Source organism: Aquarana catesbeiana, linkage group LG01 (genome assembly GCF_042186555.1).
Source record: "Aquarana catesbeiana isolate 2022-GZ linkage group LG01, ASM4218655v1, whole genome shotgun sequence".
Taxonomy (NCBI): Eukaryota; Metazoa; Chordata; class Amphibia; order Anura; family Ranidae; genus Aquarana; species Aquarana catesbeiana.
Genome location: NC_133324.1, coordinates 837,992,429 through 838,064,517, shown reverse-complemented (window position 1 = coordinate 838,064,517; position 72,089 = coordinate 837,992,429). Strand labels below are relative to the sequence as shown.

Genomic DNA, 72,089 nt, shown 5'->3' with positions numbered 1-72,089 from the left:
TAGTGCAGGGACTACTTTCAAGTCGGCACGACTTAAAGTCGTGCCAATATGAATGGTAGTCATTGAAAATCATGGAGAATGACTTGTCATACGATTTTGCAGTACAAAATCGTGGGACAAGTCGTATAAGTATGAAAGGGGCCTAAATCTCCAATCCCTAGAGTTAGAATAGCTCAGCCCCTTTTAATGTAAATCCTTGACCCAGACTATTTTGAGCAGGAAACTTAACCTTGTAAGTAGATTACATTTTCAGGGAAATTAAGTATTCATGATGGGCTGGCCACGGCCCTCATTGCATATCTAAACAAGGGATCCTTTGAAGTGAATATTTGTAGAACAAAGAGGTTTGGGTCCCACTGTTTAGATACACAAGCTTAGGCACCGACGCGTCTGTATAACAGAGATTTCTGCTAACGCACCCACATTGTTACAAGTTTAAGTTAAATATATTCATATATACAATTACTTTACAACTATTAATGGAGATTTCAAATAGACTCATAAGGCAACAATACACTACAGCAAGGTCACTGACCTGTTGAAGACTATGTTGCAGAATTCTGCCAGTGGGCCTCTGATACGGGCTGGAATGGTGCAGCCCTACAGCATCAATTCCACCTTGGCCTGTCTGAAGGCCTCAAAGACGAACTTGCTAGAGTGGGTGTTTTTCCGGTTCCCTCTGATAGCCTCATTTGTCTTGCTATTCAGCTTGATCTGAGATTCAGGGAGAGGAGAACTGAAAGAGCAAGTAGTACCATACCTACTTGGACATTGCCTCGAGTACCAATAACTCCTGCACCTCTTCCATCTACCCCTATTCCCACGAACTCCGTCATAGAGCCCATGCAACTGGGACTCTTGCGCTCTCCACTCACTATTGAAGAAAGACTGCGGAGACACCGGAATAACTTGTGTCTGTATTGTGGAGAAACGGGACATTACCTTCAAAACTGCCCTGTAAGGCCCACTAAGTCCAAAGCGGCTCCTCTTACTTACCTTGCCAACTGTTCTGTGGGAAATAGATCTGCCCATATCACCTTGTCCCTTTCACTCAAGACCCCTGGAAGGAACATCCAAGTGCCAGCTATTATTGATTCCGGAGCTTGCAGCTGCTTCATGGATAAAGACTGCTCAGTATCATCAGATTCCTCTGCAAGCCAAGACTCACCAGTTATCTATCCATCTGGCAGATGGATCCCGTCTTAAATCTGGGCCCATAACTCAAGAAACTTGACCGCAACTTGATACTGGCCATCGGGAATACTTACGTTTGGACAATATTCCATCTCCTCTGTTTCCTGTTATTCTGGGCATCCCCTGGTTACAAGCATACAATCCTCAGATAAACTGGGGATCCAGAGGAAATTACATTTCCATCCACCTATTGCCAACAGTCCTGCCTCCATTCTATTCCTGTGGAACCTGCATCCCTTCTAGGCGTACATTCTGACTCTCCTGTATCACAGCTCGTGCCTTCAGTTTACCATGAATTCTTGGAGGTTTTTGATAAAAAGAAAGGGGACATCTTGCTACCCCATCGCTCATATGACTGCCCAATTAAAGTTTTGGCAGGCATTGACATACCTTTTGGGTGCATCTTCCCTCCTTCTGAACTGGAACTTGAAACACTACACCACTATATTGAGGAAAATCTGGAGATAGGCTTCATCTGACCTTCCACGTCCCCCGTCGGTGATGCAATATTCTTTGTAGTGAAGAAGGATTACTCCCTGCGTCCCTGTGTTGATTACTGGGAATTAAATAAAATCACTGTCAAGAACAGATATCCTTTGCCCCTGGTTCCTGAACTTTTTCAATGCTTCGGGGCAGCCACTGTATTCACGAAACTTGACTTATGAGGAGCATACAATTTAGTGCAGATCCGCGAAGGGGACGAAAGGAAAACAGCCTTTCGCACTAGATTTGGACACTTGGAATACCTCGTCATGCTCTTTGGATTGTGCAATGCTCCAGCAACTTTTCAGCATTTCGTCAATAACATTTTCAGAGACTTTCTTGATCTTTTTATGATTGTATATCTTGATGACATCCTTATTTTTTTTAACATCCATCAAAGTACACCGTGAACATGTTTAAAAAAGTTCTTGGCTGACTAAGTGACCATGGACTGTACGCAAAGGCCGAGAAGTGCGAATTAAAAAAATAAATGATCCAATTCTTGGGACTTATCATTTCCACTTCAGGCATCTCCATGAACCCTCAGAAAGTCAAATCTATCCTCGAATGACCCACTCCAACAGGCAGGAAGAGCACGCAAAGGTTTATAGGATTTGCCAACTTTTACCACAAGTTCATTAAGAATTTCTCTGCTATCATCTCTCCTGTTACCCAGCTGACAATGCAGAATACCCATTTTCAGTGGACATTCACAGCACAAGCAGCATTTGACCAGTTAAAACATTTTGTTTACTACAGCACCTATACTGCAACATCCAGATCCTGCATCACCATATGTCCTTGAGGTGGATGCTTCAGAGTAGGGATGAGCCAAACACCCCCCGGTTCGGTTCACATCCAGTTCGCGCGAACATTCGAACACCGTTAAAGTCTATGGGACTCGAACGTGAGAAATCAAAAGTGCGAATTTTAAAGGCTAATATACAAGTTATTGTCCTACAAAGGGTTTGGGGACCCGGTCCTGCCCCAGGGGACATGTATCAATGCAGAAGAAACTTTCAAAAACTGCCTTTTTTTCAGGAGCAGTTATTTTAATGATGCTTAAAGTGAAAAAATAAAAGTGAACTATTCCTTTAAATATCGTACCTGGGGGGTGTCTATAGTATGCCTGTAAAGTGGCGTGTGTCTCCCATGTTTAGAACAGTCCCTGCACAAAATGACATTTCTAAAGGAATAAAAGTCATTTAAAACTGCTTGCGGCTGTAATGTAATGTCGGGTCCTGGCAATATGGATGAAAATTATTGAGAAAAACGGCATGGGTAACCTCCCAGCCCATTACCAGGCCCTTTGGGTCTTGTATGGATATTAAGGGGAACCCCACACCCAAATTAAAAAAAGAAAAGGCATGGGGCCCCCAGGCTCTATATACTCTGAACATCAGTATAAAGGCGGTCCAAATAAGACAGGGACTGTAGGTTTGTTCTTAAGTTGAATCTGTTTGTAATTTGGAACAGGTACATTTTTTAAGTGTAGCCCCAGCCAAAAAATCTATTTTTAAGCTTTTTGGATAACATAGGGAAGGGCTATCATCACCCCTGTAACATTTGTTTTGCTGTCTGTGCCCCTGTTCAGCAGATTTCATCTCACTTTCTGTCCCAATGACAATTGGATTTTGAAAATTTGGGATTTTTAGGGAAACAAGGATTGGTGATAATAAAGCATCAGTGGAGACACCTTTTTCCCATATTAACTCTTACGGAAGAAAATTTCCTTTCCTAGGGGTAGATTTCCTCTCACTTTCTGTTGTCTCCCTCCGTTTGTAAGCAGGAGTCGTTTGTAAGTTGGATGTTTGAAAGTAGGGGACCGCCTGTATATACTATACGGCCTGCCCTATATACTCTGCAGAAATTTGGGCCTTAGGTGTTGGTGGTACCAGAACACTGTAAGCCCTCACAGTTACGCCTGGTGGGCACTGGAACGGGCCCTGCTGTGAAATATTATATCAAGAATTGTAATTACATGCCCCTGTTGAACAGGGTCAGAAAAATTGGGCCTTTGGTGGTGGTATGGTGGTGTTGCCACAACACTGTAAGCCCTCACAGTTACTCTTGGTGGGCGCAGGAACGGGCCCTGCTGTGAAATATTAGATCAAAAATTGTAATTACACGCCCCTGTTAAACAGGGGCAAAAAAATTGGGCTTTAGGCACTGGTGCCACAACACTGCAACCCCTCACAGATACTTTAGTTGAGCGCAGGAACAAGCCCTGCTGCAAAATATTACAGCAAAAATTGTAATTACACACCCCTGTTAAACAGGGACAGAAACATTGGGATTTAGGCACTGGTGCTGGTGCTAAAACACTACAACCCCTCATAGATACTATAGTTGAGCGCAGGAACGAGCCCTGCTGCAAAATATTACAGCAAAAATTGTAATTACACGCCCCTGTTAAACAGGGGCAGAAACATTGGGCTTTAGGCACTGGTGCCACAACACTGCAACCCCTCAGAGATACTCTAGTTGAGCGCAGGAACAAGCCCTGCTGCAAAATATTACAGCAAACATTGTAATTACTTGCCCCTGTTAAACAGGGGCAGAAAAATTGGGCTTTAGGCACTGGTTGTGGTGCTCAGAACCAAAAATGTTCTTAGAAGCTATCAACATGAACATTGAGGAGGAATAGGATAGTCACTCAGCATAACAGGATAGTCACTCAGCATCAGCATAGGCAGTCTTCATGGGATCTCACATTCATAAAAAAATAATCGGTTATATCAGCATCAGGTGTTTGATAGATGGTGATCCAAGACTTATTCATTTTTATGAAGGTGAGCCGATCAACCGAGTCTGTGGACAGGCACACTTTGTGATTGGTTACAAAGCCTCCAGCAGCACTGAATGTGCGTTCAGATAGAATGCTGGATGCAGGACAGACCAGTAGCTCAATTGCATAGTGTGCAAGCTCTGGCCAGTGATCCATCCTCAAGACCCAGTAACCCAGTGGATTTTCGGTTCTCCAAGTCTGATCTTGCCCCAGGGTATTCCTGCACCATGTAAATCAGATGCTGGCGATGGTTGCTGGTACCGATCAGACCTTGGGGCTGAGGACTAAAAAATTGTCTGAATGCACCGCTCCTTCTGTGACTGACCGAAGCGTCAGCAACACGTTGTCCAGGAGGACCAGGAAATTGCAACCTCCCAGGCTCTGGAAACGCACAAACCTTTCTGCAAGGCCTCCCAAAGATGTTTCATCCTTTGCTCCCTCTGCGAAGACTGGATAAGTTCCGCAACCTTACCCTTGTAACGTGGATCAAGAAGGTTTGCCAGCCAATACTGATCCCTCTCCTTGATACTACGGTCCAGAGTCCTCTGGGTCACTAAGGACGACATGATCCACAGCCACCCCCCTCCCAGCCACGTACAAGTCCATGGGACCGTGGAACCCAGAAGATGCTATCAGTGCTGGGCAGAGGTTAGCAGAGCTCTGCCCTGTTGTCAGCACTTCAGCTCTGGGGATAGCGATCTCCACATTTTCCACTGCCGATTCTCTGGCATTCTGCTGGACAAGCACATTCCTCCATCCAAGATCATCCAATGCAGAAACAGGTTCACCAAGGTCAGTCAGCACTTGCTCCATCCGCCATAAGACCTCCGCGTCCATAGCTGCGGGGGCAGGTTGGCAAAGCACACTGTTACTCTGCCACATTGTTGACTCTTCAGCCAGGATTTCAGAGTTGTCCACTGGTATTTCCTGATAGTCCCAGGCAAAGGAAGCCCCACCCTGCTGCTGAGCAGAGTCTAGCAGTTGTCTGTAGGCGATCTCCAGCTCCCATTCCTGAACGGCCAGAAACTCCAAATCTTCCTGTGCCCAGTGTACTTCCGAGACATTCAGTCTTCGCTCTCTGTGCTCCATTATTTCCTCCAAACGCCACTCCCGAACACTCCCAAAGTCAGGGTCCCTGGACAGCCTCCAGTACAACAATCCCAGGCCATCGTAGTCAAAGCCTTCCATGGGGCTGTCATCCGCTGTCCATGGGCACACTTGGGCTACATACCACTGGAGGGCTCTATAGCTCTTGTCCAACCGCATTTCTGCCCGGATCAGCCTGCTTAACTCAGCTGTCCACTCCTGGTTCGGCTGTTCCCCCAATAACAGCAATCGCACTTCATACTGCGACCAGTACCTTACATGGATGGAGGGGAGAACTTTTCCCTGGTTTCGCTGCTCACGGGCTAGCACTTCCTTCCAAAGTTTGCAGTGGATAGAATCCAACCATCCCAGCAGGACCTGCTCTGATACTGGTCCTCTATGCTGTATCTGCATCTCTCGCAACCTCCTTCTGAATTCCTCTTCCATGGTGGCTGGTATCTGTACCTCTCCTCTCCTGCTATCTGGACCTTGGATCCAGGTGATGGTTTGGATGTGTTCACGGCAAGGAAGCACGATCCCACCGGTCCCTCCTGGCTCTCAAGTAAGTCTTTCAGTGTGGCTCTCCTGCAGGCTGGTTTGGAGTGTCCCAGTAACTGGAGAGCAAATTCCACTGCTGCCACCAATGTAACAAGCCCCTGCTCGCTCAATTCCACTCTCCCGACACTCCTCTGCAGCTATTGAATCAGATTGCAGATCGCAACGTCTGATGGTTCGGTCATCCGATGCTCCGTGATTTGAACTACAGCTATGTGCCATTTGAATCCAGTTGTGATAGCTCAGAACAAACACCCGACAGGCTGTATGTAAGTTCAAACAGGAATATCACTTTTATTGGATGCACACAACACAATTTTATACACAGCAGTTTGAACACCCCGCCCCCAACAACCACTTTCCTATTGGTCAATTGTAAAGTACACTTTAGTCTTCAGTTAAGGTCCTCTTGGCCATGCAAATGAGGACTTGAAACAGGGTCAGCAGGGATTGGTCCGATAGCTTGAATAGGAGAACTGATATGTGTAATGACACAGAGAAGCCCCAGGGGGTAATTAAAGTACATAAACAAACAGTCAAACACAGAACAATGCCTTCCTTCTAGACCATGGAGCTGTCTGGAGGGGTTAGCCTTAAAACAGGGCAGAAGACCCCCCCACTGTATAATAGAATCAAAGGAGAAATACTTCAATATTCCAAGCTTCATGACAATAATATTGCCCTAGAATTCATCCTGCTGCTTTTGTCAGCAGAACCAGTTCCATTGGCAGCCATACATGCTCATGCCATGACACTACCACCACCATGCTTCACTCCATACTCTTCTCTTCCCATCACTCTGGTATAAGTTGATCTTGGTCTCATCTGTCCATGAGATGTTGTTCCAGAACTGTGAAGGCTTTTTTAGATGTTGTTTGGCAAACTCTAATCTGGCCTTCCTGTTTTTGAGGCTCACCAATGGTTTACATCTTGTGGTGAACCCTCTGTATTCACTCTGGTGAAGTTTTCTCTTGATTGTTGACTGTGACACACATAGACCTACCTCCTGGAGAGTGTTCTTGATCTGGCCAGCTGTTGTGAAGGGTGTTTTCTTCACCAGGGAAAGAATTCTTCGGTCATCCACCACAGTTGTTTTCCGTAGTCTTCCGGGTCTTTTGGTGTTGCTGAGCTCACCGGTGCGTTCTTTCTTTTTAAGGATATTCCAAACAGTTTATTTGGCCACACCTAATGTTTTTGCTATCTCTCTGATGGGTTTGTTTTGTTTTTTCAGCCTAATGATGGCTTGCTTCACTGATAGTGACAGCTCTTTGGATCCCATATTGAGAGTTGACAGTAACAGATTCCAAATGCAAATAGCACACTTGAAATGAACTCTGGACCTTTTATCTGCTCCTTGTAAATGGGATAATGAGGGAATAACACACACCTGGCCATGGAACAGCTGAGCAGTCAATTGTCCCATTACATTTGGTCCCTTAAAAAGTGGGAGGCACATATACAAACTGTTGTAATTCCTACACCGTTCACCTGATTTGGATGTAAATACCCTCAAATTAAAGCTGAAAGTCTGCAGTTCAAGCACATCTTGTTTGTTTCATTTCAAATCCATTGTGGTGGTGTATAGAGCCAAAAATATTAGAATTGTGTCAATGTCCCAATATTTATGGACCTGACTGTATGTGGTGCCCAAGCGGCTGCTGTCTTGACCATGCTTGATACGCTTCAGACATATGTTTCAAACAGCAACGGTGCGATCTGCTGCACACGTCTCAAAAAAGGCCCACACCAAAGAAATTTTGAAAAAACACGCGGAGTCAGCAGCGCCCTGCACACGTGGAGCTCTGCGTTGTGATGCAGTCGGTTGGCTGTCCTTAAGCTAGCCCCTGGAGGGCATCCTGCATCGTTGGAGATGTGCCTCCTCCTCCTCTCTTCTATCAGGCACCCACGTAGAGTCAGTGACCTCATCATCTCTTCTTTCCTCGCCACTGGAGCAAACCTGGCAGTATGCTGCAGCTGTAGACACAGAGCCTGTTTGCCCTCTTTTAGTGGCCTGTAAGCATCTGCCTTTCCTTGGTGGCCTTCCAGACATGCTGTAAAATTGGATTAGCAAAACACCGCCCGAAGTTTACTAGAAAAATTACACCAGGAATGGCTTGCATTCAGGTATAGGCTTGGCTAGATGAGAATGCAGTGGATATATATGTAGGAGACAGTATATATATTTTCTGCACTGCAGATCACTGAATCACCTGCCTACCTGCCTGAAAGTGTACTTGGAAAAGTACACCAGGAACTACCTGCAGTCAGATATAGGCTTGGCTAGACTAGAATGCAGTGGATATATATATGTTGGAGACTGTATATATATTTAATGCACTGTAGATCACTGAATCACTTGCCTGCCTGCCTGAAAGTGTATTTGAAAACGTACACCAGCAATGGCCTGCAGTCAGATATAGGCTTGGCTAGACTAGAACGCAGTAGATATATATATGTAGGAGACTGTATATATATTTAATGCACTGCAGATCACTGAATCACTTGCCTGCCTGCCTGCCTGAAAGTGTATTTAAAAACGTACACCAGCAATGGCCTGCAGTCAGATATAGGCTTGGCTAGACTAGAATGCAGTGGATATATATATATGTAGGGGACTGTATATATATTTAATGCACTGCAGATCACTGAATCACTTGCCTGCCTGCCTGAAAGTTTATTTGAAAACGTACACCAGCAATGGCCTGCAGTCAGACATAGGCTTGGCTAGACTAGAATGCAGTGGATATATATATGTAGGAGACTGTATATATATTTTATGCACTGCAGATCACTGAATCACCTGCCTGCCTGCCTGAAAGTGTATTTGAAAACATACACCAGGAACTACCTGCAGTCAGATATAGGCTTGGCTAGACTAGAATGCAGTGGATATATATATGTAGGAGACTGTCTATATATTTTATGCACTGCAGATCACTGAATCACCTGCCTGCCTGCCTGAAAGTGTATTTGAAAATGTACACCAGGAACTACCTGCAGTCAGATATAGGCTTGGCTAGACTAGAATGCAGTGGATATATATATGTAGGAGACTGTATACAGTATATATTTTATGCACTGCAGGTCACTGAATCACCTGCCTGCCTGCCTGCCTGAAAGTGTATTTGAAAACGTACACCAGGAACATCTGCAGTCAGATATAGGCTTGGCTAGACTAGAATGCAGTGGATATATATATGTTGGAGACTGTATATATATATTTAATGCACTGCAGATCACTGAATCACTTGCCTGCCTGCCTGAAAGTGTATTTGAAAATGTACACCAGCAATGGCCTGCAGTCAGATATAGGCTTGGCTAGACTGGAATGCAGTAGACATATATATATATATATATATATATATATATATATATATATATGAGACTGTATAAATATTTTATGCACTGCAGATCACTGAATCACCTGCCTGCCTGCCTGAAAGTGTATTTGAAAACATACACCAGGAACTACCTGCAGTCAGATATAGGCTTGGCTAGACTAGAATGCAGTGGATATATATATGTAGCAGACTGTATATATATTTTATGCACTGCAGACCACTGAATCACCTGCCTGCCTGAAAGTGTATTTGAATACATACACCAGGAACGGTCTGCAGTGAGATCTAGCTAAACTGGATACAGTGAATATATATATATATATATATATATATATATATATATATATATATATATATATTTATATATATATATATATATATATATATATATATATATATATATATACATATACCAGTCTGTATATATATATTAAATACACTGCAGCTAACTGAATCACCTGCCTGCCTGAAGTAGATTAGAAACAGTACACCAGGAATTCACTGCAGTGAGATCTAGCTAGACTGTGTACAGTGGATATATATATATATATATATATATATATATATATATATATATATATATATACCAGTCTGACTGTATATGTGCAGTGAGATCTAGCTAACTGAATAAATTGCTCAAAGTAAATTAAATGACACTCTCTCTCTGCCAGCAACACACTACACAAGGCCGATGTGCAGGCGGCCTTATATAGTGTGGGGCGTGGACTTAACCCCCTGAGCCATAATAGGCCAAAGGCACCCTGCCTTTGGCCAATTATGGCTCTCTTTGCTGACGGCACTGTGATTGGCCAAAGCATGCGGGTCATAGTGCATGCTTGGCCAGTCATCAGCCAGCAATGCACTGCGATGATGCAGTGCATTATGGGGTGTGACGCGCCATTTGAATTTGGCTACCTGAAATAGATTAGAAACAGTACACCAAGAACGGACTGCAGTGAGATTTAACTAAACTGTATGCAGTGGATTTATATATATATATATATATATATATATATATATATATATATATATATACCAGTCTGACTGTATATATATATATATATATATTAAATACACTGCAGCTAACTGAACCACCTGCCTGCTTAAAGTAGATTAGAAACAGTACACCAGGAACGGACTGCAGTGAGATCTAGCTAAACTGGATACAGTGTATATATATATATATATATATATACAGTGGGGACGGAAAGTATTCAGACCCCCTTAAATTTTTCACTCTTTGTTATATTGCAGCAATTTGCTAAAATCATTTAAGTTCATTTTTTTTCCTCATTAATGTACACACAGCACCCCATATTGACAGAAAAACACAGAATTGTTGACATTTTTGCAGATTTATTAAAAAATAAAAACAGAAATATCACATGGTCCTAAGTATTCAGACCCTTTGCTCAGTATTTAGTAGAAGCATATTTTTGATCTAATACAGCCATGAGTCTTTTTGGGAAAGATGCAACAAGTTTTTCACACCTGGATTTGGGGATCCTCTGCCATTCCTCCTTACAGATCCTCTCCAATTCTGTCAGGTTGGATTGTAAACGTTGGTGGACAGCCATTTTTAGGTCTCTCCAGAGATGCTCAATTGGGTTTAAGTCAGGGCTCTGGCTGGGCCATTTAAGAACAGTCACGGAGTTGTTGTGAAGCCATTCCTTCGTTATTAGCTGTGTGCTCAGGGTCATTGTCTTGTTGGAAGGTAAACCTTTGGCTCAGTCTGAGATCCTGAGCACTGAGGAGTAGGTTTTCGTCCAGGATATCCCTGTACTTGGCCGCATTATCTTTCCCTCGATTGCAACCAGTCGTCCTGTCCCTGCAGCTGAAAAACACCCCCACAGCATGATGCTGACACCACCATGCTTTACTGTTGGGACTGTATTGGACAGGTGATGAGCAGTGCCTGGTTTTCTCCACACATACCGCTGAGAATTAAGGCCAAAAAGTTATATCTTGGTCTCAGCAGACCAAAGAATCTTATATCTCACCATCTTGGAGTCCTTCAGGTGTTTTTTTAGCAAACTCCATGCGGGCTTTCATGTGTCTTGCACTGGGGAGAGGCTTCCGTCGGGCCACTCTGCCATAAAGCCCCAACTGGTGGAGGGCTGCAGTGATGGTTGACTTTCTACAACTTTCTCCCATCTCCCGACTGCATCTCTGGAGCTCAGCCAGTGATCTTTGGGTTCTTCTTTACCTCTCTCACCAAGGCTCTTCTCCCCCGATAGCTCAGTATGGCCGGACGGCCAGCTCTAGGAAGGGTTCTGGTCGTCCCAAACGTCTTCCATTTAAGGATTATGGAGGCCACTGTGCTCTTAGGAACCTTAAGTGCAGCAGAAATTTTTTTGTAACATTGGCCAGATCTGTGCCTTGCCACAATTCTGTCTCTGAGCTCTTCAGGCAGTTCCTTTGACTTAATGATTCTCATTTGCTCTGACATGCACTGTGAGCTGTAAGGTCTCATATAGACAGGTGTGTGGCTTTCATAATCAAATCCAATCAGTATAATCAAACACAGCTGGACTCAAATGAAGGTGTAGAACCATCTTAAGGATGATCAGAAGAAATGGACAGCACCTGAGTTAAATATGAGTGTCACAGCAAAGGGTCCATGTGATATTTCAGTTTTGTTTTTTTTTTCAGTTTTTCTTTTTTAATAAATCTGCAAAAATGTCAACAATTCTGTGTTTTTCTGTCAATATGGGGTGCTGTGTGTACATTAATGAGGAAAAAAAATGAACTTAAATGATTTTAGCAAATGGCTGCAATATAACAAAGAGTGAAAAATGTAAGGGGGTCTGAATACTTTCCGTCCCCACTGTATATATACAAAGCCTGGATGTGTATATATACTAAATACACTGCAGCTAATTGAATCAACTGCCTGCCTGAAGTATATTAGAAACAGTACAGCAGGAATGGACTGCAGTGAGATCTAGCTAAACTGGATACGGTGTGTATATATACATATATATATATATATATGTATATATACACACCGTATCCAGCAACGATCCTTTTGGTGGCCTGGTTTTAAGGTCTGATTGCAAAGATTATGTCGGTACCTGTGGAGTCTACATCCGAAATAAGAGCGACAAGACCAAATCTTGGGGTTTGCTAAGGCCTCTACCCACCCGCAAGAGACCTTGGGAGATGATCAATATGGACTTGGAGTACCCCGTGGAGTGGTCAGGCTCCACGGGGTACCCAACAGCATCAAGACAAATGAGTCCAGCAGCTTATGAACTTTCATTCCCATGACATACAAGATCCACCCTGTCTTTCATGTGTCCTTGCTAAAGCCCACAAGGATAGACCCATTCCCTGGTCGTGAGGCAGGTCCACCAGCACCTGCAATAATGAACGGCAATGAGGAATATGAGGTTGAGACAATTATGGATTGTAGGAAAAGAAGAGACACTATCCAGTATTTAATTAAATTGAAAGGCTATGGGCCAGAAGAAAACTCATGGCAACCAGAAAGCAATCTTCATGCCAAAAGACTGATACAGGCATTCTTTCAAGCTCACCCTGAAAAGATGTTACAAATGGGCAGCCTGAGGCTGCCCATTGGGTGGGCAATGTAAGAGAAGTCTAGTAAACATACGCGCATTAGCATGCATGCACGGGCACACTAGCGTGTGCACAAGAAGGAAAATGCATATGCGCATGCTCGAGCGAGTGCGTGGGTGAGCATGCGTGCGCACACACACACATGTGCACGCACTGGCGCCAAACCGCCTATTTAAACCAATCAATGACATGAACACATTGCTGAGTGGTCTTTCAGCTTGTTCCTGTTTGCCTGTGTCCTAATCCGTTTCCTGCTTACCTGTGTTTGACCCCGGCTTTACCTGAGCTCTCCTCTGGACTTCCGTCTGCCTACCTGTGACCTCGGCCTGTGCTTGACCCTGCTCCTGTCTCATGCTCTTGTACCTTGCTGCCCGATTGTGTACCAAACCCGGCTTGTATCCTGTTCCCGCTTCAGTCTCATGTTCCTGTACCTGCATTGCCCGGCTGTTGATGATCCCCTGGCTTATGTTCCAGCTTCGCTCCTACCTACTGATCAAGCGTCACAGAGTTCCAGTTCCGGGTGCCTGTCTGGTGATCTACGGCAATCGGGTTTCTGTCAAGCCTCAGCTGGTGCCACCTGCTATACCAGCCTTCGTGCCACTCTGTGTCCTACACTCCGTGTCATCTCTACCAGGGGTGTTGGGCAGGAGGTGCAAGAGAAGCCCCCTCTACAGCTCGATCTCCACCAGGTACGTGACAGTCCCCATCCTGGCATTCCGTGGAAGCTGCTCAGGAGATCAGATCTGTAGAAGCCATTGGGAGACAAGCTATCACTTGTAAATACTAAAGCCAAGCTTCTGTGTTTACAAGTTACAGTGGTAAGCAGGGAGCAGAGGGCCTTAGCCAGAGGTGGTGAAACTGAGTTCAACCAAGTTCCAGCTGAAAAAAAGCCCTGCCTTTAAAGGATCACTAAAGATTTATATATATATTTTTTAAAATAACAAACATGTTATACTTACCTCCACTGTGCAGCTCGTTTTGCAGAGTGGCCCCGAACCTGGTCTTCTGGGGTCCCTCGGCGACTGTCTCGGCTCCCCCCCCCGCAAGGACTCAACAGCTTCATGCGAGCTCCCTCGCATAGTGTTGAGTGCTTGCGGGCGCGCTTCCGTGATACAGCTGCCGGCCATAGCCGCTCACTGTATCACTCGGCCCCTCCCCCCGGCACGCTGTGTCATTGGATGTGATTGACAGCAGCGCGAGCCAATGGCTGCGCTGCTTTCAATCCATCCACTGTAACCAATCAGCGGCCAGGCTGAGCAGCGAAGAGGATGTCGGGGGCGAGCGCGGGACTTTCGAGGGGTCAGGTAAGTAAACGGGGGGCTGGTATTGTCGGATGTTTTTTCACCTTAATGCATAGAATGCATTAAGGTGAAAAAACTTTTACCTTTACAACCCCTTTAACTACCAAGTGGCCGTGGGATGCATAACCTGGCTCTAGCCTATGCTTGTTATTGAACTCTGAGCTAAAACTACCTATATAATCCCAGACCAGGAGGGACATAATTACCTAAACTAACAGCAGCTGCTTATAAACTATTGCAATAAACAGGTTCACCTACTAATATACTAGGTGACCATTACACACATACAGTAGCACAGACCTAGCTATCTGGCACTGTGCATGTGAGATAATAACAATGGATTAGAGATACACGTAGCTCCCAACTGTCCCTGATTTCGAGGGACTGTCCCTGGTTTGGAACAATGTCTCTCTGTCCCTCATTCCTCCTCATTTGTCCCTCATTTTGGTCTGATCCATACAGATGTATATAAAATGCACTTTTTATCTATCAAAAAGTGTTTTCCAGCGCTAAACCTTTCATCTGATTTCTAAATTGCTGCATTTGTAAATTCCAAAAGCCAATATAAAGGAATAGGTAGAAAAAGGTAAAAAAGGAAAAGGTAAAAAAGCACTTGTGGGTTTAACCAATCTTGTTTTTTTGTACAATTTTCCTTTAAGGGGACGTAGCAAGGGGTATGTCCTATGCCTGCATACTTTTGCTGATAGTTGTCCCTTATTCCCATCTCAAAAAGTTGGGAGGTATGGATACCTCTGTCACAAGGATTCAGACAGACACTCAAGAAGCTATGGGCAGCTGCAGTTAAACTGTTAGAACATAGGAATACTTGTATAATAGTATTTGTATCTTAACTGGGTGACATACAGCAGCTCCTGTGTGTCTGTGTCTGTGTGTGTGTGTGTGTGTAAGATCGTGTGCCTCAGTTCCTCTTTCTCTTCACTTCCTTCTTTTGGGGTTTCTGATCCAGCTAGCAGGGACAGGAAGTACCTGTCTATAATCAACTAAACTCTATGATAATTAATAATCCACAGCTATTTACAAATACAGACAGTAAAGGGCAGCAGATCCCTACAGGTGCGAATGCATTTAAAGAAAACCTGCAGGATATCCATTGTTAAAGTGGTTGTAACCCCCCCCGTGTTTTTTCACCTTAATGCATCCTATGCATTAAGGTGAAAAAACTTCTGACGCTGACCAGCCCCTCAGTGGAGACGCACTCTAGCTCTCTGCCCGGGGTTCTCGGCTCTTGATTGGATAGATTGATAGCAGCACAGCCATTGGCTCCCACTGCTATAAATTAAATCCAATGACCATGGGCAGGGCCTAGTCCAGCATTCTGTGTCTATATACGCAAATGCCGGACTCGAGAGCATGCCCGCAAGGTAACCTCCTGGGAGAGCGCTTCTCCCAGGGGGTTTACCGATGCAAGGAGGAGCCTCGAGAGCCACTGGGGGACCCCAGAAGACGAGGTTCGGGGGTCATACTGTGCAAAACTAACTGCACAGTGGAGGTAAGTATGATATGTTTATTATTTTAAAAAAAACAAAAAAACAAAGGTTTACAATCACTTTAATTTCTTCTGACTTAGCTAGGTGGCTCATCTAATGGCTACTTTATAAATGACTAACCTTGGAAAATTATGCATAGTAGTTCTTTCTTCACTTGCTGCATGCTTATTTAGGGCCCGTGATTCAGAATGTATTGAAGCCACAGGATTTACATGACGGTGCAACCCAAATTGTATTTTGTAAAAGTAAGTTAATAATGGTAGTTTTCCATAATGTTCTTGGTAAAGGTTGAAAAAAACTGAATTAAAGCGGTAATGGTTTATAAATAGTCTTTATGCCTGCTTTTTATTTACTGATTAAATATGTATTCTGTTTGAACATACATAAGTTTAAATATTCAGTACATTAGTGTTTTAGTAAGAGCAACAATAAGTCTATAGACTAATGATCAGGCAGTGACACAGTTGCTGTGGTTCCTAATATAAGATACTTGCCTACATATGTTACATGTGTTGTAAGTTCCTTGTACAACTATACTGAAATACAGTCTTTAAAAGTGGGCATTTGAAGACTAACTTCCTCTTAGCACTCCTATACATCACAAACTGTAACAGATGTTTATCCCTCAGTAAATGTAAACTTCCATATTCTGTGTTATACAGTTCCAGAATGATGGTATAGCTTTGCTCAATGCAATTATGACATCTAATCACCTAAAATGGACCTAAATGCCATCTCTCTCTTGCGACTTCCCCTGTCACTATTCAATCATCTGATTATCTGATTAAAGCTTTCTGATACAAATACTTACCCACGCTCCCACCAGCTTCCCAGAAATGAATAGTGGTGGAGGGTTGAAGGCCAATAGACAGGAAATGTGTACAAGCGGAACCAAAGGTTGGACATGTTTGAGCAATATGCCCTTTGTCCTAGCAGCCTGCTATGTGCAGAATGCAGATAATCAATTTAAAATACCATGTCATAAAGGAAATCGCACTATAGAATATGTCCACCTAAGTCCAAAACAATGGACATTTCTGTCTTTTGTAAGGGTTATCAACATAGGTCCACTAGCATTTAGGACCATAAGTATGACGATGACGTTTTTTGCACCAGTGCCAACAGTAACAATTTCAAACCACCAAGTCAATAAGCAATACAACATGTTTCTTGAGACCTGTACTGAATTGTGAATGTTACTATATGTAACTAATTCTTGGCTTGGACTCTTGCCTTTGCTATGGACTCTCTGGTAGGAGTTTCCTGACATAGGGTGTGACCACACATAAATAAAGATGGCACTCTCTTGTAACTGCATCAGGTATTTGTCTATTCTACATTCTAGAGGAAAATGTGGCACCTTATTTGGCTCTGTGGGCAGACCTGGAAATTCTGGTGGAAATACTTGGACTGTTTTGTTGCTGAGAGATGCAATAAGCCTTCGTGTCCTTTCTGCAGCAAGAATTAAAAAACTGTTCTGTCGAGGAAACTAAGATGAGAGAATTATGGAAGCTGATCATTTAGGCCTCTTACACATTGGACGTTTGCTCAGCTCTTCTGAATGACTTTTCTCCTGGCAGGAGAAAAGCAGTGTTAAAAACACGCCGAAAGCCACGTTTTGCAGATGTGTTTAGGCGTATTTAGGCACGTTCAGGCGCAAAAGGCATTTGGGCATTTGTTCATTTCATTGGTCAAAATATCAATTTATTATGGCCATTGAAATGAATGGGGGCTGAAATGTTAAATGCGCCCAGTGCTTAGGCGTGTGTACACACATTTATGTGCATTCGGCATTTTTTTCTGCCGGTGCTTAGGTGTGTGTACACACATTTATGCACTTTCAGCATTTTTTTTCCGCCAGAACGCTCCTCTCCTGAAAGCTCAAGTGATGGTTTTTTTCTGCCTCTTAAACGCACCTGACTCTAAACACTTTTGTGGGCAATTTGAGGGGCATTTAGGGGCAGGAAAATTGTCAAACGCCCTTAAAGTGTTACTAAATCCACAACAGTAAAATCAGTCTGTATATGCAGTAAAGCATGCTTGTTATACTCACTGTGGAACCTAAGGAGTTAATCCTCTGCATTGTATAAAAAGGCTGCTTGATGTATGTAAAGATCCTCCCCTCCCTGCACTGTCCCCCTGGACAAGTCCAGATAAGACAGACAGACATTTGGAGTCAGGCTGCACATGCTCAGTTTGGTGTGTATTGCTAGAGAGGTTTTTTTCTTGGGAGAGTGCATGTGATCAGCACAGGGCCGATCAGCACTGTCCAGACAGAGGGTCAAGAGCCATGCAGCCTCGTAGGACAGCTCAGTGCAGTATGAAAACTCCTCCTACAAGCTTCACCAGGAACTGATAGAAATCACAAGACTGCTATATACTGCTGATGAGAAAAGGTATTTAGCAGTTTATATTTACTAAAACAATTGCATTTCCATGTTCTGTGTACTGTGGGAGACAGGATATAGTGAATGCAGGGTCCTGGGTTTAGTAATACTTTAAAGGCTACAAGTCAAATCGTCAAACATTTCTGCACTTGAAGTGCCCCTAAAGGAAAAAAAATATAGGGAACTGTTCAGTATATTATTTTTTTTTCCTTTATGTACACCTTAAAAATGGTAAGGGCTTATTTACATGTGCAGAGGTATTTATTGCCTATCTGAAAAGTGTTCCACGTCAAGCTTTTACTGTGTACTACTGAAACTGCAGTGATGTGAACTAACACTGGCCGTTTTAACTTGCAGCCCAGCGGTTGGGTGAAGGCAGTAAAACCACAGCTTAACCACCTGTTTTTACCACCCCTCACCCACATGTGTGCATGAGTCTTTAGCATACAGCTATCCTTAAAATATAGTTCTCCTTCCCTTAGCAAACCCTTCTAGTCTGCTATTTACCTGTCCATGACCGTTGGAGATCTTTGCTGTTGGAATACTGTGTGCCAAAACTCTCCTGGTCAGACCAGGCATGTGCAGTAGATCTGTTTCTATACTGTAGGAAGGTAATCGGATTGTTGGCTTCAACTATATAGCCAAATCCTGCCCGGCCAATAGCAAAATGACAGCCGGGCGGTGGATCAGTTATCCTGACCAGGCGCCATATGACGTCCTTTATGCTAGTGCGCGGTGTGACAACACTGAAGAAATTACACTTTGCTACAATCTAAAGTAGTGAGTGTACAGTTTGTATAACAGTGTAAATTTGCTGTCCCCTCAAAATAACTCAACACACAGCCATTAATGTCTAAACTGCTGGCAACAAAAGTGAGTACACCCCTAAGTGAAAATGTCCAAATTGGGCTCAAAGTTTCAATAATTTGTGTGGCCACTAGGGATGAGCTTCGAGTTCGAGTCGAACTCATGTTCGACTCGAACATCGGCTGTTCGCAGGTTCGATGAAACAGTGAAGAATTTGGGGTGTTCGCGGCAAATTCGAAAGCCGCGGAACACCCTTTAAAAGTCTATGGGAGAAATCAAAAGTGCTAATTTTAAAGGCTTATATGCAAGTTATTATCATAAAAAGTGTTTGGGGACCTGGGTCCTGCTCCAGGGGACATGGATCAATGCAAACATTTTTTTTAAAAACGGCCATTTTTTCGGGAGCAGTGATTTTAATAATGCTTAAAGTGAAACAATAAAAGTGTAATATTCCTTTAAATTTCGTACCTGGGTGGTGTCTATAGTATGCCTGTAAAGGGGCGCATGTTTCCCATGTTTAGAACAGTCTGACAGCAAAATGACATTTCAAAGGAAAAAAAGTAATTTAAAAGTACGCGGCTATATGAATTGTCGGTCCAACAATACACATAAAAGTTCATTGATAAAAACGGCATGGGATTTCCCCACAGGGGAACCCCAAACCAAAATTTAAAAAAAAATGGCATGGGGGTCCCCCTAAATTCCATACCAGGCCCTTCAGGTCTGGTATGGGTATTAAGGGGAACCCCGCGCCAAAATTAAAAAAAAAAAAAAAGGCGTGGGGGTCCCCCTCAAAATCCATACCAGAACCTTATCTGAGCACGCAACCTGGCAGGCCGCAGGAAAAGAGGGGGGGACGAGAGAGCGCCCCCCCCTCCTGAATCATACCAGGCCACATGCCCTCAACATTGGGAGGGTGCTTTGGGGTCCCCCCCAAAGCACCTTGTCCCCGTGTTGATGAGGACAAGGGCCTCATCCCCACAACCCTTTCCGGTGGTTGTGGGGGTCTGCGGGCGGGGGGCTTATCAGAATCTGGAAGCCCCCTTTAACAAGAGGACCCCCAGATCCCCCCCCCGTGTGAAATGGTAAGGGGGTACAAAAGTAACCCTACCATTTTACAAAAAAAGTGTAAAAAATGTTAAAAATGACAAGACAGTTTTTGACAATTTCTTTATTTAAATGCTTCTTCTTTCCATCTTCTTTCTTCTATCTTCTTTCTTCTATCTTCCTTCTGTTTCTTCCTCTATCTTCTTCTTCTTCTTCCTCTGATCCTCTGCTTCTTGCTCCGGTGTTCTTTTCCAACATCTTCCTCCGTGGCATCTTCTTCCCTTCTTCGTTCTCGGGCCGCTCCGCATCCATGATGGGAGACTCCCAGTGTGATGCTTCTCGTCTTCTGACAGTTCTTAAATAACGGAGGGCGGGGCCACCCGGCGACCCCATCCCCCTCTGACGCACGAGGACTTCCCCGAGGCTTTCCCCGTGATGTCAGAGGAGGCGGACAGGGAAGTCCCCATGCGTCAGAGGGGGCGGTGTCACCGAGTGGCCCTGCCCTCCGTTATTTAAGAACCGTCAGAAGACGAGAAGCATCACACAGCGGGAGCCTCCCATCATGGATGCGGAGCAGCCCGAGAACGAAGAGGGGAAGAAGACGCCGCGGAGGAAGAGAACACCAGAGCAAGAAGCAGAGGATCAGAGGAAGAAGAAGAAGAAGAAGAAGATGGAGGAAGAAACCGAAGGAAGATGGAAGATGGAAGATGGAAGAAGCATTTAAATAAAGGAATTGTCAAAAACTGTCTCTTGTCATTTTTCACATTTTTGACACTTTTTTTGTGAAATGGTAGGGGTACTTTTGTACCCCCTTACCATTTCACACGGGGGGGCCCGGATCTGGGGGTCCCCTTGTTAAAGGGGGCTTCCAGATTCCGATAAGCCTCCCGCCCGCAGCCCCCCACAACCACCAGGCAAGGGTTATGGGGATGAGGCCCTTGTCCTCATCAACATGGGGACAAGGTGCTTTGGGGGGGACCCCAAAGCCCAATGTTGAGGGCATGGTACGGTTCGGGGGGGCGCTCTCTCGTCCCCCCCCCTATTTTCCTGCGGCCTGCCAGGTTGCGTGCTCAGATAAGGGTCTGGTATGGATTTTTGAGGGGACCCCAGACCATTTTTTTTTTTTTTTTTTTTGGCGCGGGGTTCCCCTTAAAATCCATACCAGACCTGAACGGCCTGGTATGGAATTTAGGGGGACCCCCACGCCATTTTTAAAAAAAATTTGGTTCAGGCTTCCCCTGTGGGAAATCCCATGCCGTTTTTATCAATGAACTTTTATGTGTATTGTCGGACCGACAATTCATATAGCCGCGAGTACTTTTAAATGACTTTTTTTCCTTTGAAATGTCATTTTGCTGTCAGACGGTTCTAAATACGGGAAACATGCGCCCCTTTACAGGCATACTATAGACACCCCCCAGGTACGAAATTTAAAGGAATATTACACTTTTATTGTTTCACTTTAAGCATTATTAAAATCACTGCTCCCGAAAAAATGGCCGTTTTTAAAACTTTTTTTTGCATTGATCCATGTCCCCCGGGGCAGGACCCAGGCCCCCAAACACTTTTTATGACAATAACTTGCATATAAGCCTTTAAAATTAGCACTTTTGATTATTCATGTTCGAATCCCATAGACTTTAACGGTGTTCGAACAAATTTTTTTCCTGTTCGTATGTTCTGGTGCGAACCGAACAGGGGGGTGTTCGGCTCATCCCTGGTGGCCACCATTATTTTCCAGCACTGCCTTAACCCTCTTGGGCATGGAGTTCACCAGAGCTTCACAGGTTGCCACTGGAGTCCTCTTCCACTCCTCCATGATGACATCACAGAGCTGGTGGATGTTAGAGACCTTGCGCTCCTCCACCTTTCATTTGAGGAGTCCCCACAGATGCTCAATAGGGTTTAGGTCTGGAGACATGCTTGGCCAGTCCATCAAATTTACCCTCAGCTTCATTAGCAAGGCAGTGGTCATCTTGGAGGTGTGTTTGGGGTCGTTATCATGTTGGAATACTTCCCTGCGGCCCAGTCTCCGAAGGGAGGGGATAGTGCTCTGCTTCAGTATGTCACAGTACATGTTGGCGTTCATGGTTCCCTAAATAAACTGTAGCTCCCCAGTGCCGCCAGCACTCATGCAGCCCCACACCATGACACTCCCACTACTATACTCAAAATATAAAAGATATGCGCTGTCTCATGTGAATCAATAAAATGAAGTATTGTGAACAAACACAAAACTTACCACCATGTGATTAAACGAACATAATATGAAACCAAAATCATCAAAAAATTATTCATCAAAAAAATATTAAATTCATCAAAAAATAAAAAGTCCTCAAAAAAAATAAAAATTTTATAAAATTATATTTTTTCATCAAAAAAATATACATATAAAGTGTCCTGGTGTTTTCATTTCAATCCATGTTCAAATCTTTTTAAAAAAATCAAGTGAACCACTTCCAGTGAGAAAATATTTCAATCCGTTTTTCCATATATAATTAAATGTGCTGCTTACCAGATCTCAATGATCTCCAAGTTAAAAGAGATCATATATCGCATGAGGACCTCTGCACCGTTTATTCACCTCCTCATATTCAAGGAGTAGTAAAAGTGCAGCAGTCTTACCTATATTTAGCGCAAGGTTTTTCTATACTCCCACCACCATGCTTGACTGTAAGACACACTTGTCTTTGTACTCCTCACCTACAAAAAAAAGAGAGTCGCCCTGGGACTTTAAATGAGGTGGTCACAGTTAGCCACTGAATAACAAGAGTAATAGCAGTAGAAATGTTTATTAAAATTAATGTACATACATGGATAATATAGCATATTAGCTCAGCCAATGGATTTGCACATAATAAAGAGAATAATTAAAGTTGATACAAATGTTATAAAATGCAGTATATACAAATGCACGCATCAGAAAACCTGACGCACGTTTCGCGAGATCATTGCTCGCTCATCAGGGGTGGATGCGGATGAGATGTATCTAAATAAACAAAAAGATGTGTCACAGTGGTGTAAGAACAATGGCAGAATGGGCCAGAGCAAAACGGCCCAATACTTACCAATGAGCGAAACCAGAGTCTCCAACGCTGAACCCCCAAATGGACGGCAGCAGCCAGAGTATGGCACGGGAGCTGAGGGGGAGAAGACGGACACGGGTACCCCCAGGGGGACGCCAGGAGGCAGACATGGCATAAGTAAAGGTGAATGGTCCTATTGTCTCAGTATGTAGCTTGATAGATATAAGCTGTAAACAAAGATGTATATGTCTCAATCATTTGCAAAAATTTTGTAAAATGAACATCAAGTTATATAATGTAATAGTATTTTTGTATGAGAGCACTTTACTAAACAAGCAGAGTAGACAAAAGTTGTACAATTATTTGTATAGAAACATAAATGGACTAACCTGATCCAATAATGGAGCAGACATAGAGACCATGGGTAAAAAAGTAAATCCTGAAAAAATGTTTGTCTGGGAAAGAAAAAAGAAAAAGGGTTGTGTGAAAAGCAGTGTTTCCGGGTGGAAGACACCCATTTAGCCCAAAAACTGGCCTGCTGTCACCACCAGCCACTGTTCACTGTGTGAAGTATAAATACCATTGTTGTTTTTTCTTTTTTTTTATAAGTGCTCACATACTCTCTGTTATCAGGTGCATAAGCAGCTCAGAGAGCTGGGGAGGAGAAGTAGCAGCACATTGGTCTTCCCAGTGAATGGCTATGCAGGGAGGTCAGGACAAGTCTGATTATTGAAGGAGAATAGGCTGAGTTATCAGCACAGCTAGAGAATTGACCACGCTGTTCTCTCATGACTAGTGTGGTCAGTTTATGATAGGAAAGCAGAAGGACTGGCAGGAACACCAGGGATTTCACACAAAGGAAGCAATACAAAGAGAAGAGGTTACTTTTTCATACAAGTTTATGGTACAGTAGGCACATATCAGCAAAATGAAACATTGAGTTTACATCAGGGGCGGCTCGTGCATTGTGGGCGCAAGGGTTACGCCCCCCCCCCCAATTCCCTGCCGCCACCTCCCGATCCATGCGCCCATCCCTTTTCAGGACGCCAGACGCATGGACTCCTATGGCAGCGTGGGCGGGGGTGTTTTTTTTTTTTTTTTAAGCACCTGATTAGAGCCTGAGGCTCTAATAGGCTTCAATAAAAAGGGTGGGCTTGGGGCGCAGAGAGTGTGTCCTGATCCCACCCTGTTGTGTGACCATAGCAAATTAATTTTCGCTATTTTTACACCACAGTGCCTCCCTGCCAATCAGGAGGAAGGTCAGTGAGACCTGTTTCCCGATTGGCCAAAGCGCCGGGCATCCTATTGGACGCCTGGCGCTTTGGCAGAAGAGACACACTCACAGGGGAGGAAGCATGAGGAGTGGACTCCTCCGCCGTTGCTGACACAGGAGGAGAGGACGAGGAGTCGGGGACACAACAGCCCAGGGCCGGAATGAAGGAGGAGACGCACGGGATGCAGGAGCCGTCGCCTGCCCATCCCCCAGCTCGCTGCCATCACCCGGATGGGGTAAGTGCCGGCCTGATGGCAGGCGAGTGGGGGGGCTTGTCACAGTGGCTGCATATGTTGGGCAGGAGCTACATATGATGGGCACATGCTGCATAATATGGGCACAGAAGCTGCATATGATGGGCACAGGCTACATAATAGGGGCACAGAAGCTGCATAAGATGGGCACAGGCTGCATATGATGGGCACATGCTGAATAATATGGGCACAGAAGCTGCATAAGATGGGCACAGGCTGCATATGATGGGCACAGGCTGCATATGATGGGCACTGAAGCTGCATATGATGGGCACAGGCTGCATATGATGGGCACAGAAGCTGCATATGATGGGAACAGGCTGCATATTATGGGCACAGAGGCTGTATAATGGGCACAGGCTACATATGATGGGTATAGGCTGCATATGATGGGCACAGAGGCTGTATATGAGGGGCACATGCTGCATACGATGGGCACATGCTTCAGATGATGGGCACAGAGGCTGTATATGATGGGCGCAGGCTGCATATGAGGGGCACAGAAGCTGCATATGATGAGCACAGGCTGCATATGATGGGCACAGAAGCTGCATATGATGGGCACAGGCTGCATATGACAGGCACATGCTGCATATAATGGGCACAGAAGCTGCATATGATGGGAACAGGCTGCATATTATAGGCACAGAGGCTGTATAATGGGCAAGGCTACATATGATGGGCACAGGCTGCATATGATGGGCAAAGAGGCTGTATATGAGGGGCACATGCTGCATATGACGGGCACATGCTTCAGATGATGGGCACAGAGGCTGTATATGATGGGTGCAGGCTGCATATGATGGGCACAGAAGCTGCATATGATGGGCATAGGCTGCATATGATGGGCACAGAAGCTGTATATGATGGGAACAAGCTGCATATGACAGGCACATGCTGCATATAATGGGCACAGAAGCAGCATATGACGGGCACAGGCTGCATATGACGGGCACATGCTGCATATGATGGGCACAGAAGCTGCAAATTATGGGCACAGGCTGCATATTATGGACACAGTGGCTGTATGATGGGCACAGGCTGAATATGATGGGCACAGGCTGCATATGATGGGCACATAGGCTGCATATGATGGGCACAGAGGCTGCATAAGATGAGCACAGGGTGCATATGATGAGCAGAAGCTGCATATGATGGGCACAGAGGCTGCATATGTTAGGCACAGGCTGCATAAGATGGGCACAGAAGCTGCATATGATGGGCACAGGCTGCATATGATGGGCACAGAGGCTGCATAAGATGGGCACAGGCTGCATATGAAGGGCACAGGCTGCATATCACGGGCACAGACTGCATAAGATGTGCACAGAGGCTGCATATGATGGGCACAGGCTGCAAATGATGGCCACAGAGGTTGTATGATGGGCACAGGCTACATATGATGGGCACAGAGGCTGCAACTGATGTTTTTTTTTCAGAATTTTTCAGTTTGCTTGCCCCTCCAAAGTACCAGCCGCCACTGGTTTACATATTATTTAAGTCCATACAATTACACGTAGGATTCAGGCACCCATGCCACACAGTATAGCATGTACAATGTAGGGGCCCCAGTATAAGGAAGGGGCCCCAGTACATTTATGGGTCCATCATTATATTTGTCTGCTCTCCATGTATGACACTGACAGCACTGTGCAATGCAGTAGAAACTAATTGGCTTACATTGCTGCCTCTCCTTCTCTCAATATGAATTCTACTGTGCAAATAATTATGGTGAACTAATAAAGATTTAGGTAATTATAGTAGTTATATTTATTAATAAATGTTGTTTTTTTTATATAAATTCATAGCTGTTTAAGTAATAATGTTTTATATTAGCCATCAGTTTCGTTTTAAGCAATATCACAATAAAACTCGAGTCTAAAATAACGCTATCATTAAGCAGTTTTGTAAAACAATCTGATAACATTACTTCCCTCTACTTATCAAATAAGCCATTTTTCCCATGACAACAAAAACATTATTGCAGTCTTCCAAAACACACTTGTTTTAACCTACCGCAGAATAAAGACGGCCTCCTGTTCTTTCCGGGAAGATGAAGATTATTCTGTACATACCAAATTCCTACTCAAGTACACATGCATGATACAGTGTTTACTACAGGAGTATCCCTTGAGATATGTCAATAAAATAGATCCTTTGTTAAAGGTATATTTAATCATACCAAATGTGAGCTAATCTGCTGGTGACGTAAGCAGGAAAATGTATAACGTGAAGGGCCTTGGTTGTATGTACAAGATTTACATAAGGACACCGGGCCAAATGTGTCAACAAAAATAAGAAACCTCAAGCCACGCCAAAGGCTGTAATCATTTCTGCCATGCAATGTAGAGCAAGTTTAAACTGTAACATCTGCATATTCCACAACATATTGCAGCTGTGGTAAAGTCAGAAATTTCATGGACTTGGAATTTTGTTGTGGGACGATCATGGAGTGGAAGCATTTTGACTTTCAGATTGTTATGTAAGTTATCTAGATGTCCTAATAGATTTAATGTGAATACCAGGACCCAAGAGAGACCTATAGGGTAAATATAAGGTGTACTGTTGCCCACATGTACATACATAAGCAAAAACTATACAAAGAAAAAAGTCGTTCTAATCATTAACACAATTTCATAACATGCAGTTGATTTTTATATGCATAATATAAAGGGGAAAAGCAAAACTAATTTTGGAAAGACCAGGGTCAACTTTAATACTGATTGGACCCTGGGCAAACATTTTCTTGCCCCCCCCCCCCCAATCCACATATCAACTATTTACAGGCAGCACAAGCTCAAGGGGCAGCTGCTTTGGGCATCACAACAATGACTGGGCTCGAGGAAGCTGCACCTTTTGCCCTGTGTTAAAGACGGCCCTGGGCAAGACAGGGACACACAGGTACAGTCCAGGCAGGTTTGTCCTACACTTTTAGTAAGGCATCAAACAAACACAGTTCAACACAGGAGCAGGGGCGGACTGATAACTCATGGGGCCCCCGGGCAACAGGAGATTATGGAGCCCCCAGACAATTAGAGATTATGGGGCCACACAGTATACACACACACAGTATACAATCACACAGTATACACATACATGTACACACAGTATACACAGACAGATGTAAAAAAAAAAACACAGATTTATACATACTGTCCCTGGTTTTACTGAGGTTGGCAACCCTGATGGGGCCCCCTAGCGGCCCAGGGCCCTCGGGCAGTGCCCGAGTGGCTCAATGGTCAGTCCACCCCCTGCACAGGAGGGCTTTGTACAGCAAGTCCATAGCATAAAATAAATGTCTGCTTATCTGAGCCACTAACTAAACTTAGTTCAGTTCCTGACTAACAGGGTGCCTCTAATGCGTTGCACCCATCACAAAGAAATGTAAGACTTTATATGTGCTAAATAAAGTCCTAAACTCCTAATTTTTTTGTGCTGGGTATATATTGTCTTGGAAGGTGCTTCCAGGGAAAGTAAATATAAGATAATAGCATAGAGAGACCCCCCCCCCCCATCGCTACATACCCCCTAATGGATTGCCCTGTAACAAACAGGCAGTACTTCTATGTGTTTTAGTTAGCACTCAGCCTTTTCACCTAGAAGCAGGTTCTCACAAGAGAAACAGCCAGAGAGAGGACCTTGAGTATCAGCTAGCTCACATACACTATATTATCAAAAGTATTGGGATGCCTGTCTTTACACACACATGAACTTTAATGGCATGCCAGTCTTAGTCTGTAAGGTTCAATATTGAGTTGGCCCACCCTTTGCAGCTATAACAGCTTCTACTCATCTGGGAAGGCCGTCCAAAAGGTTTAGCAGTGTGTCTTTGGGAATGTTTGAGCATTCTTCCAGAAGAGCATTTGTGAGGTCAGGCAATGATGTTGGACGAGAAGGCCTGGATCGCAGTCTCTGCTCTCAAGTTTCTCCACCCCAAACTCGCTCATCCGTGTCTTTATGGACCTTGCTTTGTGCGCTGGTCCAAATCATTTGGTGGAGGGGTTATTATGATGTGGGGTTGTTTTTCCAGGGGTTGGGCTTGTCCCCTTAGTTCCAGTAAAGGGAACTCTTAAGGCGTCAGCATACCAAGACATTTTGGACAATTTCATGCTCCAGACTTTGTTGGAACAGTTTGGGGATGGCCCCTTCCTGTTCGAACATGACAGGCGCACTAGTATACAAAGCAAGGTCCATAAAGACATGGATGAGTGAGTTTGGGGAGGAGGAACTTGACTGGTCTGCACAGAGTCCTGGCCTCAACCCGATAGACTTCTTTTGGGGTGAATTAGAGCCCCGACTGCAAGCCAGGCCTTCTTGTCCAACATCAGTGCCTGACCTCACAAATGTGCATCTGGAAGAATGGTCAAACATCTAAAAAGTATTGACTCACGGGGGCTGAATATAAATGCACGCCATACTTTTTACATATTTATTTGTAAAAAATTTGAAAACCGTTTATTATTTTCCTCCCACTTAACAATTATGTGCCACTTTGTGTTGGTCTATCACATAAAATCCCAACAAAATATGTTTACGCTTTTCGGTGTAACATGACAAAATGTGGACAATTTCAAGGGGTGTGAATACTTTTTCAAGGCACTGTAATGGCAGCTATAACACACAAACTACACATATACTGCATATATGTGTGTGTTTGTTAGTGTTACCTTTAAGCTTCCTTTATCAACTTTTACAAGGTACAAGTCCCTACTGATCTAGTCCAAGATGGAAACTATATACATGGACATCTCCTTAGTAATAACTGTTCCTGCACTGTTACATCACACACAACAATAAACCGGTGATCAGAAAATCATACCCTAGTAAATAAACATTTCAAGATGATTTTTAGATGGAGTTAGGCCTAGTAGCTTTTTATGTTTGTGCTCCTCACTGAGATTTGATATTATTTTCTCTTCCCAAAGCACTTGCACAAATCCAGCCTCCAACCTAGATATTCACCAGTTTTAGCAATAAATGTATGTAACCCAATTTTGATTGTCCTGCAGCACTAAGTTTGGGATCATGCAGTGAACAAAGGAACAGTTTGTACCATGACCATCCGTATTAGTAGAATTTACATCTGTTTGCTTGATATGAGTGGTTTACTCTAGTCTAAGCAAATCCTAAACACCCCAGTATGACGTATATTAAAAGATGTGGCCATCACTTTGTACAGCACTGATGTAGATATAATCAGAATATATAATAACAAAGTATTAGGTTTAACTAACATCTTGAAATAGGTCAGACTGTAGGCAGTCTTTGTACTAATTAATTATGGCAGAGGTCATTCGTTTTCATAGCATATTTCATACACATACATTTCTAAAAAAAAAAAAAGACGTGGTTGTAAAGGTAGTAGGCTTTTTTTTACCTTAATGTATTCTAGGCACTAAGGTGAAAAACCTGTGTGCAGCTCTCCGTAAACCCCTCCCCCCCCCTTATATATACCTGAACCTAATCTCAATCCAGCGCTGTGTCGCAGTGGCTCTCTCTGCTCCCTCCCTCCTCACTGGGCAGACTGATAGCAAGGGTAGCCATAGGCTCCTGCTGCCATCAATCAAATCCTGTGGCAAGGGAGCAGGGGGTGAGCTGAGCCCCACTGTCTGTGTCAATGGACACAGGTAGCGTGGCTCGGGATCGGGCCCGCTGGTATGCCACAACAGGGAGCATCTTCCCATGGTGGCAGACCAAGAAAAGGATAAACCAGGAGCACCAGCGGGGGCTCCAAGAAGAGGAGAATTGGGGTTGCTCTGTGCAAAACTATTGCACAGAACAGGTAAGTATAACATGTTTGCTATTTAAAAAAAAAATAGGTTTACAATCACTTGAATGTGTCCATCAAAATCTATTGCTTTCAGTAATTGTAGGTGCTACCTTATCTTAAAGATCCACCTATGTTGTTAAAGAGCATCAGGATCACTCCTACTATTGTCATTCCATAAAATGTATGACAAAATATGAGATGAGTCAAGATCTAGATAGCTCTCCAGCGTACTTGAAAGTCCATATTACCACCACAGATTATAGGTATGTGAAAAGTCATAATCTGTGTGAGGCATATGAGCAGTCACACTGTTACATTAATGCTGCAATATACCAATAAGATTAAAAATAATCAAATCTACCTTTACAGCTGCAAAAGTGGGGACCTTTTATATTCAGAGAGGTCAGGGCTTAATGTCCTCCCGGTGAGTGTAAAGTACCAGTGAAAATAAGATAACATCAATGTACATATCTGAATAAATTAGTAGACCAGGGTTTCTCAACCAAGGTTCTGTGGAACCCTAGGGTTCCTCCACAGGTTGCTAGGGGTTCCTTGACCAATGAGAAATTGCTGACTCTCAGATAAGTTCCCACTAACACCATTGATCCTTTTAGCTATCTGTAAGGGAGGAATTCTTCCCGATGACCACGAATGTAAGGAGCATTCTTCCCACTGACCATTACACTAATGTATCATGAGTTGTACAGGTAGTAATTTTTAGCAGGGGTTCCCTAAAGAACCTAACTGGTAATAGGCACTTTCAGTTGACAGCCTATATTAGGCAGCACATTAGGTTTTTATAGTGTTAATTTATTCACTATAATTCTGTCGTTTATCAATACAATGTATCCTGAGAAAGTCTCCCTGTCATTATTTTGGCTGTGGTTAAATCATAATATAAGACATTTTAAATGAGGTTAACTTAGGTGGCCTAAAATGAAGTAGAAATAATTGTGTTGTAGATTACAGTTCCATTTGAATAAAAAAAAAGTGAAATGGGCTCTTTAGATATCGATGTGAAGGTCTGGGATGGCTTCCTCTATTCCGTGACAATCCATTAAAGTTTGAGACTGGCAATGGAAGAATCATGAGAAAGAGAAATGACACTGCAGACCCTCTGGAAGACAAGGTGTAGTTATGAAGGTATAGCCTTGGGAATCCAATCTTTGCTCCCTCACAGCAAAATACAAAAAAATAAGGGCTAAAAGCCATACAAACCTTTCCTGTCAATGTTTTATTGTAATCTCTACAGCAAGTTGGCAGAGGAATAATGCATTGTATGCCTTAGCTCATAATCATAAAGCATTATTCTGATTTTGCTGTGAGATAATCTCATAAGTATTGAGCTTGGGTCTAAGCAAGGGATATTAAGATGAGAGAGAGTCTCAAATGTTGATACTTGCTACTCATTAAGAGCGTGTTTGATTTATAAGGGAAGCTTATTTCTCTTAGGTGGAATTGAAAGAAATGTATGCAACATAGAATGAAACTGGCTGTGGGAGCTGAACTGTTACTAGATCCTAGAAACAGAGACTATAGTGTGTTCATACAGAAGAATCAGTTATGAAAGCATCACCAATAAGATTGAAAAATCATCTCAGTCTAAATTGTTATAGCTTATGTCAGAGTGGTTTCAGCAACAAATATAGATTCAAGTAGAACTAAAGGCAAAACTTTTTTCAGGTCAGGTTTTTTTGCCATCTGTGTCCCACTGGGGACTTAGTGTCCCATAGGCAAAACAGGAAATGAGAGAAAAGCCCTCTAGAGTGGGGGGATCCCTGGTTGTCACCAGGGTCACTAAAACTAGTGTCCCCACTGGAAGATTCTTCTTTGAGAAGGGGACAACCCAACATTTTAAATTTCCGTCTGTCCTGGAAACAACTCCAAATTCATTTTCTATTACTTTCTCTTTCAATATTAATGGTAAACATGACAAATTGAGAGGATGAATCTCCCTAATGGGGACACAGACAGCAATAAAAACCTGACAGATACTCTAATCCCTCTCCACACTATCCAAAATTAAACTTAACTTTGTCTTTTGTTTTACTTTCAGACATAGTCAGCTGACTTATCAGCTATGACTTACTGAACAGTAAGTTACATAGTTACATAGTAGGTGAAGTTGAAAAAAGAGACACAAGTCCAACCTATGTGTGTGATTATATGTCAGTATTACATTATATATCCCTGTATGTTGCGGTCTTTCAGGTGCTTATCTAATAGTTTTTTGAAACTATCGATGCTCCCCACTGAGACCACCTCCTGTGGAAGGGAATTCCACATCCTTGCCGCTCTTACAGTAAAGAACCCTCTACGTAGTTTAAGGTTAAATCTCTTTTCTTCAAATTTTAATGAGTGGCCACGTGTCTTGTTAAACTCCCTTCCGCAAAAAAGTTTCATCCCTATTGTGGGGTCACCAGTACGGTATATATAAATTGAAATCATATCCCCTCTCAACGTCTCTTCTCCAGAGAGAATAAGTTCAGTGCTCGCAACCTTTCCTCATAACTAATATTCTCCAGACCCTTTATTAGCTTTGTTGCCCTTCTTTGTACTTGTTCCATTTCCAGTACATCCTTCCTGAGGACTGGTGCCCAGAATTGGACAGCATACTCTAGGTGCGGCCGGATCAGAGTCTTGTAGAGCGGCAGAATTATCATTTTATCTCTGGAGTTGATCCCCTTTTAATGCATGCCAATATTCTGTTTGCGTTGTTAGCGGCAGCTTGGCATTGCATGTCATTGCTGAGCCTATCATCTACTAGGACCCCCAGGTCCTTTTCCATCCTAGATTCCCCCAGAGGTTCTCCCCCCAATGTATAGATTGCATTCATATTATTGTCACCCAAATGCATTATTTTACATTTTTCTACATTAAAACTCATTTGCCATGTAGTTGCCCACCCCATTAATTTGTTCAGATCTTTTTGCCAGGTTTCCACATCCTGCGGAGAAGTTATTGCCCTGCTTAGCTTAGTATCGTCTGCAAATACAGAGATTGAACTGTTTATCCCATCCTCCAAGTCGTTTATGAACAAAATAAATAGGATTGGTCCTATTTATTTATATATATATAGCACAGAACCCTGGGGGACCCCACTACCCACCTCTGACCACATCCGAGTACTCCCCATTTATCACCACCCTCTGAACTCACCCTTGTAGCCAGTTTTCAATCCATGTACTCACTCTATGGTCCATGCCAACGGACTTTATTTTGTACAGTAAACATTTATAGGGAACTGTGTCAAACGCTTTTGCAAAATACAGATACATCACGTCTACGGGCCTTCCTTTATCTAGATGGCAACTCACCTCCTCATAGAAGCTTAATAGATTGATTTGGCAAGAACGATTCTTTATGAATCCATGCTGATTACTGCTGATGATACCGTTTCCGTTACTAAAGTCTTTTATATAATCCCTTATCATCCCCTTCAAGAGCTTGCATACTATTGATGTTAGGCTAACTGGTCTGTAATTCCCAGGGATGTATTTTGGGCCCTTTTTAAATATTGGTTCTACATTGGCTTTTCTCTAATCAGCTGGTACCATTCCAGTCAGTAGACTGTCAGTAAAAATTAGAAACAATGGTCTGGCAATTACTTGACTGAGTTCCCTAAGTACCCTCGGATGCAAGCCATCTGTTCCGGTGATTTATTAATGTCAAGTTTCCCAAGTCTAATTTTAACCAATACTGGGCACTTATACACCTTCTGCCCAGACCAATTTTCAGCTTTCAGCGCTGTTGCACTCCAAATGACAATTACATGGTCATGCTACACTGTACCCAAACTAAATTTTTATCATTTTGTGCCCACAAATTGAGCTTTCTTTTGGTGGTATTTGATCACCTCTGGGATTTTTATTTTCTGCTAAACCAATAAAAAAAAATTTGGAAAAAACATTTTTTTTGTTTCGGTTACAAAACTTTGTAAATAAGTACGTTTTCTCCTTAACTGATGGGGCTGCACTGACGGGCACTGATAAGGTGGCACTGATGGGCACTGATGAGGTGGCACCAATAAGATGACACTGATGAGGTGGCATTGATAGACACTGATAGGCGGCACTGATAGGTGGCACGGATGGGCTTGGATGGGCACTGATAGGTGACACTGATGTACTGTAATGTATGGTACTGATGGATGCCAATCAGTGCCAAAGATTAATGCCTGATTGCAGTGATGCCCATTGTGGTCACTGATTAGCATCCATTGTGGGCACTGATTGGCATCCCTGGTGGTCTAGGGTGGCATACCTGGTGGTGACATCCCTGGTGGTCCTAGTGTTGTCCCTGGTAGTCCAGTGTGGGCATCCATGGGGGCTGCACTGATAATCGATCAGCACAGACCCCCCTGTCAGAGGAGCAGCCGGTCGGCTCTCCTCTACTCGCGTCTGACAGACGCGAGTGAGAAAAAGCCGATCAACGGCTCTTCCTGTCTACATCGTGATCAGCTGTGATTGGACACGGCTGATCACGTGGTAAAGAGTCTCAGGCAGAGACTCTTTACCTAGATCGGAGTTGCGGTGTGTCATACTGACACACCGCAACAAAGATCGCCGTGATGCGCGCCCCAGGGGGCGCACATCGGCGTAATATCCTGGCGGTGTCATATGATGTCTGGTCAGGATACTGAAACCACTTTGCCGCAGTCATTTTGCTATATGGAGCTCAGCAAGTGGTTAATTCTATCCTCTGTTAACCATGTAGGTGCTTCCTGTGATGTGTCATAAGGATAAACACTGCAGTTTTGGTTACTGAAGCCCCCTGATTCCCTCGTGAAGTCATTTTTCAATGAACAGCTTGTTTTTAGAGGTCAGTATAGATTGAAATTGTATGTAGCAGATTTCTTCTTTAACTCTGAAATCTTACTTAGTGGTGGCCAGAGTGATTTTGGTAAAATTACTGATTTTGTGAAAAATTGCAGCAAACAGGAAATTCTCTCTTTCTCTGAGTGCCGGTTCACACAGGGGCGACTTGTCAGGCAAGTCGCTCCGACTTAGAAAAAGGTTCCTGTAGTATTTTTTGGGCGACTTCAGGCGACTTGCATTGACTTCTATACAGAAGTCGTTTTGCAAGTCGCCGCTGAGGTGAGGCAACCTGCAAGTCGTGCCACCCCTGTGTGAACCGGCACTCAGTAGCATAGGCGTGCGCAGCCTATTGCATTAGGGTGTGCACCCCAAAGCTCAAACACACATGCGTATATATATATATATATATATATATATATATATATATATATATATATATATATACACTGTATTACCAGAAGTATTGGGATGCCTGCATTTACACGCACATGAACTTTAATGGCATCCCAGTCTTAGTCCGTATGGTTCAATATTGAGTTGGCCCACCCTTTGCAGGTATAACAGTTTGAACTCTTCGGGGAAGACTGTCCACAAGGTTTAGGAGTGTGTCTATGGGAGTGTTTGACCATTCTTCCAAAAGAGCATTTGTGAGGCCAGGCACTGATGTTGGATGAGAATGCTTGACTCGCAGTCTCCACTTTAATGTGAAGGTTTTTTTCAGTTTGATGTGTATTATATGTGACATTACATATCACCGGTATTGTGGTAATATTGACGTTTATTGAGAAGTTTTTTCCATACATTGGAGGGTTCCACATTTATTGTTAAGTTATTAATTAGTAAGTTAGCGCTGCCCTTTTTTTTGTGGTGTGGGAACACATAACAGTGCTTAGTGGCAGGCCTTTTACTGACACTTTTTTAATTTACTTCCAGTAGTTTATTGTAAATAGTAGTGTGGTGATTACGTATTATATTAAAGATCGGCATGTGGCATTAATAAACATCTACATACTTCAGTTGTGCCCCACCAGGCCGGCCCCTATAGACAATGTGCCTAGCTGCTGAGTTCAAGGCCCATCCGTGCACTCAGTCCACAGATGGGCACTGATAGGAAGCACTCATAGGCAGCACTCATAGGCACTGATAGCCAGCACTGATTGGCACTGATAGGTGACACTGATTGGCAGCATTTATGGGCACTGATAGGCATCACTGATTGGCAGCACTGATGGGCACTGATAGGTGGTGCTGGTTGGCAGCACTGATAGGCACTGCATGGTGGCACTGATAGGTGGCACTGATTGGCACTAACTGGCAGCACTGATTGGCACTAACTGGCAGCACTGATGGGCGGCACTGATATGCAGCACTGATAGGTGGCACTGATGGGCATTGATAGGCAGCATTAATGGGCACTGATAGGCAGCACTGATAGGTGGCGGCACTGATTGGAAGCACTGTTGGGCACTGATTGGCACTGATAGGTGGCATTGGTTGGCACTGACTGGCAGCACTGATTGGCACTGACAGGTGGCACAGATTGTCTCTGATAGGTGGCATTGGTTGGCACTGACATGTGGAATTGATGGGCACTGACAGGTGGCACTGGTGGGCATTGATTGCCACTGACAGGTGGCACTGATGAGCAATGATTGGCACTGACAGGTGGCACTGGTGGGCACTGACATGTGGTACTGGTGGGCACTGATTGGCACTGACAAGTGGCACCGATGGGCACTGATTGACACTGACAGATGGCACTGGTGGTCACTGATTGGCACTGACATGTGGCACTGATGGGCACTGATAGGTGACATTGGTTGGCAATGGTAGGTGGCACTGATGGGCATTGATAGGCGGCACCGATTGGCACTGATCTAGGAGAGGGGAAATTTCCCATTGAGCAGTCAGCTAGGCATGTAAGAGCCTCTCAGTGTGTGAAACTAATGTAATGTAATGTCACTGCTTGCAGAGATGAGCTGTCAGAACTCGGAGCTTATGTCGGGGGTGGGTGGGGCTGAACAGCTAGCCTATCAAACGCAGCCCAACCATTGGCTGGTGTTTAATAGCTGATAGAAAGGGGGCGGAGCGAAACAACACGGAGCAGCCTGCCCAGCCCTCGACATCAGCGTGTTTGATAGGCTAGCTGTTTGGTCCCGCCCACCCCCGACATCACCCCCGAGTTTTGACAGCTCCTATCTGCATGCAGTGGCATTACATTACAGTTTAAAGCACTAAGCGGCTCTTACATGCTTCCCTGACTGCTCAGTGGGAAACTGTCTCACAGGCAGCTCTCTATACAGTCTCTTGCACCATCTTACAGTAGATGTCTGGGCACACATTAGGGTGTGCCCAGGCACACCGGGCACACCCTAATGTGCATCTGCACACGCCTATGCTTAGTAGTATGCTTTGGCAAAATTGAAAAAAAAAAATTTTTATTTTATTTTTTTTAATTAAAGGTTGTGGCTTTTTGGGTGTGCTTATGCTAATTTTGTTTGCTTCGTTTGGTTTTCTTTGTATGTTTGTTTTTTGGGGTTTTTTTGTGCATTTGTTCATTATTTGTGTGCTGTTTATTTTACCTTTTTCACAGTTTTTTTTGTTTTGTTTTTGTTACCTTGGAAAAAGTGTAGAGTAATGAATCTAAGGAGGGATCATTTTTTTTTTTTTGGTACAAGAACAGATCCAGGGTGGTTGGATTAAACCCCAAACCAAAAATTCATTAAATTGCAGTTCACCTATTGTAAAATGTGGTGGCTGCATCCGTTTTCTTTTTTAAGCTTTCTACCTTTATTTTGCCTGGTGATCCTGTCAGTACATCTATTATTTTTTTCAACATACTTCAAGAGATCAAGCTCTCCAGAAAAAGTGACAATAACAGGGTTGAGACAAATCATTTACCTTTGACAGGGGTGCTTGCAATGATCAGCTTTTATTCATTCATGTAAAACAGCCACGTCCAAAGTCCGGCCCGCGGTCCGGTTTTCAACGGCCCGCCTGGTTATCTAGGCATGTATACGATCTCCCAGCGCCGGGGCCACAAAAGATATAGACTGGCTGCCTCGGAGGGAGGAGGCGGGACAAGCGCCGTGCACACAGGATTAGTATTTCCTGTTTACACGGCAGCCTCTGTAATAGGAAGTCCCTTCTCCGGCGCTGCCATTGGACGACTGTTCTGTCCATCAAAGGAGACGGGACTTTCTTTTAAAGAGGCTGCTGTGTAAACAAGAGATTCTCCTGTAGGATATCTTTGGCGCTCGTCCTGCCCCCTCCATGTGCCCTTCAAGGCTGCACTGATGGTAATGGTGGGTGCATTCCTGGCAATGGTCGGTGCTGCATTCCTGGTGATGGTGGGTGCATTCCTGGCAATGGTGGGTGCATTCCTGGCAATGGTGGGTGCATTCCTAGCAATGGTGGGAACATTCCTAGCAATGGTGGTTGCATTCATGGCAATGGTAGGTGCATTCTTAGCAATGGTGGGTGCATTCCTGGTAATTGTGGATGCATTCCTGGCAATGGTGGGTGCATTACTAGCAATGGTGGGTGCATTCCTAGCAATAGTGGGTGCATTCCTGGCAATGGTGGGTGCATTCCTGGCAATGGTGAGTGAATTCCTGGTAATGGTGGGTGCATTCCTGGCAATGGTGGGTGCATTCCTGGCAATGGTGAGTTAATTCCTGGTAAAGGTGGGCGCATACCTGGCAATTGTTGGGTGCATTCCTGGCAATGGTGGGTGTATTCCTGGCAATGGTGAGTGCATTCCTGGCAATGGTGAGTGAATTCCTGGTAATGGTGGGTGCATTCCTGGCAATGGTGGGTGCATTCCTGGCAATGGTGGGTACATTCCTGCCAATGGTGAGTGAATTCCTGGTAATGGTGGGTGCATTCCTGGCAATGGTGGGTGCATTCCTAACAATGGTGGGTGCATTCCTGGCAATGGTGAGTGAATTCCTGGTAATGGTGGGTGCATTCCTGGCAATGGTGGGTGCATTCCTGGCAATGGTGAGTCAATTCCTGGTAATGGTGGGTGCATTCCTGGCAATTGTTGGGTGCATTCCCGGCAATGGTGGGTGCATTCCTGGCAAGGGTGAGTGCATTCCTGGCAATGGTGAGTGAATTCCTAGTAATGGTGAGTGCATTCCTGGCAATGGTGGGTGCATTCATGGCAATGGCGGGTGCATTCCTAGCAATGGTGGGTGCAGTCCTGGCAATGGTGAGTGAATTCCTGGCAATGGTGGGTGCATTCCTGGCAATGGTGAGTTGATTCCTGGTAATGGTGGGTGCATTCCTGGCAATTGTTGGTGCATTCCTGGCAATGGTGGATGCATTCCTGGCAATGGTGAGTGCATTCCTGGCAATGGTGGGTGCATTCCTGGCAATGGTGAGTTAATTCCTGGTAATGGTGGGTGCATTCCTGGCAATTATTGGTGCATTCCTGGCAATGGTGAGTGAATTCCTGGTAATGGTGGGTGCATTCCTGGCAATGGTGGGTGCATTCCTGGCAATGGTGAGTTAATTCCTGGTAATGGTGGGTGCATTCCTGGCAATGGTGAGTGAATTCCTGGTAATGGTGGGTGCATTCCTGGCAATTATTGGTGCATTCCCGGCAATGGTGAGTGAATTCCTGGCAATGGTGAGTTAATTCCTGGTAATGGTGGGTGCATTCCTGGCAATGGTGAGTGAATTCCTGGTAATGGTGGGTGCATTCCTGGCAATGGTGGGTGCATTCCTGGCAATGGCGGGTGCATTCCTAGCAATGGTGGGTGCATTCCTGGCAATGGTGGGTGCATTCCTGGCAATGGCGGGTGCATTCCTAGCAATGGTGGGTGCATTCCTGGCAATGGAGAGTGAATTCCTGGCAATGGTGGGTGCATTCCTGGCAATGGTGAGTTAATTCCTGGTAATGGTGGGTGCATTCCTGGCAATTGTTCGTGCATTCCTGGCAATGGTGGGTGCATTCCTGGCAATGGTAAAAGCATTCCTGGCAATTGTGAGTGAATTCCTGGCAATGGTGGGTGCATTCCTGGCAATGGTGGGTGCATTCCTAGCAATGGTCAGTGCTGCATTCCTGGCAATGGTGAGTGAATTCCTGGCAATGGTCAGTGCTGCATTCCTGGCAATGGTGGGTGCATTCCTGGCAATGGTGTGTGCTGCATTCATGGTAATGGTGGGTACATTCCTAGCAATGGTGGGTGCTGCCGTCCTGGCAATGGTGGGTGCATTCCTAGCAATGGTGGGTGCATTCCTGGCAATGGTGGGTGCTGCCTTCCTGGCAATGGTGGGTGCATTCCTGGCAATGGTGGGTGCATTCCTGGCAATGGTGGGTGCATTCCTAGCAATGGTGGGTGCATTCCTAGCAATGGTGGGTGCATTCCTGGCAATGGTGGGTGCATTCCTAGCAATGGTGGGTGCATTCCTGGCAATGGTGGGTGCTGCCTTCCTGGCAATGGTGGGTGCATTCCTGGCAATGGTGGGTGCATTCCTAGCAATGGTGGGTGCTGCCTTCCTGGCAATGGTGGGTGCATTCCTAGCAATGGTGGGTGCATTCCTGGCAATGGTGGGTGCTACCTTCCTGGCAATGGTGGGTGCATTCCTGGCAATGGTGGGTGCATTCCTGGCAATGGTGGGTGCTGCATTCATGGTAATTGAGGGTCTGCAGATGGGCACTGACCCTTATTTTGCTTCACAGTTCTTTTATTTAAAATTTTAAGGTTTTTTTTTTCCTGAAACTTCCCTCTTAAAGTGCAGGTGCGTGTTATGCGCTGATAAATACGGTCTATCCAAATAATACGCCTGAGCTAATCTCTTCACAACACAGCCACAAAGGCAGGAGAATTCTTGTTGAGCAGTGTATTAGTGCTCGAACTAACACACTAATGCCCCGTACACACGGTCGGACATTGATCGGACATTCCGGCAACAAAATCCTAGGATTTTTTCCGACGGATGTTGGCTCAAACTTGCCTTGCATACACACGGTCACACAAAGTTGTCGGAAAATCCGATCATTCTGAACGCGGTGACGTAAAACACATACGTCGGGACTATAAACGGGGCAGTAGCCAATAGCTTTCATCTCTTTATTTATTCTGAGCATGCGTGGCACTTTGTGCGTCGGATTTGTGTACACACGATCGGAAATTCCGACAACGGATTTTGTTGTTGGAAAATTTTATAGCCTGCTCTCAAACTTTGTGTGTGTCGGAAAATCCGATGGAAAATGTGTGATGGAGCCTACACACAGTTGGAATTTCCCACAACAAGGTCCTATCACACATTTTCCGTCAGAAAATCCGACTGTGTGTACGGGGCATTAGACCGAATTTTAATGGTTCAAAGAAAGTCAGGCACAATGGTTGGCCCTCACGCATGTTCACTTCATCAAAACTGGCCCTCTTTGAAAAAAGTTTGGACACCCCTGATGTAAAACCTTTATCCCAAAAGAAATATCCCAAAAGAAAAAAACATTTTTTTATTTGCTGTAACTTTTTATACAGTGGTAGCTGGAATTCGACTTCAACTTGTTAGTCAAGTCCATCTAAATCTGCTTGTCTAACACTCCCCCAGACAGACAATGCTGCTGTCTAAAGGAGTCTGATTTACGTTTTTGTTTTTGGGTTTAATACTACTTTAATTTCTCCCTCCCTAAAATTATAAAATTTCACTGAAATGTGACAGCTTTCACAGAAATTTCAGGAAAGAACATTTTCAGGTTTAATTCATCCCTACTAAAAAAAGTAATTCATACTGGAGTAAACTTGAGCTACAACTTGACTGCACTAAACCTTCCTTCAGCTGTATAATTTTTTTTTTTTTTACACGGGCCTTTGTTTAAAAATAGGAAATCAGCAAGTCATCAAAAACATGGATTATTTCATAACATAATGATGACTAGCAGGTAGCCAGAAGTGCTGTCATGTGAGTTTGTTCATGTAAAGAGATCCTGTCAATCATACAAACACTGTGTAATGTAGAAGCCATTCCCTAAATATCTGTCATTTCCTTTCTGCCTGTGATGTCACCTTAATAAGCTGACTTTGCCCATAGTGAATGCATGCTATCTTCAGAACAATGGCATATTTCCTTAAATACAACCACCGGCTATGCATGCAGGCGCTGAATGAATATAGTTTTTAATCAGATCGCTATATAACTTGTTTTTCCACTACAGCCTATTTTGTACTAAATAAACACTCAAACAACTAAAAATGCAATGCTCTTCTTTTTTATAATTTATTAATATATTATGTGTCTGGTTCATGTAGTGCATTGGCAAAGTGTAGTTAACTGATTTTCTATTTTTAAATAAAGTAAAACTGCATGATAGGTTTATATACAATATGACCCAAATGCATAGTTGCCAACAGTCCCGATTTTCCCGGGACAATCCCGATTTTGGGACCCTCGTCCCGATTGGAGGCTGTCCCGAATCGGGATTTTCGGGAATGTTGTTTTTTTTTATTTTTGGAGCAGCTGGCTCCAGCAAAATGGCGGCCGGCGCCGCCGCCGCCGCCGCTCGATCTTCCCCCTAGTGTTCAGTCAGTGGAGAGAGGAAGGGGGCTCGATCCGTGCAGCCAAAGAATTGGCTTCTTTAGCTGCACGGCCCCTCCCCTCTCCACTGAAGACACGGCGCCACCGTGTCTTGCCGAAAAGTTCCCCAGCTCAGCTATTTCCGCCGGCTCGTACTGCGCAAGCGCTGCGCCTGTGCAGTAAAGGGGGTCCTTAATTGCAGAGGGGAACTTTCTCGGCAGAACACCGGCCACTCCTGGAGGAGGGGAGGGTCTGCACTGAGGGGGGGCTGCATTGAGGGGGGGCTGCACTAATTGAGGGGGTCTGCACTAATAGAGGGGGGGTCTGCACTAATAGAGGAGGGGCTGCACTAATTAAGGGGGGTCTTCACTAATAGAGGGGGGGCTGCACTGAGGGGGGGTCTGCACTAATAGAGGGGGGGCTGCACTGAGGGGGGGCTGCACTAATAGAGGGGGGCTGCACTGAGGGGGGCTGCACTAATTGAGGGGGGTATGCACTAATAGAGGGGGGGCTGCACTGAGGGGGGTCTGCACTAATAGAGGGGGGGCTGCACTAATAGAGGGGGGACTGCATTAATAGAGGGGGGGCTGCACTGAGGGGGGGCTGCACTGATAGAGGGGGGCTGCACTGAGGGGGGGCTGCACTAATTGAGAGGGGTGTGCACTAATAGAGGGGGGGCTGCACTGAGGGGGGGCTGCACTGAGGGGGGTCTGCACTAATAGAGGGGGGCTGCACTGAGGGGGGTCTGCACTAATAGAGGGGGGCTGCACTGAGGGGAGTCTGCACTAATAGAGGGGGGCTGCACTAATAGAGGGGGGGCTGCACTGAGGGGAGTCTGCACTAATAGAGGGGGGGCTGCACTAATTGAGGGGGGTCTGCACTAATAGAGGGGGGGCTGCACTGAGGGGAGTCTGCACTAATAGAGGGGGGGCTGCACTGAGGGGGTCTGCACTAATAGAGGAGGGGTGCACTGAGGGGGGTCTGCACTAATAGAGAGGGGGCTGCACTGAGGGGAGTCTGCACTAATAGAGGGGGGGCTGCACTAATTGAGGGGGGTCTGCACTAATAGAGGGGGGGCTGCACTGAGGGGAGTCTGCACTAATAGAGGGGGGGCTGCACTGAGGGGGTCTGCACTAATAGAGGAGGGGTGCACTGAGGGGGGTCTGCACTAATAGAGGGGGGGCTGCACTAATAGAGGGAGGCTGCACTGAGGGGGTCTGCACTAATAGAGGGGGGTCTGCACTAATAGAGGGGGGGTCTGCACTGATGTAGGGGGTCTGCACTGATGGAGGGGGCCTGCACTGATGGAGGGGGTCTGCACTGATGGAGGGGGGTCTGCACTGAGGGGGTCTATACTGACTCTGCTGGGGGCACCTGATGCGAGGACAGACTCTGCCGGGGGCACCTGATGCAAGGACAGACTCTGCCGGGAGCACCTGATGCAAGGACAGACTCTGCTGGTGGTAGGCAACGTGGCTAGTGACACGCTCAGGGATCCCACTGATTCGGCATTATGGTGAGTTGAATGATTTAATCTTATATTATAATGCAGTGTTTCTCAACTCCAGTCCTCAAGGCACACCAACAGGTCATGTTTTCAGGATTTCCCTTTGATGAAATGGCTGTGGTAATTACTAAGGCAAAGAAACTGATCAAATCACCTGTGCAAAATAGTGGAAATCCTGAAAACATGACCTGTTGGTGCGCCTTGAGGACTGGAGTTGAGAAACACTGTTATAATGTAATAATAGAAATAATGCGCTTCAATCATCCTGACACCATAACAACCATGGTGCCGGGATGATTGAAGAGTTAACACCAGGTGTTTGGAGTATCTTTATCTGCTGATTGTTAAACTTTCTAGAATACACATATTTTTATTGTGTAGGATCTGGGGCTGCTGTCCTGTCATTCCCCTCTCCCCCTTTCTCTCTCCCCCTTTCCCTCTCCATCCCTCATTCATCTCAGACTCTAACCACACCCTCTTGAGCCATGCCCATTTAAGCCACGCCCACTATTTCACGTAAGCCATGCCCATTTTTCGCAGCTGGTAATTTTTTGCTAAGCCACGCCTACAGACGAATGCCCCGCCCCCTAATTTTTGTACGGCTCCGCCTACAGCCAAAAAAGTGTCCCACATTTTTTTTTGCAATGTTGGCAAATATGCAAATGAGCTAGCTGGACATCATTTTCTAAAACTTTAGGCTTTGTCATGGAATCTCCCACCATACACTCCCCCAATTGCAGCTATAACAGCCTTCACTCTATTGGAAAGGCTTCCTCAAGTGTTTGTCTGTTGGGATTTGTGCCCATTCAACCAAAAGGACATTTGTGATGTTTGGTAGTGATGTTGGGCAAGACCTGGCTCACCATCAGCGTTCTAATTCATCCAAAATGTGTTCAGTAGGGTTGAGGTCAGGGCTCTATGCAGTTCTTACGCACCTAACTCAACAAATAATTTATTATGGACCTGGCTTAGTGCACTGGGGCACAGTTAACCTGGAACAGAAAAAGACCTTTCCCAAACTGTTGCCACATGGTTGGAAGTGCAAAATTGTCTAAAAAGCAAATTCAGTGTCGGCTGGTGCTCCAAATTTTTTTGGGGGCGCAAACAAACTGAAAATTACTGAAAAAAAACATCAATTGCAGCCACTGTGCCATCACACGCAGCCACTGTGCCATCAAACGCAGCCACTGTGCCCATCAAATTCCACCACTGTGCCCATCAAATGCTGCCACCGTGCCCATCAAATGCTGCCACCGTGCCCATCAAATGCAGCCACTGTGCCATCAAATGCAGCCACCGTGCCATCAAATGCTGCCACCGTGCCCATCAAATGCAGCCACTGTGCTCATCAAATGCTGCCACTGTGCCCATCAAATGCAGCCACGGTGCCCATCAAACTCTGCCACTGTGCCCATCAAATGCTGCCACTGTGCCCATCGAATGCAGCCACTCTGCCCATCGAATGCTGCCACTCTGCCCATTGAATGCTGCCACTGTGCCCATCCAATGGTGCCACTGTGCCATCGAATCCTGCCACTGTGCCATCCAATTCCACCACTGTGACCCCCCCACACGCTCGCCGTCTGCCCGGCACTTACCCTGTCTCGGTGGGGCAGCCGGTGACGGCGGTAAGTGGTGTCCTCCGAGCAGTGTCTTCCATGTGTCTCCTCCCATCCTTTCCTCTCGTCAGGCGTCCAATCACAGCGCCTGTCATTTCAGCCAATCAGGTGATGTGTAACAGACCCAAGCACCTGATTGGCAGGGAGGCGGTTCAGTGTTAGGACAGCAAATATTCATTCGCTGTTCTAACACACCTGGGTGAACTTTTTTGACGCCTTTTTTTGACACCTTTTTTTGATGCCTATTAGAGCCTATGGCTCCAATCAGGTGCAAAAACACCCCCTGCCGCTGTAATTCAGGTGCCCAGCGCCCAAAAGGGGCGGGGCGCCTGAATAGGGGGTGGCAGCGGTGGCTGTAGCTAGATTCATGCAATGCATGAATCTATCCATTGGTCATAGAGGGGGTGGCTGGAGAGAGGGGACAGCCACCCGTGCGCCCTTATGGACGCACCGCCACTGGCTACCTTGTTATATATGGCAAGCATAAACTAGTCACTAGTTTCCCTACATCATGATCAAAATAATACTACATGCCTAAGCAAAGTCATAAAAAAGTTAATTCTATGCTGATAGTAATAATTAACATTGCTTTGCTATGAATGAGAATGCTGATCATTGGTTATGCTGAACATTCGTTATTATGATGAGTGTAAATGGCTGATACATTGATATCATAAACGGCTCAACTATCAACCTGTCCCCGCACGCCAAAGTTCTAGGTGTGATCCTGGGCTCTGAACTATCCTTTCAGCCCAACATCCATTCACTGCCCAAAGCTTGCAGCCTCAACCTCCGCCACATCTCCAAGATACACCCCTTCCTAAGCAATGACACCACAAAGCTTCTAATTCACTCCATGGTCATCTCCCACTTGGACTACTGAAACTCTTTCCTTATTGACTTACCTTAACATAGGCTATCTCCCCTTCAGTCCATCATGAATAGAGGAGAGAGAGAAGCACCATCTAAGCATAGCAGTTTGGTATTTTATTGGCAATCAAAGGGTTAACAATTCACAAGGAGTAGGCAGATCATGTTCATCAGAAGTGATAGTCCCCGCTGAACCTGGCTGGATGGCCAGATGGTGGATTCTCCCACTGGGTAGGAGGCAGGACAAGACTGTGGAGCCTCAGCGCTCTAGAGATGACAGTCCAGGAATCCTCGGCGGGCATTGTAATTCAAGATACTAACAAGTTACAAAGCCATCCACAACTCTGCCCCTAGCTACATCACTAACCTCTTCTCAAAATACCAACCAAATCGTTCTCTCCGTTCCTCCCAAGGCCTCCTGTGCTCTAGTTCCCTCATCCCATGCTCACCTTCAGGACTTCTCCAGAGCCTCTTTTATCCTCTGGAGCTTCCTATTCCAATCTGTCCAACTATCTCCTACACTGTCCAATTTCAGACAATACCTGAAAACTCAACTCTTCAGAGAGGCCTATCAGGCCCCACCTAACAACTGTACATTTATTTTCTGCATCAGCCCATCCCCCACAGTTATTATCTTTTGTATCTCCTGACCCTCCTGCTTGGATTGTAAGCTCCAACGAGCAGGGCCCTCTGATTCCTACTGTATTAAACTGTATTGTAATTGTACTGTCCACCTGTGGAAATTTTTCTTTTGGGGGAGTATGCTTGAATCTATGCATTGCATGTAGGGGTGGCTTGGAGAGAGAGGGTGGCGCCCGGGCGCCCCTAATGGATGGGCCGCCACTGCTGTCTGCCCTTATGTTGTAAAGAGCTGCGTAAACAGTCAGCAGCTATATAAACCCTGTGTAATAAAAATAATAAAAATTAAAAATTAACAAGGTATGAGAAATACAGACTTGTTCACTAAAGCAAAAGTAAACAACCAATTGGCATATCAATTTTTTTTGTTGCATCATTGATCTCTAAACAAAGCAGAATGTCCACTTCACAAACCCAATAACAGAAATCTGATATAAATCATTAGCTAAAGAGGTGCACACTTTATTGAAGATCCCATTATTGAAAATATTGTTATAATTTATAGACGACTATGGGAAATAATTCATTTTCTCAACTATATGTTGACAATGCATATAGTGATATGCCTGTATATCTTATAATAGCCATATCTACAAACCAAACCAAGCTGTCCAGAATAAGTCGCAGTATTGGGGCTATCTGGCTGCAAGGTTATGTCTCCTGATAATTTTTTGTATGCCAGCTAATACAGAAGGAGAGCAAAATAAATTCCAAGTGCAAGTGTGAAGGGGACTCAATGTGGTATTCTACTCCACTGGGCTAACAGAGATGGAGGGACACAAGAGACATAAGTACAGTATATGTACTGCTGCTGCTGCTGCCATGCAGTGCATGCATCACTTCCCTTACCCCTGGTTGATACTTAAATATGTAGCTTACAAGGGAAACACACAGGACCCTCTGCAAAAGAGTAACAAAGGATAATACCAACTATATGCACAGTGCACAACTGCCCCTGTCTTGTAAAGAGTGCTCTAACATTTTTCAATATTTAACCCATCTCAGTGATAGGTGTGTCTAAAAGGAAATCCCTAGACTTTCTAGATTCGTCGAAATCACTGCCATTTTTTATTCTAGACAGCTTTTATTGGTGTGTCAATGGGGCAATAAACAATGCTTAACTCATGACAAATAAATATACTTGTAGGCAGGTGCAGTCTACTTTCACCACTACAGGTGGCGCTATTTCACAGCCGCACTGCATTTGGAGAAGAGGAATATGGCTTCTCTATGATTTCCTGAGTCACTGGGGAAGCTATTCTATTGGATGCTGCTGCCCCATGTGACTCTAGCAGCCATCTTGGGTCAGGCAAAGCCTTTTTAGGACCCTGGCTCTCAGGTTTGGCATGCATTTTGGGAGTTGGTAGAAAAGGTACAGGTACCCCACCTGGTTTGAGACAGAATTAGAGGCAGGGAAAGGTTCTTGACGAGAAGGGAAAATATAGGGCTTGCCACATCCTTTGGACGTCTTCCTGCTTAGGCACAAGACAGCCAGGCCACATTCTGCCCCTTTTAACAGGCACTGTCAGTTCGGATGAATCCTTCTCTCTCCAAACGCTGTTGGAACTGTTTGGCCCCTTTCACACTGGGGCGGTGGGGGCGTCGGCGGTACAACAGCGCAGCTGTACCGTCGTTCTTGTAGCGGTATTCGGCCGCTAGCGGTTTGGTTTTAACCCCCGCTGGCGGCCAAAAAAGGGTTAAATCTGCTTGTACAGCGCGGCTATAGCCGCGGTATTACAGCGGTATAGCCGCGCTGTCCCATTGATTTCAATGGGCAGGAGCGGTTTAGGAGCGGGGAATACACCGCTCCTTCCCCGCTCCAAAGAAGCGGCTCGCAGGACCTTTTTTACCGTCCTGCGAGCGCACCGCTTCAGTGTGAAAGCCCTCGGGCTTTCACACTGAACAAACAGCGGAGGCTGTTTAGGGGCGGTTTTCAGGCGGTATTTTTAGCGCAATACCACCTGACAACCGCTCCAGTGTGAAAGGGGCCTTAATGTCCCCGGCTGGGCTGTCTTCCCACCGGGTCATTTGTGAACTGTCTTTGCATTATTTCAGTACAAGTTCTTTCGTCGCATTGGCACTGAGTGCGTTATTGCTGCTGCACCGCGGTGCACCCCACCTACACACTAAATAATATCAATATAAAAATAGTCAATGTTTAGTTATTTGAACCTTTTTTGTGATAGTGGTTTGAATAGGTGGAAGACCAATGCAGAGTCTTCAATAAAGTGTGCTCCCTTTCTTTAGTGATTGACCTGATGTGCTGATCTTCTTTATTATACAGATCAAATGCTAGCATTCCATTTATACAGAAATAGGTGCAACAACTGTTCTCATATACACTCACCTGCCACTTTAATAGGTAAACCTTGCTAGTACCAGGTTAGACCCCGTTTTGCCTTCAGAACTGCCTTAATTCCTTGTGGCATAGATTCGACAAGGTGTTGGAAACATTCCTTAGAGATGTTGGTCCATAATGACATGATAGCATCAAGCAGTTGCTGCAGATTTGTCGGCTGCACATCCATGATGTGAATGTCCAGTTCTACCACACCCCAAAGGTGCTCTATTGGATAGAGATCTGGTGACTGTGGAGGCCATTGGAGTACAGTGACCTCATTGTCATGTTCAAGAAACCAGTGGTGAGATGATTTGATCTTTGTGACATTGTGCATTATAATGCTAAAAGTAGCCATCAGAAGATGGGTTAACTGTAGTCATAAAGGGATGGACATGGTCAGCAACAATACTTAGGTAGGCCGTGGCATTTAAACAATGCTCAATTGCTTAGTACCAATCAACAGTTCAGGCTGGTGGGGGTAGTGAAATGGTGTGGGGGATATTTTCTTGGCACGCTTTGGGCCCTTTAGTAGGGATCCAAAGCGTGCCAAGAAAATATCCCACCACACCATTTCACTACCACCACCAGCCTAAACCGTTAATACAAGGCAGGATGGATCCATGCTTTCATGTTCTTTACACAAAAATTCTGACCCTACCATCTGAATGCCGCAGCTAAAATCGAGACTCATCAGAGCAGGCAACGTTTTTCCAATCTTCTAAGGTTCAATTTTGGTGAGCCTGTGCGAATTGTAGCCTCAGTTTCCTGTTCCTGACAGGAGTGGCACCCGGTGTGGTCTTCTGCTGCTGTAGCCCATCTGCTTCAACATTCGATGTGTTGTGCATTCAGAGATGGTATTCTGCAGACCTTGGTTGTAACAAGTGGTTATTTGAGTTACTGTTGCCCTTCTATCATCTTGAACCAGTCTCCCATTCTCCACTGACCTCTGACATCAACAAGGCTATTTTCGTCCACACAATTGCCGCTCACTGGATATTTTTTTTTTCTCGTTCTCTGTAAACCCTAGAGATGGTTGTGTGTGAAAATCCCTGTAGATCAGCAATTTTTGAAATAATCAGGCCAGCCCGTCTGGCACCAACAACCATGCCACGTTTAAGGTCACCTTTCTTCCCCATTCTGATGCTGGGTTTGTACAGCAAGTCATCTTCACCACATTAGATACCTAGATGCATTGAGTTGCTGCCATGTAATTGGTTGATTAGCAATCTGTGTTACCCAGCAATTTAACAAGGGTACCTAATAAAGTGGCCGATGAGTGTGTTATATTGTAATTATTAATTCCACCAATAGGTGATATTGTTATGTTTACAATGTATCATTTTTCCAAGCGGACCTACATGGTTAAGATGTATTTTCCCATTTATGTGTTCCTGTTGTTTTCCACTAAAACAAGAAGGGTTGAGCCATGTGTCCAGCACCATCTGACTGGTAGGAGTGATATCCGAAGCAGCTTTCCATCAACAAGAAGCAATGATCATCTGCCCACTATGGTAATCCATACAAACAAATCTGCATTTAGGAATCAGATATGTGATTTCTAACTTCTGACTGGTTAATAAAATGTAATATCCTAATCAGATTGCACTTTTGCTTGCTTTTTGATATAAAAAACAAAGGAAAAGCCACAAAACCAATGAAATCTTGTAATCAGATTACTAGTGTTATATTTTTAGCTCCATCTAGAGAATGTAAGCAATATGTGATTTCACTTTACTGTCAATACCTTTGTTTTTGCTCTTTGAAATACATGCAGTCCATTTCATGTGAATCAATGGCTATTATTTTCATTGAAGACTAATATGATTTGAAATGTTATTGTTATCCAAAGGGAAATAATGCATACCTCCCAACTTTCTGAGATGGGAATGAGGGACACCTATTAGCAAAAGTATGTAGGCATAGGACACACCCCCTGCCACACCCCCTTAAAGGAGAATTTTTTTTTAAGTGATTGTAAAGTCAGGGTTTTTTTATCTTAATGCATTCTGTGCATTAAGATAAAAAGCCTCCTGTGTGCAGCAGCCCCCCTAATACTCACCTGAGCCCCATCTCTGTCCAGCGATGTCCATGAGTGTCTCAGCCGTCCGGGACTCACCCTACTGATTGGCTGAGACACAGCAGCTGCACCATTGGCTTCCGCTGCTGTCAATCAAAGTCAGTTAGCCAATCAGGAGAGAGAGAGGGCGGGCCGAATCGTAGCTGAATGGACACACAGAGCTGTGACTCGGCTCGGGTGCCCCCATAGCAAGCTGCTTGCTGTGGGGACACTCAACAGGAGGGAGGTGCCAGGAGCACTGAAGAGGGAACTGAGAAGAGGAGGATCTGGGCTGCTCTGTGCAAATCCTGCAACCGAGCAGGTCAGTATAATATGTTTGTTATTTTTATGGAAATAAAAACGAGACTAAAGCTATGTACACACGATAGGATTTTCCGACAACAAAACCGTGGATTTTTTTTCCGAAGGATGTTGGCTCAAACTTGTCTTGCATACACACGGTCGCACAAATGTCAGAAATTCCAAACGTCAAGAACGCGGTGACGTACAACACGTGCGACAAGCCGAGAAAAATGAAGTTCAGTAGCCAGTGTGGCTCTTCTGCTTGATTCCGAGCATGTGTGGACTTTTGTGTGTTGGACTTGTGCACACACGCTCGGAATTTCCGACAACAATTCGGAAAATTTGAGAACCTGCTCTCAAACATTTGTTGGCAAAAATTCCGCCAACAAATGTTCTATGGAGCATACACACGGTCGGACTTTCCGACCACAAGCTCACATCCAACATTTGTTGTCGGAAAATCCTATCATGTTTACGGCCCATTTACAATCACTTTAAACCCACAAGTGCTCTTTTTTTACCATTACTATTCCTTTATACTGGCTTTTGACACTTAAAAATGCAACAATTTAGAAATTGGAGGAAAAGTTTAGCACTGGGAATACTTTTTGAAAGATAAAAAGTGCATTTTATATACAACTATATAGATCAGACCAAAATGAGGGACAAATCAGGAGGAAAGAGGGACAGAGGGACTTTGTTCCAAATCAAGGACAGTCCCTCGAAATCAGGGACAGTTGGGAGCTATGAATAATGGCTAACTTAATACAAAGCTGTGGAATTTTAATCAAGCATATATATAGTATGTGGGATCTTCTGTAAATTGTCGTGCAAACAAAATATCTCTAGTACAGAAAAATAGCAGATAACAGATCATCTGCTAGAAATCCAGTGTGCTCCTGCCTTCCTGGTGGGTTGACAGCGCATTGCCTTTTCCGAACTGAAATCCTGACCAGTATTGTCAGCCCTCTTTGATGGACTAAAAAACTCCACCATTCCTCTGTCCTATTTGTACAAAAGATTTATTCTTGCCCAGAAAAACTGCTGCTGCTTTGACTCTCAAGTGCCTGACCACAAGCTGTCTCTGTGGAGATATAGATCTGGGGGTGTGCCTGCATCAGTAGGAACTGAGCTCCCATCACCTGCCCCACCAAAAATATTGGTGTCACAGGGAGTAGTAAAATGTTTCTTGCTGAAGGAACATTGTAAAAGAAAGAAAAAAATAATGCACTGACATACTGTAGAGGGGAAAAGATGACTGGGGGTTAGAGGGTTACTCCACTTTTGTGGAAAAAAAATAGCAAATAAAAAAATTATAATACAGCATAGTAAAGAAATGCTACATAAGCCATACTGTAATTAATGGTATTAAAAAATTACATTTTCTTTTTAAATTGCAGCGTTGTAATTTTCTGTAAAATGCAATATGACAACCTTGAGGTGTTCTGTGTATAGATCGCCCCCAGAAATGCATTTTCCTGCTTGTTTGTTTGGCTCACTGATTTTCCAAGAACACTGCACTAAGACACAAGTTCAATTTTAAGCACCCCCTTCCTCCTCCTTGCAATAGAAATGTCATTTTGGTTAGATACTGCCTAATGCCGCGTACACACGACCGGACTTTCCATCAGAATAGACTTTTTTTTCGACTGAGTTCCGCTGAAATGGACTTGCCTACATACGATCACACCAAAGTCCGATTGTTTAGAACGCGATTACGTACGACGGGACTAGAAAAAGGAAGTTCAATAGCTAGTAGCCAATAGCTGCCCTTGCGTCGTTTTTGGTCCGTCGGAACAGCATACAGACGAACGGTTTTCCCGATAGGAAATAATTCCGACGGAAAGATTTGAAACATGTTCTATTTCTTGGTCCGTCAGAATTTTCGAAACAAAAAGTCAGATGAAGCCCACACACAATTGGAATGTCCGACGGAATGATTCCGTCAGACTTTTCTGCCGAAAAGTCTGGTCGTGTGTACGCGGCATAAGGTTTGGCTACTTCTGAAGGGATGCAGACACCACAACATTTTTCATCGTAAAAGTAAAAGTGCATCAACTGATTATAATGAACCGATCACTACCATTCAGAATCAGTATCCAAAGGACATAGTGGAACAAACAGCTTTTTCTTCAGAGCAGAAAAACGTAGGAATCTGCAACAAAGTTTGTTAACCACTTTAATACAGGGCACTTTCATTCCCTTCCTGCCCAGGCCAATCTTCAGCTTTCAGCGCTGTCGCACTATGAGTGACAATTACACTGTCATGCAACGCTGTACCCAAATTAAATTTTTATAATTTTTTTGAGACAGATAGAGATTTCTTTTGGGGGTATTTAATCACCACTGGGTTTTTTTTGTTAAAAAAAGAAAAAAGACTGAAAATGTTTTTCTTCGTTTCTGTTTGAAAATTTTGTAAATTAGTAATTTTTCTCCTTCACTGATGTGTGCTGATGAAGCACCACTGATGGGCACTGAGGAGGCAGCACTGATGGGCACTGATGAGGAGGCACTAATATGCAGCACTAAGCACTGATAGGCAGCACTGATGAGCACTGATAGGTGCCACTAATGGGCACTGATAGGTGGCCCTTATGGGCACTGATAGGTGGCATTGATGAGAACTGATAGGCGGCACTTATGGGCTCTGATAGGCAGCACAGATAGGTGGCATTGAAAGGCAGCACTGACTGGCATCATTGATAGTCATTGATTAGCATGCACGGCGAGACTGGGACAACATCATATGATGCTGTCCCAGAGCGAGAGAACCACCCTGCCGCCATCATTATACAATATGTATATAAAGTGGGCGGGCGGTGGTTAAAATGATATTAAAAGCTTTTTTGATTTAAAAAAAAAACAAACGTGTTATACCTACCTGCTCTGTGCAGTGGTTTTGCATACAGCAGCCCCAATCCTCCTCTTCTCGGGTCCCTCGCCGATGCTCCTGGCCGCTCCCTCCTGTCAAGTGCCCCCAGAGCAAGCAGCTTGCAAAGGGGGCATCCAAGCAGGCTGGCTCCCAAGCTAATTCTCTGAGTGTCCATTCACGCACAGAGCTGTGGCTAGGCCCCACCCCCTCTCGCTCTTCATTGGCTCACTGGCTGTGCTTGACAGCAGCGGGAGCTAATGGCTAAGGTAGGTATTAGGGAGGCTGGGGGGGATGCTGCACAGAGAAGGTTTTTTACCTTCATGCATAGAATGCATGAAGGTAAAAAACCTTGAGCCTTTAGAACCACTTTAAAATATTTGAAATGTACATTGATCACCCAGAGGGGATTGTTTTTTTCTCTACAAAAATGGAGTTACTCTTTAAAGCGGAGGTCCGCTGAAAAAAAATATTAAAAGCCGGCAGCTACAAATACTGCAGCTGCTGACTTTTAATATATGGACACTTACTTGTCCAGGCAAGCGCAGGCAAGCGCCGCGGTGATCTATGCCAGGAAGTGGGAGCAAATACCTGTATTAGACAGGTATCTGCTCCCTCCTCCCCCCTGAAAGGTGCCAAATGTGACACCAGAGGGGGGGAGGAATCCAAAAAGTGGAAGTTCCATTTTTGGGTGGAACTCCACTTTAATTTAGATTGAACATACTATGCTAATTGGACACTTGATAAAACACAGTGGGTGAGATTTACTAAAACTGGAGTACACAGAATCTGGTGCAGCTGTGCATGATAGCCAATCAGCTTCTAAATTCAGTTTGTTCAATTAAAGTATAACTAAAGGCAAAACTTTATTTTTAGTTTTGGATACAATAGAGAGGGATTAGAACCCCTGTCGGTTTTAATTGCTGTCTGTGTCCCTGTTAAGGAGGTTCACCCTTTCTATTTGTCCTATTTACCATTATCAGTGAAAGTAAATGAAAACCCCACTTTATGAGTTGTCCCCAGAAAATTAATAAAGGGGAAATTTTCCAATGGGGACACTAGTTGGTGAGCTGGGGGTCCCCAAGGAATTCCCTTAATTTGCAGGGATTTTCTCTCACTTCCTGTCTGGCTATGGGACAGGAAGTGAAGTGAAATCTCTGCAATGGGACACAGATGGCAAACAAAAATCTGACGGGGATTATAACCCTCCCTTACTCATCCAAAATGAAAAAAAAAGTTTTGCATATAGTTCTACCTTAACCACTTCTGTCCAGCAATGCCTACAAGTGCCTCAGGCATTCGGGAATCTCTCTCCTGATTGGCTGAGACACAGCAGCGGCGCCATTGGCTCCCGCTGCTGTCAATCAAACTCAGTTAGCCAATTAGGAGAGAGAACGGCAGTCAAAAAGAAGCTGCATTTCTTGTTTGACTAACTTTATAAAAATATAATTTATTACTACATTTCATTTTTTACTTCCAAAGAGTGCATACCCACACAAATAGCATACATAGATAAAAAGCTTTGCATTTTGTATGAATAAGTTAGGTCTTTTTCCTATGTGTTATGCAATATTTGCTGTGGATAAGCTATCCTTTGATATCAAGTTAAGTTGGAGACTGGGAGTGCCTGCTGTGGCTGCTGAATTGGTAAGAGAGGGTAGAAGTTGATGACAAGGATTGGAATATTCAGCCTCTCCTATCTACAGATTTATTCAGTGTCATATTTATTTCCTTGGAAATGGGTGGAGTGGTGTTTCTGCAGCCTGCGGGGTCACACATAAACCAGCATGTTATAAGCAGCAGATAGATTGAGAGTAGACTTTTCTATATCCTGAATTCTCCCATTGCCCATATTATTTAAGAAAAAATAAACAAAAGTCTGAACTTGCCCATACCGATCAATCCAATCAGATCCTGAACTCTGGGCAGATATAACAGGCACAAAGTAATGCAATTCTCTATTAAATAATATATCATTAAATGTATATGTAGCACTGGCCTTGTGGGGTTGCTACGTGTTACAGCATCCACACATTTCACCCTGCTGCCCAGACATCCATTATAAGCACACTTCCTCAGACAATGAACAGTCTCTTGCTTGTTCTTGTTGTTTTTATTAGGGGATTGAACTTGGTTGTGGAAAAGGGACATGGGATGCCCATAGGATGAATACTTAGTAGAATAAAAGTAGCTGCGTCAACACTTCTCAGCAGAACAAAAGTAGCTGCACATATACTTCTTAGTAGAACAGAAGATGGTTGACTCTAAACTTGACAGTCCTTTCCTCAGCACACTTCCTCCAGCATACTACTTTAGAGCACTAACTTCACCTCTCCTCCAGCACATTACTTTGGAGCACTTGTTTCACTGTCCAAATGTATCCTCCCGTCACACCATCAGCACATGACTAGGCCTCACTCTTAATAAGTGCAGACCAGGGTCTGCAGTACCCCTTTTGTGCTAGCAACTGATTTGATTGAGAATAAATGTACTCGATGGACTACTGATCCCAGCAAGTCCGTTTGCAAATCCTGCCCACTCTCCTGGCTGCAGCGACTTAACACATAACTCCCACAGTCTCTCCCACCGGCTCTACATCCAGCTCCCCTGGCATGTCTCTTCCACAGCTTTCCACTGTGCTTTCCACTCACCAACACCTGGCCTGGATCCCTCCTGGATGACTTTCTCCAGACATGCTCCCAACTGTCACTTCCAGCTCCTTTCCAGGACACCTCTCTATGACTGTGTAAAGAGAGGCTCCCTCCCAGCTCCTGAGCTCCCCGCCTGAGGTACACCCCCCCCAGAAGGTTCCCTCAGACACGACAGTCTAACACTCCATCATCCAGTTCACCCAGCCGACAACTCCTCCCCCAGCAGGCTGACCATGGGTCATGTGGGAGCCCTGACCAATCCTAGTAGGGGATTGGTCAGGGCTCCCACATGCACCCCATGTCACTCCTGCTCTCTGCCCTGCCCCTTTTCCAGAACCTTCTCCCTGGAAACAGAGAAGGCGCCCAAGAGGTGAGGCCCATTTCAGTCACCTAATGCTATACTAAACCACTCCCCTGCCCCCAGATCAAAACAAACAGGCCTAGCTAACAGCATAGGCCTACCTAAATTTACCTGCGCTGGCAGCTTACAAAAAACCTACACCTAGCATCTACCTACCTAAGGTAGAGGGTGCTACATATATTTTTTAATGCAAGACATTTAATTACTGGAATGTGCTAGCCTCTTGCAACTCCTGTGGATGGAGGTGTCTATTAACCGGCGCAGTTTTACTGGTACGGGTGTGCAAAACGATGTTACCTTACGTCGGGCGTGCGGCCTCGACGATCGGATTTCTGGCCTGGACCTGCTGGTTCTAATGAATGAAATGCTTCCCCTGCCTGTAAGTGTAAACACAGACAGGGGAAGTGGAATTATTTTCCGTTCCAGAGAGAGGAGAAAGGACATCCAAACGTGAGTTGCACCAACACTACACTGACACAGTACAAGTAGGCACACATTTCACCCCCCGATCACCCACCCACCCCAAGTAAACCCCTTCACTCCCTGTCACTGTGTCACTCAGTGCAGTGTTCATATTTTTCTTTGATCACTGTACTGGTGTCATTTGTGACACTAATCAGCATTAGGGTACTTAGTAGTAGGCCCAGATAGGTCTAGGGACCCCACTAAACCCCCTAATAAAGGATTAACCCCTTGATCACCCCCTGTCACCAGTGATCACCGTATTAGTGTCACGGGTGATGCTGGTTAGTTAGTTATTTTTTATAGCGTCAGGGCACCTGCTGTACATTACTTAATAAAAGGTTTAACCCCCTGATCACCCGGCGGGTGATATCAGTTAGGTTTTAGCGTCAGTTAGGGTCTGCGTCGACCCAGGCAGCATCAGATTAGTGCCAGTAGCGATAACATCCACGCACGCACCATACACCTCCCTTAGTAGTATAGTGTCTGAACAGATCGATATCTTTGATCCGATCAGAACTATATTAGCATCCTCAGTAGTTTAGGGTTCCCAAAAACGCAGCATTAGCGGGATCAGCCCAGATACCTGCTAGCACCTGCGTTTAGCCCCTTCTACCAGCCCAACCCAGCCCACCCAAGAGCAGTATCAATCAATCACTGGCACTTACAAAACACTAAACACATCACTGCAGCATTCGCAGAGTCAGGCCTGATCCCTGGGATCGCTAACAGTTTTTTTGGTAGCGTTTGAAGCAGTTGCTGACAGTCAGGTGCTCTTTTTTACTCTGAGTCTCACTAGTTGTACCAGTAAATTTAGAGGCCAAAATGTCCAATCGAAGGTACACTAGTGAAGAGGTCTACACATTTCTGAGCATTACTGATGAGAGTGAAGAGGAACTTACCCATCTGTCAGATTCAGGTTCAGAATACAAACCTGTAGACAGCAGCGGCACCCTGACAGATAGATCTGATGACGGAGTCAGGTGTACCCAACCCTGTTCTTCTGCTGAGAGACAGTACTAGTGCTGCTCATACTTCTGGTGAACTGGCAAGCACCAGCGGCCTAGTACATCCTGGTCATACATCCAGCACTGCAGTAACACTTGGTGACGTGGCAAGTCCCATAAGTGCAGTTCAAGCTGGTGAGATGGCTAGCACAACTAGTGTCCCGCAGCCACCAAGAAGACAAAGACAGGCCCATCAAGCTCATAGGACCCTTCCTGCTGCATTTGCCAATACAAATTGGGAGCCCACCACTTCTGCAGCACCCGTACTTCCCCCATTCACTTGATTTTTATTCGCTGTTTTTCATGGAAGACCTCTATAGATCTATTGTGGACCAAAGCAATTTGTATGCTGGTCAATTCATCGCCGCTAATCCTCAGTTGACCCTTGCCAGAGATTGGAGACCTTTTACGGTCTCCGAATTTAAGACCTTCCTGGGCCTATCCCTCCTCATGGGCATAACTAAAAAAAGTGAGTTGCGGTCATATTGGTCCACTGACCCAATTCACCATATGCCCTTGTTCTCTGACTCCATGACCAGGTCACGATATGAGCAAATCTTGCAGTTCATGCATTTCAATTGTCCTCGGGGTGAGCCTGAATATGATCGGCTCTACAAGTCACTTTTTTGATCCTGAAATTGGTGCATGTGGCACCGTGTGATCTAATCACCGGGGCTTTCCCCAGCGGCTTATAGATTCCCATCTTAGGCTGGGGAAGAGAGCCAGCTTGAAATGTAATAATTTGCTTGCTGTGAAGTGGAGGGATAATAAGAATGTTTTCGTTCTGTACTCCCTTCACGCAGACACGACGGTCCAAATTCAAACAGCGACTGGTGTTGTGGAGAAACCCCTCTGTGTCCACGAATACAACCTTAACATGGGAGGGGTGGTTCTCAACGACCAGTTTTTGGTGTCGTACCAGTTGTTGGCGTCTGGCCCTTAAGGCCAGATGCTGGTATAAAAAAGTGTCTGTATATTTATTCCAATTGGCTTTGCTGAATGCTTATGTGCTATACAAAGCTTCAGGAGGAACTGGATCCTTCCTTAAATTCCAGACGGTGCCGTGACCCAACTTCCCAATCCAAATGCAGTGAGCCGGCAGCATGAGAGGCATTTTCCGTATGTCCTCCCTGGTACCCCTTCTCAAAGAAATCCCCAAAGAAGATGTGTCTGCAGAAAATGCGGATATAGGCGTTACACTCGCTTTTATTATCACTCCTGTCCTGACCAACCTGGTCTTTGCATTGGTGAATGCGCAAATACTATGTGAAAAAAAAATTGCAACACCCACCATTTTAATCTGTAGGGCCTTTGCTTTAAAAAAATATATAATGTTTGGGGGTTCAAAGTAATTTTCTATTTTCTAAAAAAATAATATTTTTTCATGTAAACAAAAAGTGTCAGAAAGGGCTTTGTTTTCAAGTGAAGAGTGGGTGATGTGTGACATAAGCTTCTAATGTTGTGCATAAAATGCCAGGACAGTTCAAACCCCCCCAAATGACCCCCTTTTGGAAAGTAGACACCCCAAGCTATTTGCTGATAGGCATGTTGAGTCTATGAAATATTTTATATTTTGCCACAAGTTTCGGGAAAAGGACAAACTTTTTTTTGTCACTAAATGATATATTGCTCACACAGGCCATGGGAATATGTGAAATTACACCCCAAAATACATTCTGCTGCTTCTCCTGAGTACGGGGATACCACATGTGTGAGACTTTTTGGGAGCCTAGCCGTGTACAGGACCCTGAAAACCAATCACCACCTTCAGGCTTTCTAAGGGCGTAAAATGGTGATTTCATTTCCTCACTACCTATCACAGTTTCAGAGGCCATGAAATGTCAAGATATTTGCTTGGTATTTGCTAAGAGGCATGGTGAGGATTTTGCAGCTCTCATTTGTTTTTGAAAATGAAGAAAAAAAAAAAGATTATTTTTTTTTTCTTTTTTAAATTTTCTAAACTTTGTGACAAAAAGCGAGATCTGCAAAATACTCAACATGCCTCTCAGCAAATAGCTTGGGGTTTCTAATTTCCAAAATGGGGTCATTTGGGGGGGGGGGGGTTGTGCTATCTGGGCATTCCATGGCCTCCGAAACTGTGATAGGCAGCGAGGAGTGAAATCAAAAATTTACGCCCTTAGAAAGCCTGAAGGCGGAGCTTGGTTTTTGGGGGTCCTGTACGCAGTTAAACTCCCAAAAAGTCTCACACATGTAGTATCCCCGTACATTTTTTTTTTGAAACTTGTGACAAAATATAAAATATTCCATGGACTCAAAATGCCTCTCAGCAAATAGCTTGAAGTGTCTTCTTTCCAAAATGGGGTCATTGGGTTGGGAGGGGGGGGGTTGTGCTATCTTGACATTTCATGGCCTTCGAAACTGTGATAGGTAGTGATGAAGTAAAATCACCATTTACCGCCCTCAGAAAGCCTGAAGGCGGTGATTGGTTTTCTGGGTCCTGTACACGGCTAGGCTCCCAAAAAGTCTCACACATGTGGTATCCCCGTCCTCAGTAGAAGCAGCAGAATGTATTTTGGGGTGCAATTCCACATAGGCCCATGGCATGTTTGAGTAATATATCATTTAGTGACAACTTTGTGCAAAAAAAAAAAAAAAAGTTTGTCCTATTCCCGCAACTTGTGGCAAAATATAAAATATTCCATGAACTCAAAATGCCTCTCAGCAAATAGCTTGGGGTTTCTAATTTCCAAAATGGGGTCATTTGGGGGGGTTTTGTGCCCTCTTGGCATTTTATGGGCTTCGAAACTGTGATAGGTAGTGAAAAGTGAAATAAAAAATGTACGCCCTTAGAAATCCTGAAGTCGGTGATTGGTTTTCGGGGGGCCCCGTACGCGGCTAGGCTCCCAAAGAGTCTCACACATGAGGTATCCCCGTACTCAGGAGAAGCAGCAGAATGTATTTTGGGGTGTAATTCCACATATAACCATGGCCTGTGTGAGCAATATATCAGTTAGTGACAACTTTGGGTATTTTTTTTTTTTTTTGTAATTTTTCAATCACTTGTGACAAAAAAATAAAATATTCAATGTGCTCAACATGCTTCTCATCAATTTCCTTGGGGTGTCTACTTTCCAAAACGGGGTCATTGGGGGGGAGGGGTTGTACTGCCCTGCCATTTTAGCACCTCAAGAAATGATATAGGCAGTCATAAACTAAAAGCTGTGTAAATTCCAGAAAATGTACCCTAGTTTGTAGACACTATAACTTTTGCGCAAACCAATAAATATACGCTTATTGCCATTTTTTTACCAAAGACATGCAGCTGAATACATTTTGGCCTAAATGTATGACTAAAATTGAGTTTATTGGATTTTTTTTTTATAACAAAAAGTAGAAAATATCATTTTTTTTTCCAAATTTTCGGTCTTTTTCCGTTTATATCGCGAAAAATAAAAATCGCAGAGGCAATCAAGTACCATCAAAAGAAAGCTCTATTTATGGAAAAAAAAGACGCAAATTTTGTTACAGCATTGCATGACCGCGCAGTTAAAGCCAAATTGTAAAAAGTGCTCCGGTGATTGAGCAGCCAAATCTTCCGAGGCTGAAGTGGTTAAATTTCTTTGTTCAGCCAATATGTGGTTAGCTTAAATGTAAATTAACTAAAGCAAAGAAAAATCAGACCTCCTGCACTGCCAGACAGGGTTATGCTGTGTGTCAAATCTGTGTGAATCACAGGATTGGATGGACAAAATTACAAATGCTTTGGCATATGTATTTTGTATGTGTAGTTAGTTGATTACCTGGAGTGCAGCTTTAAAGATGAACTCCAGAAAATATGAGGATTCTCCCTTGCAGTGGGGCTGCACCCGCACTACAAGGGGTACCTACTTGTTTAGAAAAGTAGATTTACACACCAGATCCTTCCCCTCCATGCTCACAGCAATCTAAAGTACTCACGTCATCCAGACCAATGCAGGGTCCATAGCCTTGCATTGGATGTGATGATGCCAAAGGACAGACCTCCCTCCGAGAATGGGGGAGTGCCATCTGCCAGGGGAGAGGAGGATCCGGTAAGTTAAAATGATCTTATAGTGGTACTAAACCCACAACCGTAAAACCAGTCTGTATATGCAGTAAAGCATGCTTGTTGTACTCACTGTGGAACCTAAGGGGTTAATCCTCTGCATTGTGAAAAAAGGCTGTTTGATCCTGTCTTCTCAGATCCTGTCTCCAAAACATGTCCAGGTAAGATAGAGTTAGTGGAGTCAGGTTGCACATGCTCAATTTGGTGTATATTGCTAGAGAGGTTTTTTTTTCTTGGGAGAGTGCATGTGATCAGCACAGGGCCAATCAGCACTGTCCAGACAGAGGGTCAGGGGTCCTGCATCCTGATAGGACAGCCAGTGCAGTATGAAAACTCCTCCTACAAGCTTTAATCAGCCACTGATAGAAGTCACAAGACTGCTATATACTGCTGATGAGAAAAGGTATTTAGACCTTTATATTTACTAACATAATTGCATTTCCATGTTCTGTGTACTGTCGAAGATATAGTGAATGCAGGGTCATGGGTTTAGTAACACTTTAGGTAAGTAAAGTAACCAAAAGTGATCTAGAACTAAATGAGCAGTCAGTCCTTGCAGTGTGTGTGCACCCCCACTGCAACGGAGAAACGATTTCTGGGAGATGGGCTTTAGTTATCACTGTAATTAAAAAATGAAGATGGACTGGTCAGTATAGGCATAACATTTTTTTTTGGAGAACATTATTTTCTACATTCCTTTGTAATCTTCTGTATATAGTAGCCATGTTGCAGAGGACACATACATCATCTAGGACAGGCATCTCTGAAACAGACAGGTAAGCTGTAGTCACTACAACCACCTGAAACTAGGATTCTCCTTTCTGTGTGAAGTGTCTCTTCAAGAACGTACATTATAACACACATTATTATATTTAGATCATTAAACCCTTATAAATATAAATATATATTCTCTCAAAATATGGATCAGGTGATAAATAATTACGTGCTCAGAAAAAAAAGTCCCACACTTTAGAATAAAGCTTATCAGCAGTATGTAGGACACTGCTAAGGTGTGGCTGTACAGAACAATAAAGATTTTGCAGGTTGTCACTGATCATTATAACTATCCTCCTTTATACTATTGTTCATTGAGGTGGCTCTAATTAACCTTAAAGTGGAACTACACCCTCCTATCCTTTAAAGCCAAGGAAGCTGCCATCTTAGCCTTTGTTTGATCTGCAATTGCCACGATGCTCCACATTTGATCAGTTATGACACCACCCATTTGATGGCTTGACAGTTCGGACGAGAGCAAAAACAACAGTGATAATTATCATTCATGACATGTATCATTCCTGAATGTAACAGTGTTGGGAAACAGTTGAAGTAATGGGTTTGTTGAGAAGTTTAGTCTGCTTTCTCCACTGCAAGTTGTGATCTTCCTTTGCGGCACTGTAGTTAGAGAGGACGTCAGAAGGAACAGGGTTTCTCTATGGTTTCCTTGGTCACTGGGGAAGTTATCCCATTGGATGCTGCCTCACCATTTGACTCTGTTGGCCATCTTGGATCAGGCAGAGCCTTTTTAAGGCCTTGGCTCCCAGGTTTGGTACGTATTTGCAAGTTAGTAGAGTAGGGACAGGTACCCCGCCTTGTAGGGACAGAACTAGTGGCAGGGAGAGAAAGCACAGGGCTGGTAACATATCTGGGCACCTGCCTGTTTGGGCACAAGACAGCCAGGCTGCATTATTGCAATCTCTACAAGCACTCTCAGATTAGCTGCATCCTGCTCTCTACACACTGTTGGACCTGTGAGTATTCCCGGTTGTGGGCTGCCTTCCCAACCTACAGGATGATGCCCACCACGTGGTGATGGCGCTGCCAGAACGCAAGTGAGCTACCTTGGAACAGATCATATCACACCTAGAGGGCCTGTTTGGGGAGAAGATACTTGGCGACGTTGAAGTATCTATCCACTCTATCCACTCTATCCAGCACCACTGACTGTACTGACATGTCTGAGGATTCAACCTTGGGCTAGGGTGAGGAATAAATATAAGACCCGCATGATCCTTTGCTACTTGAGACTCCGGAGTCACTGTCTGCAGCTGAACCTTTACCAAGTGACTCTACAGAGAATCAAGAGAATCGGCGCCCTTGGAGGTGTAACCAGGGGCAGCTCCCTGCAAAATATTCTATGTTTTAATTGTTTATTGCTCTGCCTTAATTATACTTTGATTGTGCTTTTATTGCCAGCATTATTGTTGTTTCCATGTTGTTGTGATGCAGAGGACAGCATCTGTCAAAGAGGGGGGATTGTAGGCAGGTGCCGTCCGCTTTCTCCACTGCAGGTGGAACTCCCTTACAGAGGCACTGTAGTTGGAGAGGAAGTCAGGAGGAACAGGGGTCCTTTATGATTTCCACGGTCACTGGGGAAGCTATCCCATTGGATGCTGCTGCCCCATGTGACTCTGGCAGCCATCCTTGGTCAGGCAGAGTCTTTTCAATGCCCTGGCTCCCAGGTTTGGCATGCATTTGTGAGTTGGTAGAGTAGGGACAGGTACCCCGCCTGGTAGGGACAGAACTAGTGGCAGGGAAAGGTTCCTGACGAGGAGGGAAAGCGAAGGGCTTGCAACTTCTCTGGACACCTGCCTGTTTGGGCACAAGATGGCCAGGCTGCATTTTCCCATCTCTGGAGGCGCTGTCAGTTCGGTTGCATCCTGCTCTCTACATGCTGTTGGATTTGTTAGTGTTCCCAGTTGGGCTGCCTTCCCACCGGGTTTTTTGTGAACTGTCTCTGCATTATTTCAATACAAGTTCTTTCATTGCACGGGGACTGTGTTATTCCTACCATGCTGCACTGTACCCCACCTACAGGTTTCTCAAAACAGTTACATTTAAAGTGCGACTAAACCCATTGATTTGAACCCATTTATTAGGTTTAGTGACACTAAACTCAACTGTTTTTTTTTTACATCAATTGTTCTAAAATGTCAAATATACAATTTTTTAAAGTCTCTTACCATTGTTTTCAGGCTTATTTTTTGTCCTGTGCACACTCCCTATCCTCCACTGATGCATGTCACTGCTACTTGGTCCAAAAAACACAAGGAAGGCATGGAGAACAAACATAGCCACCCTAGACAAGGAAGCCTGAGAACAACAGAAAAAAACTTGCATTTGAGTAATGAAATAAAGGAAAAGAGTTGGAAAAAGTTTTGGCCGCGGCACATTTATTGGTGTAAATTATCCATAAATAACAACATCATATTGAAGATAATTTATTAATCATTAGACTTTATAACTTTATTAACTGCAAAATACAACTTTGCTCAGTCATAAAGGACTCGAGCACCAATATCATAAATCATAACTACCAGTCCTCCCTTTCAATAAAAAGGGTGACGAACCACAAAAATGTGCCTTGCGACAAGGGGTGGGGGGGGGGGGGGAGCTTGTCGTGCTGTTGTAGATCCACTGGCAAGTACCTCATAGCGGGGCTCCTTTATATAATGAGCCCCATTTTTCAGAACTTTCCAAAGTATCACGTGACCTTTCAGAATATGCCCGAGGGTCACATGATACCTCTCCTTCCCGCTTAAATCCCGCTTTTCCCGCCTAAACCCCTTTTTAAATATTTAAAGGAGTAGCCCCTTTTAAATCTTGAGAATTTTTTAATATTTTTTTTAAATTATGGAGGGGCAGTCGCATGCCCTTGCTGTCTTGCCCAAATGCTTGTGCCCTCCTTCTCATTTTACTTATGATTTGACATATTGAATTTATTTTATATTGTAAAAAAATGACTTTAACTTTTCCCCAAAACAGTTACATTCAAGACATGCTAACTATCATAGTTGCTTGGCCCTCAACTGAACTATCAAACCATCAAAGAGACATAACTGATCACATGTGCAGCACCATGGCAAATGCTGATCAAACTGATGCTGGCCATATACTATACGAAAAATTGGCCAAACCCATTTTCGAAAAACGAACATTCGGCCGTGAGAGCAAACGATAGTGGCATCGTGTAATGACCAATAAATCGTTCAGTGGACATAAATGAATGCATTTTTTGTTTGTTTTTTTACATATACCTGGTGCAGACAGTTCGGACGGGAAAAACATTAACCTTTCAAATTTCAAATTATTGTTCGGCAGAAAATTTCCAAACTTGTCCTTTGTTTTTTTGGCTCAAAAATGTCCCAACGATTATCGATTTTGTGCCCATTAACTGGCCGAAAAATGAACGAACTGTCTAAATGACCGAATTTCGGCCAATTTTTCATATGGTGTATGGCCAGCATTAGACTAAAATGGCAGGTTCATCAGCTGTAAAGGATAGGAGGGCGTAGCTTCGCTATAAAGAGTTGAGTTTAGTTCTGCTTTAGTCATTACATATTTATTCTCTTCCAAAATGCCCTTTTTTTTAGTTGTTTATTTTAAAAAGATATGGCACGGGGAGATACGAAACGGCAAATACTCTCTTTGACAAAAGAGTTCCAGCAATATAAGGATGAGATGCATTAGAGATGGTGAGCTTCAGTTCAGACGCATATATTTCAAAAGACCCTGTTTGCAAAGAAAGAAAACTGCTGTAGGTATAAAATGCTTCACATACTTACAGCATGCCTCCCAACTTTTTGAGATGGGAGTGAGGGACACCTACTAGTAAGAGCATGTTGGCATACGACACCCCTCCTGCCACGCCCCCTTAAAGGATTATTAACCTAAATAAATAATTAGTTAAAACCACAAGGAATTTTTTTTTTACCACTACTATTACTTTATATTGGCTTTTGAAATTTACAAATGCAGCAATTTAGATTTTGAATAAAGGTTTTAGCACTGGGAAACACTTTTTGAAAGACAAAAAGTGCATTTTTTATACAACTATATAAATCACACCAAAATGAGGAGGAAAGAGGGACAGAGGGACATTGCTCCAAATCAGGGACAGTCCCTTGAAACCAGGGACAGTTGGGAGCTATGCCTACAGCAGCCTCCAAAAACCTGGGATTTAGGGAATCTATTTGTTCAGCGAGCAGGCTGAATGAAAAAAAAAACTAACCTTGTTTCCCCAGGCTAAGCCTGTGTCCTGTACTGTACTCCAAGAAATGGATTTTACAAGTAAGTAAAAGTTATTTTACTTGTTATTTTTTTTTACTTTTATGGAAGCAGTTTGTGGCTTTATAATACATGTGTAGGCAGGAATAAGTGATTTTATACCAATTTTCCTCATTCATTGGGCAGAAGCTTCCTGAATGTCTTCCCTGTGCAGGACTACCACCTATTATATCATATTTCTTTATGCTGGGGAGTCTAGATCTACTGCAACTACTAGGGGCTGCCACAGAGGTGCAGTACATGGGCACTGCCACGTACAGTATAAAGAATAACACAATGCTGCAAGAGACAGAAGGGGTGACACATTTCTGTCTTTTGCAACACATACACTAACTAGCCACTTTATTAGGTACAAGTGTTCAATTGCTTGGTAACACAAATTGCTAATCAGCCAATCACATGGCAGCAACTCAATGCATTTAGGTATCTACACGTGGCGAAGACGACTTGCTGAAGTCCAAACCAAGCATCAGAATGGGGAAGAAAGGGGAATAAAGTGACTTTGAATGTGGCAAGTTGTTGGTGCCAGACACAGGCTTGTCTGAGTATTTCAAAAACTGCTGATCTACTGGGATTTTCACACACAACCATCTCTAGGGTTTACAGAGAATGGTCTGGCCAAGAGAAAATATCCAGTGAACGGCTTTTGTTTGGACGAAAATGCCTTGTTGATGTCAGACTGGGCAGACTGGTTCGAGATGATAGAAAGGCAACAGTAACTTAAATAACTATGCCTTACAAACAAGGTGAGAGGAATACCATTTTTGAACACACAAAAGATCGAACCTTGAAGCAGATGGGCTGCAGCAGCAGAAGACCACACCGGGTGCCTCTCCTGTCAGAAAAGAACAGGAAACTGAGGCTACAATTCGCACAGACTCACCAAAATTGGACAATGGAAGATTGGAAAATGGTTGCTTGATCTGATGAGTCTTGATTTCAGCTGCAACATTCAGATGGTAGGGTCAGTATTTGACGTAAACAACATAAAATCATGGATCCATCATGCCTTGAATCAACAGTTCAGGCTGGTAGTGTAATGGTGTGGGGGATATTTCCTTGGCATACTTTGGGCCCCTTAGTACCAACTGAGCATCGTTTAAACGCCACGGCCTACCTGAATATTGTTGCTGACCATGTCTATTCCTTTATGACTACAGTGTACGCATCTTCTGATGACTTCTTCCAGCAGGATAATGCACCATGTCACAAAGCTCAAATCATCTCACCACTGGTTTCTTGAACACTGTACTCCAGTGGCCTCCACAGTCACCAGATCTCAATCCAATAGAGCACCTTTGGGATGTGGTGGAATGGGAGAGTCGCATCATGGATGTGCAGTGACATATGTTTTTGGCGATATTGTTGTGTTGGGGAGTCTAGCACCAAATTCTTGTACTGTAACCCATGCAACACTTTCAGAGATATAATAAAATCATAAATATACAGTGTATTATACATAACATAATAGTGCTACAAAAATGAAAGTTCCCATTGCAAAATGTTCCCAATAAATTCACAAAGTGACTACTGCTGCACAAATTAATAACACTGGAAGTGTTTCATCTCAGTTCTATTTAAAGTGCTCAGCACTGCACTTCACAGAAAGAATAGTCAATTGCATTGCCAGTGTCTCACTTATGAGTGATCCTCTTCAAATTGGGCCAACCAATTTACCATCTGTGAATCCACCTCCAACCTCACATAAAACTGGAAACCAGATATTCTTACCCTACAATATGGGTCTATTCACCCAAGGGGTTTCCACTACACCTCCACTGTTCCTCATACTATGCAGACAAAAGGAAAAAAACAAAAGGGCGCCATGGTATAAAGTCCTTTTTAAATGTAAAAAATGTTTATAAACAATTGCACACTCAAATAAATACATGCTGACGCCCCCCCCCCCCCCCCCCCAGCACCCATGTGTAGCACTTAGTAATTATGTGACTGCTGACTCCACCTTCTAGCTCAGTGCAAATGCGGCCTGCGTGCGGGATGACGTCACTGTCCTTAGCTTCATCCTGACGTATTTCGCCACTCAACGTCTTCAGGGAGCAATACTTCTCAGGGATGTTACTGATGAGTGCCACAGATTCAAATAGTTCTTATTGTGACACTTTTCTAATGTGTCTGTATGGCAGCAACAAATTTAATAGGAAATACCACCATTTAGGAGTTAGGGAAACTGTCAGTAATTTGTGCCGATTCTGGTGCATCTATGAGCCAAATTCCTTTTTCAGGTACATGAATCTGTTGCGCAGAGGTATGACGCTCTTCCAAAGTGTACCTTTACCACTCTTTATGAATTCCAGGGTGAGTGTATTGAATACCAGGTTCGACACCTTTATACAGGAGGTATTTATTATCTTGTAGCATTCCATGTTGCTCTAATTAAAGATTGGGTGTGGGACACTTATACATGAATTTGCACCAGCCCCATATGTATGTGTACGTGTGTGTTTATGTGTTTTTAAATCACTATATACAGAGGAAAACACAGGGCAATGTCAGGAAAAAAAGAAGAAAAAGAGAAGATTTCCTCACCCTCTAATCCTGTAGCTGAATCACAAGTCTCTGGGCCTGGACGATAAACAATAATGGTTGATATTGGGTAACACTCTCCTCCCAATCCTCTGGGAGCTCTTATAATTTTGCTGAAGCGAAACAAGGCATATCATAGCTTTGAACCTCGTACATGATTTGTTCCCAGGGTGATCTGCAGTTCAAGGGGGTTAAATGAGTCTCTGGCTGGGCTCTCAGATAGAAAAGTATGTAATTCTTCAACCACACTCTTTCTGATCTTATGACATAAAATGAGAGTTTTCTTACCAAATGTGTCAGCAGAGATATATCCCATATGCTGGAGCCAATCTCACAGGAATATAAATCAAGGGAGTAACTGCTACAAGCCGTATCAGGAATGGAAGGCATTGTTCATCCAGAATATGAACTAATGCAATTTGGTCAGGCACCATAACTAATGTCAGCAGGACCAAACATGCATTTTGGGAGTCTGTAGGCACAGAGAATCGAGCGTCCCCAATCACTCCAACACCTTTAAGATGTTGCAGGGTAAACAGAAGGTGCTGGCTACAAAACAAAAGAACAAAATATAATAACTGAAAAAATGTTATAATCCCATTAAACATATTTAGCAAACACATTCCATGATAAGAAAAAAAAGTATTAAGATATTCCGGAAAAAAATAATCAGAATTAGAAAATATATTATAATTTTATAACTGAAAATGTAAAATTTACAATCATTTACATTTATCATTTACAATTTTAAAATTAACACTTTACAAAAAAAAAACATAAAATGAAACTCAGATATAGCCCCCTCACAAAGAATATCACATACCACATATGAAATTACAACCTACTGTAACCCTCTTTGGGGGGTTATGAGATATGGTCCTCCCCAAACAGGATATTGCGCTAAACCTGTAGGTAAATAGGAGAACCAGAACCTTCGCTATGTGAAAGTGGGTTTTATAATAAAGTTAAACAAAACCAATAAAAATTTCCAGTTTACCGACT

General features: G+C 44.1%; 1 long non-coding RNA gene across 1 annotated transcript; it reads right to left on the bottom strand.

Annotated features, from left to right (window-relative positions):
• Positions 1-22,861: 22,861 nt before the first annotated feature.
• On the bottom strand, positions 22,862-71,714 carry LOC141124450 (uncharacterized). Its single transcript, XR_012240887.1, has 4 exons — positions 71,091-71,714; positions 23,495-23,560; positions 23,148-23,332; positions 22,862-23,068 (listed from the first exon to the last, which is right to left on the bottom strand). It is a non-coding gene; the product is annotated as an uncharacterized lncRNA (long non-coding RNA).
• Between the last annotated feature and the right edge of the window lie 375 nt (positions 71,715-72,089).